A 72089-nucleotide genomic window follows, 5' to 3' on the forward strand; every position below is an offset into this window, starting at 1 on the left:
AGTTGAAGAGTTTTAGGATAGCCAGTTTCATTTTATCGTCTGTGTGTTTAATCATCTCGCTTAGTATGCCGTCTGCATCGCAAGCTTTTCCTGGTCGCAGGTCCTTAAGTTTTTCAAATAGTTCTTTTTCTGTTATTATGGAGTCTAGCGGGTTTTGGTTATCTTTTATGGCCATTTCGAGCTTTTCCAGTTTTTTGCATATTTGGTGTTGCTCTGGCCTTAGTGTGTTTTTCTGGTATAATTTTTCAAAGTGGTTTTCCCATGTGTCTCCATTTTGAATGGCCAATTCGTCGTGTTGTTTTTTGTGTAATGTATTCCATTTGTCCCAGAAACAGTTGGAATCAATGGATTCCTCAATGGAGCTGAGTGTATTCTTAATATACTGCTCTTTTTTGGTTTTGAGTGTGTTTCTGTATTGTGTTAGTGTCTGACAATAAGTAAGGCGTAATTCCTCGTTTTCTGGCTGTCTGTGTTTTTGGTTTGATATTTTTCTAAGTTTTTTCCTCATGTTATGGCAATCTGGGTCAAACCATTTTTCATAGTTTTTTGTTTTGGGTTTGTTCTTGCGAGCTTTCAAGTTTGACCTTGTTGCCAAATTATCAAAAATATTATTCACTGCCCGGTTTACGCCTTCTTTATTGTGAGTGTATATGTTATCCAGAAAGGTGTCCAAGAGAGCTTGAGTTGATTCATGGCTAATTGCTTTATGGTATTTTTCCGTGCTGTTTTTGGCCCATCTGTACGATTTTTTGGTGTTGTACAGTTTACTGGGTTGTGTTTCTGTGTTGGTTGTTTCTGTCTTGTTAAGATACATAGTAATTTGACTGTGGTCTGACAGTGTTGTTTGTGGTTTGACTGTGAATGCTCTGAAAGAGGATGGGTCCAAATCCGTAATCATATAGTCTACGGTGCTACAGCCAAGAGGTGAGTAATAGGTCGATCTTCCTAGGAGGTCTCCCATGAACCTACCATTGACAATGTACAGACCCAGGCTTCGACAGAGCTGCAGTAGCTGTTTTCCGTTGGTATTTGTCTGCTTGTCGCAGTTATGCCTGTATGGATGGGAAGGGATATCGAAGTGGTTATTCCCAAATATGTAATTGTTTCCCTGATTATTGGTGAAGTCTGGTTCTTCGCCAGTTCTTGAATTGAGGTCACCACAGATCAACACGTTCCCCTGGGCCTGGAATTGGATAATCTCCCTCTCAATGTTGGAGAAGGTGTCCTCTTTAAAGTACGGGGATTCCATTGGGGGGATATAGAGTGCGCAAATGAAAACATCTTGTTTGTTTCTTCTTGAAACTTGAAACATCTTCTATGTTTCAAGTTGCACCCCAAAGCCACACACCATCCTGACTTGGAAATATATCGTTGTTCCTTCATTGTCGTTGAGTCAAAATCCTGGAACTCCCTATCTAGCAGTACTGTGGGAGTACCTTCACCACACAGACTGCAGCAGTTCAAGAAGGTGGCTCACCACCTTCTCAAGGGAATCTAGGGATGGGCAATAAATGCTGGCCTTGCCAGCGACGCCGACATCCTGTGAATGAATAAAAAAGGACATTGTTTCACCTTAGTAGCAGAATATTATAAATGTTCTTATAAAACACTAGATTTATGTAACTAACCCAGGGAGATCTGGTAATATGATAAAAGCATATGATACAATATGAAAAGAAATACTGTTCTCTAAGTAGCTGACTGTTTAACTCCTGCCCAAAAAGTTTGAGGAACTTTGAAGATCATCAACCGAAGGCATCAGATGCAATGACAATGAGGAGAGAGGCCAGCAGTGCAAGCACTGCCCCCAGCCAGTGTTTCCAGTGCACTGACGTGTCTGGGCGACGTGCTTCTTCCCAGAATGCCCCCGCTGCCACGTAAGAACGAGGAGCCGGAGCCGCTTCCTGTGACAACTGCACACCCCACCACAGCTGGCAATGGGCGGCTCACAGAGCGTGGAAATACCCGGTGGTGGCAGCGAGGGATATCATGTCCTCCGAGTATGTAACTGCATTAGTACAAAGTGTCGGCCCGCTTCTCGCTTCGCTTACAGCCGGCGCCTCCTGCACCGAGCGGAGCGACGAATTGCTGGGCTCAGTCCGCACGCAAGGTCGGGGACCGGGCCGCGGCCTGGTCCTGCCTTTCACGCATCCTGGGTGGTTCAGTAGGGCCCAACCGCAGGACCGATCACTCACTGGGCGGATTTTGTGAGTTTTACTGTAGCTAAACTATTAGATGGCGGATCGAGAGCTTCAGGGAAGACGGAGAAGGCACTGAGTTACTGTAGCTCCGGTTCCGATCTGTCTCCACCACTGTGACTTTTTGGGTAGTGACATGTTTCTCCATGTAGTTAAAACACAAATCAATAGAGTTTAGAGCTCCCCCCCCCCCCCCCCAACAATTCCCGGTAGAGGACAAGCTAGTAATCACCAGGCTTTCCTTAAAAATGCAACAACCTTAATGTGTTCGGGACTTTGAAGATTAACTCAACTCTCTCTCTCTCTGTTTAAGCTTATTTTTATTTATTTCTGGAACTTCCCTCAGAAAAAGTGGACAGATGTTTGAGGGTATGCAATGTTTTTCTCTTAGAATCTAGTTCCATGGCAACCTTTCGACTCTCCCCTGATTCAGTGAGAAACAAAAACAGAACATGCTAAAAATACACAGTACTATAGGTCAGTCAGCATCTGTAAAGAGAAAAGATGGTTTGAATTGATGATCTTTTGTCAAACTCCTAATTTAATTAGATACTTTTAAAATAGTGGACCAAACTGTGGTATAATACTGTATTAAATTCTTGGCAAGTTAATATGACTTGTTTATTTTTGTAGCTGTATATTGTCAGTAAGAGTTGGAATATGATTGTGCTGACTTTGTTTTTGTGTCTTAATGTTATAGTGTACCTCTTACAAATACATTGTTCCTGTATACAAAGTAATTGCAGGGTATTACTAGTTAATTTATTGAACTGTCTCGTAATTATAGGTTTGTAACTTATTTATCTTGTCGGTTTTAGTGGTATCCATACTTATTGTAATACATTCAGACTGAACTGGCATGTTTTCAGTTTAGAAATAGCATTTCTCTAATTTTAATTCCTCCCCCTCTTTCCTCAGTTGGCATGCACCATTCTTGCTTATACATTTTAATGATGGTAGTTCCTGAAAATCTTATTGTACAATGTTCAGAAAAAAATCAAAAGTGTACAAAAATAATTTTGATCATAATTGGCCTTGGCATCCTTTGTGTTCTATTTTGTAGATTCATAATATTAACGTTCTGTTTTGTGATTTCTGATTACAGTAGTTGCAAACTTGTGAGCAAGGTTTTGGCAGCAAACCTAATATCTGCCCAGCTGTTACCCTTTTGTTATAGATGCAAAGCAAACTTTAAAAAAGCCAGGTACCTTGTCTGGGTTCTGACTTGGAGCCTGAAATTTCCAAACCATTTATGGACCTTGAATTCTAGAAATTTACCAATAGCTATCATTGCTTAGATTTATCACTGTGCATTTGAGCTATGGTCTTGAAGGAGCAGGCCAGGTTAATGGCTAACTCTCAACCATGCTCCAGACCCTAGACTACCCGTTAGCAATGTTGTTAGCGTTTTACATTAATAGGGGACTCTCATTACCATTTAGAAAAATAAAACCGCTAGATATTTTTTCTGTGTGTCCATTTTAGGTTTTGTTTTATTGAACAGTTTAAACCATGGATAATGTCAATTGAGGAACTGGCATGGCAAAGGTACTGAGTATAATAGTGTAAAGAAACGGAATTAACCTAAAGATTCAAATGACAATCTCAAACGCCCTGGGTTAATGACCATCTCTATTAATAATTCAGATTATTTTATTATATACTGTCATGGTATTTCATTCGTCCATAATGCCCTTCTGCTTTTGTGGTGGACTGAAGCTTCAATTTTCACACTATCATCTCAACACAACTTCACTGACCTGTCATTCAGTCCAGTTTACACTACATGTAGGAATTTAGCTGGTCCACAAACTTCTACAACAGCTCAGTAAATGTTTCTGTAATTTCAGTGGCAAGAACCAATACTAAAGAGACAAATGCTGACTTGCTTTGTAACTGTTCACAGCCAGGTTGCCCACTCATATCACCATTATGAACATCAACTTGCATCTATATAGTGCCTTTAATGTAGAAAAATGTTCTAAGGTATTTCACAGAAGCCTAAGGAAAAATAGACATCAAGCCAAAGGAGAGTTTAAGATGCTTGGTGAAAGAGGTGGGTTTTAAGGGGGACCTTAAAGGAGGAAGTAGTAGTGGTTGAGGGAATTCTTGAATATGGCCCAGGTGCTGAAGGTATAGCCACCAATTAAAAGGAAGAGGCTGTAGTCACAGGAACAGGGAATTCAGGGGGTAGTAAGGATGGAGGAGGTTAGAGATGGGGAGCAGTGAGTCTGAGGGTTTTAACCACAAGGATAAGAACAGTATTCATTATTTAATGAAGAATATTCAAAAGACATAAATAGAAGTGCTGTTAAAGTTGGTCTGAGTTTTCTATGACTCTTAATTTGAGATTGTGTTCGACTAGTAAGACTCTCACTAAAGAAAATGCAGACATTTTAGGAGATGTATTCTTGGTTAGGGTTGCAGAACAGTTTACAAGAAGAGTAAAGAGAGCTGCATCTGTCTGTGCTCAACCTTACTAGGAATGATTGATGCCAGAAGTGGAAAAGTGTTCAGTTTCAGGAGCACTGACATCCCTCATATTAATGAGCACAAAACATTTTTCTTTCAAAAAAGACTAGATAGGGTTCATGCAGTAATCCGTCTTAAGGATTTTGTATGGTATCTTATTGCTAAAGTAGTGATTTGTTACAGGAGATATGCCCAAAAATCCTATGACATTAGGATTGAGAAAATCAAGTTGGCTGTAAGAACATATTTCCATCTCCACAGCACTACCTGCATTTGCCACTACCTTAGCCAGCTTGCTGCTGAAACCCGTATACACCTCCAGACTCGATTGCAGTAATGCTGTTCTTACTGGTTACCCCACCATGCTTCAAAAACTCCAACTTGTCCAAAATGCTGCCCCCTGTATTAAGTCCTGGTCACCATGCACCCCTGTCCTTGCTGAACTACATGAAGTCTCTGTCCTCCAAAGTATTAAATTTAAAACCATAGATTGCTTCATGGCCTTGTCCCACCCTATCTCTGCAATCTCCTGCAGCTCAATATCCCCTCCCACATGCTCTGCTCCTCTGATTCTAGTCTTGTGCTTGGTCACTCCTTCTGTACCACCATTGGTGGTAGACTCCTCAGCTGCCCTGACTGCTCTGGAACTCCGTCCTTAAAACCTTCCATCTTGCCACCTTTGAAAATGGGTTTTGAAAAGTTTTTTTTAGCCAAGTGAAATTAAAACAAAAAATGCTGGAAATGCACAGGTCAGGAAAAAAAGATCAGGAATATCATTGTGGGTAGGTATCCATCATTAGAACAGAGAGGGTGGTTGGGAATATAACTTGTTTTAACATTAAAACTCAGGGTGATCTAAAGAGTTGGAAGTAATTAAATTTTAAGACAACTTTTATGTTAAAATAAGCAACTTCTTGGCCACTGGATCATTTGGGCGAATTGAAGTTAATCAAATGTTTGTTAGACCACAAAAGCCATTTAGATGGCAGTGTGCCTACGTTAACACTTCAAAAGTGTTTCATGGTGGAAGCACCTTGAGAATAAATGGTTTGATTCCTGTCTATATCTCCAGTAGGGTTATGGGGGAAGGGGGAGATTCTATTGTTGGTTTCATCAATCTTAAGCTAGGGAGGAGGTAAAACTGGGCAGGGATCCTCAATCAAATTGCTATGGTCTGGATAGGCTCACGTGAAGAATGGTCATGTGGGCAAAGTGTCAGAGTCCTACTGCTTCCTGTAAAACCAAACTCGTGTAGGAGTCTCTGCCTTCAGGGAAATTAGATGAAATATTCAAGAGAAAATAAAATGCATGTTTCTTCGAATAAATGTACATTTTATTTGGAGCAAAATCAGTTTTCTACGTAACAGTTAGTTATGCATTGTGATATCTCGAGTCCCAATGATACTACATTTGAACAACTTGTATACTCTCCTCCGTCACTTGTATTATTTGTTTGTGTGTCAGCCCTGGTACAGTGGTAGCATCCTCACCTCTTAGTCAGAAGGCTGTGCATACATTCTGCATGTGGACATAGAGAGGATGTTTTCACTCGTGGGGCCGTCTAAAACTAGAGGTCATAAATATAAGATAGTCACTTATAAATACAATAAGGAATTCAAGAGAAACCTCTTTACCCAGAGAGTGGTTAGAATGTGGAACTTGCTACCACATGGAGTAGTTGAGGTAAATAGCATAGATGCATTTAGGGGGGGAAGCTAGATGAACACATGAGGGAAAAGGGAATAGAAGGATATGCTGATAGGATTAGATGAAGTAGGGTGGGTGGAGGTTCGTGTGTAGCTTAAATACTGGGATAGACGAGTTGGGCTGAATGGCCTGTTTCTGTGCTGTAAAATCTATGTAATTACTGTAAAGATTGATGTTTGCATGTAGTGAGAATGTGATCAGTGGTAATTTTCGATTGTTCAGAACAATAGTGTACACCTCATCGGTAGAAATTTGTGTGCCTTAAAGTGCTAAATTGTGACTACTTATGCATTTGCTTATGAATTTTTTTTTAAATTCTAAATTACTGCACTTTTCCTGTGTAGTGTGCTGTCAGCCTCAGAACCTGAAGCCAAAATTGTGGTAAACTCCAGTTTAACCAGTTCACAATTGTAAAAAAAACCTTTTGCAAATATGAATAATTATGGTATGCAGTTCACTTCAGAGGCATGGATTCCAAATACATATGACTCTGGCATCTCTTGTAGTCTCTCATCTCTTCTCTGGTATAGCATCAAAACATAAGTCACACAAGTAAAAATTCTAAAGTTGGGGGAAGCAGTATTAAATGTTACAGCAAAGTAAATGAGCAAAAGGTTCTGCTGGGCTTTTTTTCTGTAACAACAAGATTTTCATCTATCTTCACCTTCCTTTGTTCATCCAGAAAGTATTGGCCTGCATTTTCCGGTCAGTGGCAAGTGGACAGCGCCAGCTGTTCGTTGCACTTGTCCACAGACTTTCTGTGGGCTTTTGCACTAGAACTTGCTATGATTAGAGAGCCAAAACAGTGTGGCGCACTCTACAGGGGATCTGGGACCTGTATGAACAGGGCAAGCAACGGTGTGCCTCCCCTTAACCAATCCTTGCTGAGACATGCAGAGTCATGTATAGAAAGTGAAATAAAGAGAGGGAAAGAAAGATGGGATTCTGAGTGAGAGATAAGAGATAGAAAATAAAAATTTATTAAATGGTTTAATTATTTTAAATCTCTAACAATTAAAATCTGAAGGAATGAGACTCCACACTTGTAAAAGTTAATTTTCAGGGCCAAAAAGGATGCTTGACAGTAATTAAGACTTGACTTATGCTGCTAAAAATTTAATTACACTGGAATGGACAAGCCCTAACTCTGACGAGTTTAGTGGGTATCGTTAGTACTGCAGCTTTACGCCCTTCCATGTATTTGAATGCCGAGTCCCTTGGGCAAGATACTGTTCTAGTGCAGCTTCTGGAGGAGCAGGACAACTTGGATAGCAACTTCCTGATTTCTGTGTTTAACTGCGCATGTGCGATTGCTAGAAGTTGCTGTCTAATTTACTCTTTGAGGCTAACAGTGCTCACTGTTATTAGTTATTTTTACTGCAAAATCTGGAGTTTTTGTTTCCCCCCCTTGATTGTCAAGATATGTGCGAAAGTTGAACTGTAGAGGATGCTCGACTACTACAAGCAGATCTAGATGTGCTGGGGGATTGGATTTGTGTTTGGTAAATTATGTTTAACCTCAAAGTGTAGTGTTATGCATGTGGGCATGTTAGAGTACTGTGTCCAGTTTTGGTCTCCTTTGGAAAGGGTGCAGTGGAGGACCACAAGATTAATGCCCAGTTTAAAACACCTTAGTTACCCAGACATGAGCTTAACCTCTACTTTAGAGAAGCATAGACTTTGGAGTGATTTGATTGAGGTTTATAAAATAATGAAGGGGCTAGATTGTGTTTATGTCGTCCAATTACTTCCTAGGTTAGGGAGGACATGGGGTCACACTTACAAGTTATTTAAGGGCAGAACTAAGTTGGAAATTGGGTGGTTCTTTTCCCAGACACAAGCGGACCAGTGGAAAGGTTGCTGGCTCATATAGTGAATGTTGATTTGCCGTTTTCCTTCAAGTAAGAACTAATGTAGGTTAGCAAAGGCACCACGTCCTTCTCGCCCATCACATTGTCGTTACTAACCCATATTGGTTGCCAGTCTCACAATTCCTCCAGTTTAAAATCTTGTCTTTAAATCCTCCATGGCATCACCCTATTTTCATCATCGTTGTTATCTTCTCCAGCCCTACAACCCCCACCCCAAACACACACTTCCTCTGACTCTTGTTCCATCTCACTCCCGTGCTAGCTGCACCTTCATCCCATTCTCTGGAACTCCCTCATCCTTCCACCTCTCTTCCCATTTAAGACCCTCCTTAAAACTCACCTGTTAGACCAAACTTTTGGTTTTCTCTCATCTCTCTCGGCATTCGTTTCCTCAGACCTCTGAAAAACATCTTGAGATGTTTTTCTACGTTAAAGATGGCCATTGAATACCAGAGCTGATAGCACAATGTTGAACTTCTAGCTTTGGCAAAGAATATTTCAATAAATTTTCACATACACACACTTTTTCTGCCCTTAAAATACTGTCTAAATGGACATATACATATAGATATTAAAATGAAAGCTGTTTGCAAGAGACTGGGAGGGGGACAATGAAACCAATCTTTATTAAATTGTTTGAAGTGCAACACATTAATTGTCAATATAACTACAAGTGTAATAAAAAAAAGTTAGAAAAGTATTGCGGAAAATATTTTTAAAATTCAGAATCATCAGATCTGTCAAATGGAGCATGTAAGTTAGCATAGTCGAGCTTGGTGTCTACATCGTAACTTCACCTACTTATAATGGGGAACAAAGAAATGGCAGACCAACTAAATACATATTTTGGTTCTGTCTTCACAAAGGAGGACACAAATAACCTCCCAGAGATGCTGGGGAACATAGGGTCTGATGAAAGGGTGGAACTGAAAGAAATCAGTATTTGTAGGGAAATGGTGTTAGGAAAATTGATGGGACTGAAGGCCGATAAATCCCCAGGGCCTGATAATCTACATCCCAGGGTACTTAAGGAAGTGGCCCTAGAAATAGTAGATGCATTGCTGGTCATCTTTCAGAACTTGATAGACTCTGGAACAGTACCCATGGATTGGAGGGTAGCTAATGTTACCCCACTATTCAAAAAAAGTGGTAGAGAAAAAGCGGGGAATTATAGACCGGCAAGCCTGACATCGGTAGTGGGGAAAATGCTAGAGTCCATTATAAAAGATGTAATAGCAGAGCACTTGGAAAGCAGTGACAGGATCGGACAAAGTCAACATGGATTTACAAAAGGTAAATCATGCTTGGCTAATCTACTGGAATTTTTTGAGGATGTAACTGGTAAAATAGATAAGGGAGAACCAGTGGATGTGGTGTATTTGGACTTTCAGAAGGCTTTCGATAAGGTCCCACATAAGAGATTAGCGTGCAAAATTAAGGCACATGGGATTGGGGGCAAGGTATTGACTTGGATAGAGAACTGGTTGGCGGACAGAAAGCAAAGAGTTGAAATAAACGGGTCGTTTTCCGAGTGGCAGGCAGTGACTGGTGGGGTACCGCAAGGATCGGTCCTAGGACCCCAGCTGTTCGCAATATATATTAATGATCTGGACAAGGGAATTGGATGTAATATCTCCAAATTTGCAGACGACACAAAGCTGGGTGGGAGGGTATGCTGTGAGGAGGATGTCGTGAAACTCCAGTCCGATTTGGACAGGTTGGGTGATTGGGCAGAAACATGGCAAATGCACTATAATGTGGATAAATGTGAGGTTATCCACTTTGGTGGCAAAAACAGGAAGGCAGATTATTATTTGAATGGCAATAGATAGGGAGAAGGGGAAGTGCAACGAAACCTGGGTGTCCTTGTGCACCAGTCGCTGAAGGTAAGCATGCAGGTACAACAGGCGGTTAAGAAGGCAAATGGTATGTTGGCCTTCGTAGCGAGAGGGTTTGAGTACAGGAACAAGGATGTCTTGGTGCAGTTGTACAGGGCCTTGGTGAGACCGCACCTTGAGTATTGTGTGCAGTTTTGGTCGCTTTACCTGAGGAAGGATGTTCTTGCCATAGAAGGAGTGCAGCGAAGATTCACCAGGCTGATACCTGGGATGGCAGGAATGACTTATGAGGAGAGATTGTGTCGATTGGGCTTATACTCACGAGTTTAGAAGATTGAGAGGGGATCTCATCGAAACCTATAAAATTCTGTCAGGCCTGGACAGACTAGATGCAGGAAGGATGTTTCTGATGGCCGGGGAGTCCAGAACCAGGGGTCATAGTCTAAGGATAAGGGGTAAGCCATTTAGGACTGAAATGAGGAGGAATTTCTTCACCCAGAGTGTGGTGAACCTGTGGAATTCTCTGCCACAGTGGGCGGTGGAGGCCAGTTCATTAAATATATTCAAGATGGAGTTGGATATAGAGTCATAGAGTAATACAGCACGGATAGAGGCCCTTCGGCCCATCGTGTCCGCGCCGGCCATCAAGCCCTGTCTAATCTAATCCCATATTCCAGCATTTGGCCCGTAGCCTTGTATGCTATGGCATTTCAAGTGCTCATCCAAATGCTTCTTAAATGTTGTGAGGGTTTCTGCCTCCACAACCCTTTCAGGCAGTGAGTTCCAGACTCCAACCACCCTCTGGGTGAAAAAGTTCTTTCTCAAATCCCCTCTAAACCTCCCGCCCTTTACCTTGAATCTATGCCCCCTAGTTATTGACCCCTCTACTAAGGGAAAAAGCTCCTCAGCATCCATCCTATCTATGCCCCTCATAATTTTGTACACCTCAATCATGTCCCCCCTCAGCCTCCTCTGCTCCAAGGAAAACAAACCCAATCTGCCCAGTCTCTCTTCATAGCTGAAGCGCTCCAGCCCTGGTAACATCCTGGTGAACCTCCTCTGCACCCTCTCTAACACGATCACATCCTTCCTGTAGTGTGGCGACCAGAACTGCACACAGTATTCCAGCTGTGGCCTAACCAGTGTTTTATACAGCTCCATCATAACCTCCTTGCTCTTATATTCAATGCCTCGGCTAATGAAGGCAAGTATCCCATATGCCTTTTTTACCACCTTATCCACCTGTTCCGCCGCCTTCAGGGATCTGTGTACTTGCACACCCAGATCCCTCTGACCCTCCGTCTTGCCTAGGGTCTTTCCATTCATTGTGTATTCCCTTGCCTTGTTAGTCCCCCCAAAGTGCATCACCTCGCACTTTTCTGGGTTAAATTCCATTTGCCACTGTTCCGCCCATCTGACCAACCCGTCTCTATCGTCCTGCAGACTGAGGCTACCCTCCTCGCTATTTACCACCCTACCAATTTTTGTATCATCCGCGAACTTACTGATCATACCTTTTACATTCATATCCAAGTCATTAATGTAGACCACAAACAGCAAGGGACCCAGCACTGATCCCTGTGGTACCCCGCTGGCCACAGGCTTCCAGTCACAAAAACAACCTTCGACCATCACCCTCTGCCTTCTGCCACTAAGCCAGTTTTGTATCCAATGTGCCAAGGCACCCTGGATTCCATGGGCTCTTACCTTCTTGACCAGTCTCCTGTGCGGGACTTTATCGAAGGCCTTACTGAAATCCATGTATACCACATCCACTGCGTTACCCTCATCCACACACCTAGTCACCCCCTCAAAAAATTCAATCAAATTAGTCAGACATGATCTTCCCTTGACAAAGCCATGTTGACTATCCCTGATTAATCCTTGCCTCTCCAAGTGGAGACAAATTTTGTCCCTCAGAATTTTTTCCAATAATTTTCCTACCACTTGTTAGGCTCACTGGCCTGTAGTTCCCCGGTTTTTCCCTACTACCCTTCTTGAATAATGGTACTACATTAGCGGTTCTCCAGTCCTCTGGCACATCCCCTGTGGCCAGAGAGGTCCTGAATATATGTGTTAGAGCCCCCGCAATCTCTTCCTTTGCCTCACACAGCAGCCTGGGATACATTTCATCCAGGCCTGGGGATTTATCCATTTTTAGGCCAGCTAAAACCGCCAATACCTCCTCCCTCTCGATGTTAATATGTTCGATCATATCACAGTCCCCCCGCCCTATTTCTATGTCTACATTGTCCTTCTCCATAGTGAAAACAGATGCAAAAAATTCATTTAGAACCCCTCCTACATCTTCCGGCTCCACACACACATTGCCACTTTTGTCCCTAATGGGCCCTATTTTTTCCCTAGTTATCCTCTTACCCTTAATATACTTATAAAACATCTTCGGATTTTCCTTTATTTTGCTCGCCAGTGTTATTTCATGGCCCCTCCTTGATCTCCTAATTTCTTTTTTAAGTATCCCCCTGCACTTTTTGTACTCCTCTAGGGCTTCCTCCGTCTTTAGCCTTTTGTATCTACCAAACGCCCTCCTTTTTTTCCTAATCCATTCTCGTATATCCCCTGACATCCAAGGTTCCCTGTGGTTTTTGGAACCACTCTTGACCTTTACGGGAACATGTTGCCATTGTATGATCTCAATCTCCCTTCTGAAAGCCTCCCATTGCTCCGATGCGGATTTTCCTACAAGTAGCTGATCCCAGTCCATTTTGGCCAGATCCTGCCTTATCCTATTAAAATCGGCCTTCCCCCAATTTAGAACCTTTATTTCCGGCCCACCCCTGTCCTTTTCCATGACCACCTTAAATCTTACCATATTATGGTCACTATCACCAAAGTGCTCACCTACTAGCACTTTTTCCACTTGGCCGGCCACATTCCCTAGAATTAGGTCCAGTACCGCCCCCTCTCTTGTAGGACTTTCTACATGCTGGCTCAAAAAGCTCTCCTGGATGCACTTTAAGAATTCTACACCCTCTGAGCCTTTCACACTCTGACTATCCCAGTTAATATTGGGGAAGTTGAAATCCCCCATTATTATTACCCTATTATTTGCACATTTCTCTGAGATTTGCCTACATATCTGTTCCTCTATCTCCCCCTGACTGTTTGGAGGCCTATAGTACACTCCCAGCAAAGTGCTTGCCCCCTTTTTGTTTTTAAGCTCCACCCATATGGCCTCATTAGAGGACCCTGCTAATATATCATCCCTCCTTACTGCAGTAATTGACTCCTTAATTAATATTGCGACACCCCCTCCTCTTATACCTCCCCCTCTGTCTCGCCTGAAGATTCTGTACCCCGGAATATTGAGCTGCCAGTCTTGCCCCTCCCTCAACCGTGTCTCCGTGATAGCAACAATATCATACTCCCATGTGTTTATCAACACCTTCAGTTCATCCACCTTATTTGCAAGACTCCTTGCATTAAAATAGATGCCATCCAGCCTTGCCCTTATATATTTGCCCTGTCTACCAAGCTGACTTGTTTTATTCTCTATAATTGGCAGCACATCACCCCCTATTTCAGCTCCCCTCTGTATCCCATCCCCCTGCCAAGTTAGTTTAAACCCCCCCCCCCCCCCCCAACAGAGTGCTAGCAAACCTCCCCGCAAGGATATTTGTCCCGCTCTGGTTCAGGTGCAACCCGTCCGACTTGTACAAGTCCCACCTTTCCCAGAAGCAGGCCCAGTGATCCAGGAAAGTAAAACCCTCCCCCCTACACCAACTCTTTAGCCACGCATTCATCTGCTCTATCCTCCCATTCCTATACTTACTAGCACGTGGCACTGAGAGTAATCCAGAGATTACAACCTTTGAGGTCCTGCTCTTTAATCTGTTACCTAGCTCCCTAAATTCTTGATGCAGGACCTCATTCCCCCTTCCTTCCTATGTCGTTGGTCCCAATGTGGACCACGACCTCTGCCTGCTCACCCTCCCCCTTAAGAATGCCCTGTAGCCGCTCAGTGACATCCCAGACCCTGGCCCCAGGGAGGCAACAAACCATCCTGGAGTCAGGTTTGCGGCCACAGAAACGCCTATCTGTTCCCCTTACGATAGAATCCCCTACCACCATTGCTCTCCCACTCTTTTTCCTCCCTTTCTGAGCAGCAGAAGCGTCCCTGGTGCCAGGAAGCTGGCTGCTGCTGCCTTCCCCTGGTGAGTCATCCCCCTCAACAGTATCCAACTTGGTATACTTGTTTGAAAGGGGGATGTCCGCAGGGGTTCCCTGCACTTCCTGCCTGCCTCTGTTGCTCCGCCTGATGGTCACCCCCTGTGCAGCCCTACCCTGAGGCGTGAACAACTCGCTAAACGTGCTATCCACGACCCTCTCAGCATCGCGCATGCTCCAAAATTCATCCACCCGCAGCTCGAGCGCCGCAATGCGGTCTACAAGTAGCTGCAGCTGGATGCATTTCCCGCACACATGGTCGTCCGGGACACTGGCAGCGTCCCTGACTTCCCACATGGAGCAAGAGGAGCAGAACACGGGTCTGAGCTCTCCTGCCATGACTTACTCCTTTAATTAATTAAAAAATTTATTCAATACCCCAGTTACAGGTATACTCTAGGGCGCTTTATTTACCAACTGTCCCCACTACACCAGAGACCCTAGAAATTTAACACCACAGAAGTCAAGCTTGTATTGAAAAGAGAGAAATACTCACCAACCAATCACTTACCTGCTCCCTGGTGACGTCACACTCTGATTACTTTTTACCTCTCTCCTCTGCTGTTGATTTGGTATGCCTCGCTGCTCCCTGTGGTCGGGCCTCGTTGGTGGAGCCGGTTTTTAAGCCGGGCTCCGCCTCACCTCGCCTCGCTGCTCCCTGTGGTCGGGCCTCGTTGGTGGAGCCGGTTTTTAAGCCGGGCTCCGCCTCACCTCGCCTTGCTGCTCCCTGTGGTCGGGCCTCGTTGGTGGAGCCGGTTTTTAAGCCGGGCTCCGCCTCACCTCGCCTCGCTGCTCCCTGTGGTCGGGCCTCGTTGGTGGAGCCGGTTTTTAAGCCGGGCTCCGCCTCACCTCGCCTCGCTGCTCCCTGTGGTTTCTTAAGGTTAAAGGGATCAAGGGATATGGGGAGAAGGCAGGGACAGGGTACTGAATTTGGATGATCAGCCATGATCTCATTGAATGGCGGAGCAGGCTCGAAGGGCTGAATGGCCTACTCCTGCTCCTATCTTCTGTGTTTCTATGTTAGGCTGAGGCATGTCTCCTTTCCACAGAATATTGTATTAATTGCCATCAATGGTTAGATATGCAGCATTTCTTGAAGGATTCACAATCTGAGGATCCAATGTATCCAGTATCCAGTGGGCAGTTCCCTCCAGAGTCAAGAGTTCACACATGGTTTCCAGCAATTCAGTTACCTGCTCCATTGATCATCTAATTATTACATTTCAATCACAGAGCAACCTTCATCGCAAGGAAAGTGATAACCTGGGGGTCAGATATGAGAATGCATACTCATTTTATCTGGGGGTTAGTGCCCATCATGACTGGTTGCAGAAAAGCAAATCCGTGCTCCTTGAAGCTCTGCATCTCTAACTGGTAGAAGCACCATTTACATGGTCTGTGCGCATGATGTGGTCAGGAGAATGGTGGCAATGCTTTCACATTTTATGATTAGCTGTGCTACCTGCTGTCATCCCAGCAAGAGTTCAAACCTGTAATTGTCAGTTGTCTAATGATCAACCAGTCCCTGGAAGTGGTTGGAGATGAGCAGGGTACTTTTGAAAATGAGGTGGCTTTAAGGTGGCAAGTCTAACAGTGGATGTTCAGAGCCAGATCAGAGTGACAGACTTTGTAATCTGATACCTGAGCCAGGCAAGTTTGCAATACCCCTGTGCACTGTCGATAATTGAACAGCTTATCTGGCTCACTGATGGAATCTGGAGCAGTAGACCTGTCACTAGGGCTTGGATTCTTCCCCCACAGCTCTAGGTAATCCTGCAAGACAGCACCCTAACTGGTAGAGTGGTCTTGGCTGGGCAAGCAGTAGGAAACTCACCAGTGCTGTGCTAGTAAGCTCCATGATTTTACCTGGTTAAACTGCAATAGTAACCATGTGCACACTTGACTGTCCCTAAATCTTAATTCTGGCAACCTGTACCTAAGCTCTCTGGATATAGGTAAGCACTGTGTGTCCCTATGGGCGGACAGTTTGCACCGTATATTGAACAAGAGAAATTGTCCTGTTTAGATAGCTTGGTTTGTAAGTCTGAAACATGACTTCTGGGATTTTTTTTTGTAGCTCTTTCTTGACCATGTGTATTCAGTGGCACCTGAATGACTCCTGGCCAAGTGGCGAATGTTTAATATTAAACATAGCAGGTCCAGCTTCAGGGCCTTGACCAGTTATCTGTTAGGATACACTCCTGCATGACTGCCCCTCAGGAATTGTACTTCGGTAGCATTTTCCTTTGAAATATAATGTAGGAAGATCGTTTGAGAGCAAATTCTGGGAGGCTACACTCTTGGCATGGAGCGAACAAGATGGGAGTGTAGGTTGAAGTAGGTCTATTACAATATAGCCCTACTTCTCTGACCCGTGCTTCTGTCTAGTGAGGCTCTGCTTTGGAGCGCATCCACCACTTGAGCAGTACACTAAATCAGGACTTTTCATGGTACTGATAAATCAATTATTGCAGCAATGATACTTGTATGGCATGTTCAAGGTGAGTGGAGTCTGAACAATGTTTTGAGTAAAAGACTGTTTTTTTGAAATTGTGTGAATTTTTCAAACTGTTTAGGTTTCCCTTTGAAGATAAAGAGAAGTTTCTGCACAATCCTAGTACTGTATGTTGCTTAATAGGTCATGCAGCCATAGCCATCTTTTCCATCCCATCCCCTTGATGCTTTACAAGAGATGTTTGAACTTTTTTCACTGTAGCTTTAGCTCTGGCTTTCCTGACTCCTGCATCTTTTTTCTGCTTCTCATTGACCCATGTCAGGAAACTTACCTTCAACTCTGGCAAGCTTATATGCTGGCTGCCTGTTCACAATGCTGTATGATGAGTAGGAAGTTCTGTTACATGTGGAAACCATAAAGTCTATATTTTTAATAATTTAGGAGATGTAGCTGATCATTTTAAATTTGAGAGAGAATCTCTCAACTGTCTGGATCTCTCTGCTGCTGTGTTTTCTCCATGTTGGCGCGAGTACAACTCCCTGGTATAAAAAATGACAGTTCCAAGTCACATAGAGTCATAGTCATAGAGTTTTACAGCACAGAAAGAGGCCCTTCGGCCCATCGTGTCTGCGCCGCCCATCCATCCCTGTCCAGTCTAATCCCATTTTCCAGCATTTGGTCCATAGCCTTGTATGCATTGGCATTCCAAGTGCTCATCCAAATGCTTCTTGAATGTTGTGAGGGATCCTGCCTCTACCACCCTTTTGGGCATTGAGTTCCACATTCCAACCACCCTCTGGGTGAAAAAGTTCCTCCTCAAATCCCCTCTAAATCTCCTGCCCCTTACCCTGAATCTATGCACCCTTGTTATTGACCCCCCTACTAAGGGGAAAAGTTCCTCTTTGTCTACCCTATCTATGCCCCTCATCATTTTGTATACCTCAATCAGGCCCCCCCTCAGCCTTCTTTGCTCCAAGGAAAACAACCCCAGCCTGTTTAGTCTTTCTTCATAGCTGAGGCGCTCCATCCCAAGTAACATCCTGGTGAATCTTCTCTGCACCCTCTCCAAAGCAATCACATCCTTCCTATAGTGAGGCGACCAGAACTGCACACAGTACTCCAGCTGTGGCCTCACCAGCGTTTTGTACAGCTCCATCATAACCTCCCTGCTCTTATATTCTATGCCTCGGCTAATGAAGGCAAGTATCCCATATGCCTTTTTAACCACCTTATCTACCTGTTCCGCTGCCTTCAGGGATCTATGTACATGTACACCAAGGTCCCTCTGACCCTCTGTACTTCCTAGGGTCCTACCACTCATTGTGTATTCCCTTGCCTTATTTGTCCGTCCAAAATGCATCACCTCGCACTTTTCAGGGTTAAATTCCATTTGCCACTTTTCCGCCCATCTGACCAACCCGTTTATATCGTCCTGTAGCCTGAGGCTTTCCTCCTCGCAATTGACCACCCCACCAATTTTCGTGTCATCTGCGAACTTGCTGATCATACCTTTTACATTCTCATCCAAATCATTTATGTAGATCACAAACAACAAGGGACCCAGCACCGATCCCTGAAGTACCCCACTGGACACAGGCTTCCAGTCACAAAAGCAACCTTCGACCATCACCCTCTGCCTCCTGCCACTCAGCCAGTTTAGGATCCAACGCGCCAAGGCACCCTGGATCCCATGGGCTCTTACCTTCTTGACCAGTCTCCTATGCGGGACTTTGTCAAAAGCTTTACTGAAGTCCATGTAAACCACATCCACAGCATTTCCCTCATCCACCCCCCTAGTCACCCCCTCGAAAAATTCAATCAGATTTGTCAGACATGATTTACCCTTGACAAAGCCATGCTGACTATCCCCGATTAATCCTTGCCTCTCCAAGTGGAGACTAATTTTGTCCCTCAGAATTTTTTCCAATAATTTCCCTACCACAGATGTTAGGCTCACTGGCCTGTAATTCCCTGGTTTATCCCTGCTACCCTTGTATAATGGTACTACATTAGCTGTTCTCCAGTCCTCTGGTACATCCCCTGTGGCCAGAGAGGTTCTGAAAATTTGTGTCAGAGCCCCTGCAATCTCCTCCTTTGCCTCCCACAGCAGCCTGGGATACATCTCGTCCGGGCCTGGGGATTTATCCACTTTTTGGCCTGCTAAAACCGCTAGCACCTCCTCCCTCTCGATGCTAATATGTTCAAGTATGTCACAGTCCCCTTGCCCGATTTCTATGTCTGCATCGTCTTTCTCCATAGTGAACACAGATGCAAAAAATTCATTTAAAACCCCGCCTACATCATCTGGCTCTACACACAGATTGCCACTTTGGTCCCTAATGGGCCCTACCCTTTCCCTGGTTATCCTCTTGCCCTTAATATACTTATAAAACATCTTAGGATTTTCCTTTATTTTGCTCGCCAGTGTTATTTCATGGCCCCTCCTCGACCTCCTAATTTCTTTTTTAAGTATGCCCCTGCACTTTTTATACTCCTCTAGGGCTTCTTCCGTCTTTAGTCTTTTGTAACTGCCAAAAGCCCCCCTTTTATTTCTAATGCATTTTTGTATATCCCTTGTCATCCAAGGTTCCCTTTGCTTGTTGGTCCCACCCTTGACCATTACAGGAACATGTTGGCGCTGTACTCTCTCTATTTCCCTTCTGAAAGTCTCCCACTGTTTTGATGTGGATTTTCCTATAAGTAGCTGCTCCCAGTCCACTTTGGCCAGATCCTGCCTTATCATATTAAAATCGGCCTTCCCCCAATTTAGAACCCTTATTTCCGGGCCGTCTTTGTCTTTTTCCATGACCACCTTAAATCTCACCGAATTATGGTCACTGTCGCCAAAATGCTCTCCTACTGATACTTCCACCACTTGCCCGGCTACATTCCCCAGAATTAGGTCCAGTACCGCCCCCTCTCTTGTAGGACTTTCTACATGTTGGCTCAAAAAGCTCTCCTGGATGCACTTTAAGAATTCTGCACCCTCTAAGCCTTTCACACTCTGACTATCCCAATTTATATTGGGGAAGTTGAAATCCCCCACTATTATTACCCTATTATTTTCGCACTTCTCTGAGATTTGCCTACATATCTGTTCCTCTATCTCCCCCTGACTGTTTGGGGGCCTATTGTACACTCCCAGCAAAGTGCTTGCCCCCTTTTTGTTTTTAAGTTCTACCCATATGGCCTCATTAGAGGAACCCGCTAATATATCGTCCCTCCTTACAGCAGTAATTGACTCCTTAATTAATATTGCAACACCCCCTCCCCTTTTACACCCCCCTCTGTCTCGCCTGAAGATTCTATACCCCGGAATATTGAGCTGCCAGTCCTGACCCTCCCTCAACCATGTCTCCGTGATAGCAACAATATCGTACTCCCATGTGTTCAACAACAACTTCAGTTCATCCACCTTATTTGCAAGACTCCTTGCATTAAAATAAATGCCTTCCAGCCCTGCCGTATTCCCTTTTGCCTTCACATATTTGCTCTGCCTTCCCAGCTGACTTGTTTTTTCCTCTGTATTTGGCTGTAAATCACCCCCTACTATAGCTCCACTCTGTACCCCATCCCCCTGCCAAGTTAGTTTAAACCCCCCCCCCCCAGCAGTGCTAGCAAACCTCCCCGCAAGGATATTGGTTCCCCTCTGGTTCAGATGTAAACCGTCCGACTTGTACAAGTCCCACCTTTCCCAGAAGCAGACCCAGTGATCCAGGAAACTAAAGCCCTCCCCCCTGCACCATCCCTTTAGCCACGCATTCATCTGTTCTATCTTCCTATTCCTATACCCACTAGCACGTGGCACGGGGAGTAATCCAGAGATAGATCCACAACATAGATGGGTAGCTGGCTGACTTCTGCCAAGAACCAATTAATATTGTTTACCTGGCTGCAGGAGACTGAGCAGAATCCGATGTGATTGTTTGTCACATCATGGGGCCCTGTTTCCAAAGTGAACTTGGCATGGCTTTGTCCTGGGAATAGATGAAAGGCTTGAAGCAGATTTCTGAGGAAAGAGCCCTGATATCTTCTGAAGTCCACTTTTGGCAGACTGCTCTGGGCCAGGAGCTCTGAATGTGTGTCACAACTTTCTCCCAGTTCATTGTTCTTCCGGCTTTGTCGAGATAGCGATAAATGAAGACTCCGTGACAAAATCTTGCGTGTAAGTTTGTATTACAGCCGCTGGTCCAGGTTTGCTGTTAAACTTAGAAACATGTGTGGCTTCTGATATTTTGTGTGATGGAGCTGCAAGTTAGAAGTTTTGTAATCAAGTGAAATCTGCAAAAAAAATTGTAATCAAGTGGCTTTCTGCCACTGTTTCATTTGTACTTTTAGTAAAAATGATTAACATTTGTAGTTTATAGCCTAAATTACATGGTTTGGTATTTATTCTTCTGCTGGCCAAAGACTAGAAGAAAATGAGAGGGTTTGCTATACAGTAATAAGAGTTTCTGTTCACCTCTTGAGCAAAACCATATTGCCAGATATTGTGCATATAAAGTCACACCAGTTTATAGAATATGAGGGCTAACTTGTGGGTGTGATCTTTCCCACCCAGCACAAAATAAATATCTGGTGAAATGCTAAAACATAACAGCCCTTCAGGGTCTTTTGGCACCTCAACAGATTGCACATTAGCTACTTCACCTGAAACTCGTGCCCAGAAGTTCAATTGCCACGTACCTTAAGGTTTACCAATGCAATGTAACTCTTGCAAGGATGCTTGGCCAAATATTCCTTTAGCTGTTTCAAAGTTAGAAATAGTGATTGGCAGGGCAGATGCTATATTGTGTACGGATACCACACTTTTCCTAATTCTTGTCTAATGTGGGGTGCATATTTTAATTGAGGCCTTACTGTATTGCACATTCTATAAATTGGATAATTTTTCCACGGGCTAAAAAGTTAAAAGTGGTTATAGCTTTTTGCCAGGCTGCCTTTGACTATTGTTATTGAAAATCAAAACTTTTGTCATGGTTTCAATTTTGCAGCAAAATGGCTGGTGCAAAATCTGCAAAAGACTCGTATGAAAATTCTTGATTTGCATTAATTATTTGTCTCAAATTTGTTTATTTTCCCATTAAATATCTTTATACTCTGACAAGTGTGTAAAGTAGTAGTAGCTCTGGCCTTAAAGGGATACTTCAAGGTGTTGTTTCTTTTGTTTCTTGCCTGCCATTTGAAGAAGAACCTGGCCAACTTTCTTCCTGTCAGCAGAATTGTGAAAATGGAGTAATTTTGGGGAATTATTAGTCCTATTGTAGCCATGTCCTAACAGTTCACAGAACAACAGGGACTTTCTTTCATCATAGGAATAGGAGTGGGCCATTCAGCCCCTCAAGCCTGTTCCGTCATTCAATAAGATCATGGCTGATTTGTATGCTAATTCCAACCACAACAACAACAACTTGTATTTATATAGTGCCTTTAACATAGTAAAACACCCCAAGGCACTGCACAGGAGTATTTTAAGACAAAAAATTTGACACCGATCCACAAGGATAAATTAGGGCAGGTGACCAAAAGCTTGGTCAAAGGTAGGTTTTAAGGAGCGTCTTAAAGGAGGAAAGAGAGGTAGCGAGGCGGAGAGGATTAGGCAGGGAATTCCAGAGGTTAGGGCCTAGGCAACAGAAGGCATGGCCACCAAAGGTTGAGCAATTATAATCAGGGATGTTCAAGAGGGCAGAATTAGAGGAGCGCAGATATCTCTTGGGGGCGGAAGGTGATTACAGAGATAGGAAGGGGTGAGGCCAGGGAGGATTTGAAAACAAGGATGAGAATTTTGAAATCGAGGCACTGCTTAACCGAGAGCGAATGTAAGTCAGTGAGCACAGGGGTGACGGAACTTGGCATCCACCCGCCTTGGCTCCATAACCTTGGCTTGCAAAGATCTATCTATCTCCGATTTAAAATGATTAATTGAGCTAGCATCCACTGCTTTTTGTGGGAGAGTGTTCCACACTTCTACAACCCTTTTGTGTGAAGTGTTTCCTAACTTTCCGGTTGGCAGGTTGTAACTAGTGGGGTACTGCAAGGATCAGTGCTCGGGCCTCAACTATTTACAATCTATATTAATGACTTGGATGAAGGGACCGAGTGCATTGTATCCAAGTTTGCTGACAATACAAAGTTAGGTGGGAAAGTAAGCTGTGAGGAGGACACAGAGTCTGCAAAGGGGTATAGACAGATTAAGTGAGTGGGCAATAAGGTGACAGATGGAGTATAATATGAGGAAATGTGAGGTTATTCACTTTTTGGTAGGAAGAATAGAAAAACAGAATCTTTTTTTAAATGGTGAGAAACGATTACATTTTGGTGTTCAGAGGGATTTAGGTGTCCTGGTACAACAAGCAATTAGGAAGATAAATGGCACGTTGGCCTTTATTACAAGGGGGTTGGAGTACAAGAGTAAGGAAGTCTTACTACAATTGTACAGGGCTGTGGTGAGACCACACCTGGAGTACTGTGCACAGTTTTGGTCTCCTTATCTGAGAAAGGACATACAGTACATGCCTAAGAGGCAGTACAACAAAGGTTCATTAGATTGATCCCTGGGATGAGAGGGTTGTCCTATGAGGAGAGATTGAATAGATTGGGCCAATACTCTATGGAGTTTAGAAGAATGGGAGGTGATCTCATTGAAACAATAAAAATCTGAGGGAGATTGATGGGGTAGATGCTGAGAGATTGATTTTAGGGTTATGTCCCCTTGTCCTAGACTCTCCCACCAGCAGAAAAAGTTTCTATCTACACTATCAATTACTTTCAAAATCCTCAATAAAATCACCCCATAACCATCTATATTGCAAGGAATACAAGCCTAGTTTATGTAATCTCATAAGCTAACCCTTGGAGCCCTGGTAGCATTCTGGTGAATCTGCACTGCACCCCTCCCAAGGCCAGTATAACCTTTCTAAGGTGCGGTGCCCAGAACTGTACACAGTACTCCAGATGTGGTCTAACCAGCGCTTTGTATAGCCGTAACAAAACTTCCTCCCCTTCCTATTCTAGCCCTCTTGTTTTAAAGGCTAACATTCCATTAGCCTTTTTGATCATTTTTTAATATACCTGAGTACTACATTTTAGTGCTCTGTGTACATGGACCCCTAAATTGCTTTGGAACGCCACTGTTCTTAGCTAGTCACCATTAAAATAATATTTAAATATTTACAATTTTTGGTCGAAAATGGATGACCTCACACTTACCTGCATTGAAATCCTTCTTCCACAGTTTTGCCCGCTCACTTAATCTATCAATGTCTCTTTGTAATTTTATGCTCCCATCTATACTACTTACTGTGCCACCAATCTTTGTGTCATCACATCTAAAAACTTGAGTCTTTCTTGTATATTTTTTTTCTTCCAGTGAAAAGCAATTGACCTTTAACGTTTTCTTTCTTTTAATCTAAAACCGCAAACTGTCTGTTAGGCACTTTTGAATCGCAGTGTCTCACAAGCTGTGAATAACTTCTACTGCAACCCCTCATGCTATAATCATTTTTTTCAGTGATCTTTGTATTTAGTTTATGATTATTTCTTCAGTTACTGGATAGATAATGTGACTGACATTTTCTAGGGTGGCATAATACTGCTACTTGCTTCTTGCACTATTTAAGGTGCCTCATTTGCTTAATGCTTTGCCAGGTATGAACATAGAAACATAGAAGATAGGAGCAGGAGTGGGCCATTCGGCCCCTCGAGCCTGCTTCGCCATTTAATGAGATCATGGCTGATCATCCAAACTCAGTACCCTGTCCCTGCCTTCTCCCCATATCCCTTGATCCCTTTAGCCTTAAGAAATATATCTAACACCTTCTTGAATATATTTAATGAACTGGCCTCAACTGCCTTCTGTGGTAGAGAATTCCACAGGTTCACCACTCTCTGGGTGAAGAAATTCCTCTTCATCCCTGTCCTAAATGGCTTACCCCTTATCTTTAGACTGTGACCCCTGGTTCTGGACTCCCCTGCAATCGGGAACATCCTTCCTGCAAATAGTCTGTCTAGTCCTGTTAGAATTTTATAAGTTTCAATGAGATCCCCTCTCATTCTTCTAAACTCCAGCGAATATAAGCCCAATCGACCCAATCTCTCCTCATATGTCATTCCTGCCATCCCAGGTATCAGTCTGATAAATCTTCGCTGCACTCCCTCCATGGCAAGAGCATCCTTCCTCAGATAAGGCGACCAAAACTGCACACAATACTCAAGGTGTGGTCTCACCAAGGCCCTGTACAACTGCAGCAAGACATCCTTGGTCCTGTACTCGAATCCTCTCGCTGTGAAGGCCAACATACCATTTGCCTTCTTAACTGCCTGCTGTGCCTGCATGCTTACCTTCAGCGACTGGTGCACAAGGGCACCCAGGTTTCGTTGCACTTCCCCTTCTCTCAATCTATTGCCGTTCAGATAATAATCTGCCTTCCTGTTTTTGCCACCAAAGTGGATAACCTTGCATTTATCCACATTGGGCAGATGCATGGCAGATGCAGTATAATCACCCAACCTGTCCAAATCATTCTGGAGTTTCTCGGCATCCTCCTCACAACACACACGCCCACCCAGCTTTGTGTCGTCTGCAAACTTGGAGATATTACATCTAGTTCCCTCGTCTAGATCATTAATATATATTGTGAATAGCTGGGGTCCTAGCACCGATCCCTGCGGTACCCCACTAGTCACTGCCTGCCACTCAGAAAAAGACCCGTTTATTCCAACTCTTTGCTTCCTGTCTACCAACCAGTTCTCAATCCAAGTCAGTACCTTACCCCCAATCCGATGTGCTTTAACTTTCCTGTTATGTTTTGATTTATTTTCTGTGTTTTCCTTGATTTATCTGTTTTAGTATATCTTTCTTAACTCAGATTTTTCTGTTGGCCCTCACCACTCACTTACAGTTTTAAAACATCGCTCGGTATAGAGCAAATGCTGTCTCTAAGATACAAGTGTGCGTGCCTTTAGCTTTGCAGTGAACTGCCCACCTCCAGCCAAAGGCGAGAATAATTTGCTCTAGTTTTTGCATCCAAAAGAGAAGAGCAGCTTTTGATAACAAAAGGCAAGTAAAGAACAATTTATGGCCTGGAATTTGCAGTCAGCATACTCTGTGGCGAGAAGTTTGCCTTTTTTGACGCGTAAGTGAATTCAGTGCAAGATAATAGGGAATCCCGAGAGGGCTCTGGCGTGACGTCAGCAAGCTGTCTCAGCAGCCAATCACAATGCAGAATTCTCACAGACAGGGAACCAGGAAGTGGTGAAGCTGCTTTTATTCGGACTGTTTAAAAATGTTAGAAAGCAAAACAAAGATCGGGGCTCTCACATAGGGGAGATAAATATGAACAAAGTTTTTTAAAAAGTATTTTATTTATTTATTTATTATTATTTTTTAAAAAGAGTTGCTTAATTTTTATCATAATAGAGAAATTTGACACTCCACAAAATTAAAATCAGTTTTTCGGGGCCATGACTTTTGTTTACCAGCCAATACACTGTTAAAACCCCAGTTACGCCTAATCCAACAAGGTCTAACTTTTACTGGGATATTTAACAACGCTATTACTGCGGAAAAGCCCAAATTTTTGTCAGTTTAATTGATTATACTGACTGCCGGCTATGGGGGGGGGGGTCCCACAGCACAGCCAATGTCTGAGCGGTGAATGACTGACCGCAACTTCAGGATTTCCGCGTTGAGGCGCATGCGTTCCATCCAGAAGTTGCAGTCAGCTTCAAAGGGGTAATTCCGGGCCTATTTGAATTGTTCATGACTTGATTTACAATATTATGTCCATGTGGATTCCAGGGTCCCCTGGGGGGTTGGCGATTTTGGCATGTGTTGGTATTCCTGGGTTAAGAGGTGGACTTTTATCGGTGGGGGGGTGGTGGAAGAGATTAACATCTTGGCATCTGACGTTGCAGTCTTAGGGTCATTTGCAGCACGTCCAGTCCTTTTGGGTCCTATTGTTTGGAGTTATGGATTTCACTCTTCTGTGAGGGTGTTGCTTTCTCTGGACAAGGCCTTTTTAGTTGAGAGGAGGGGTTTTATGACCGCGTGTAGCTGGCCTTTGTTGTATTTTTCACTGCTCACCTGGTGAGGAGGCGCGTCTTTGAGAACTCTGTACAGGCCTGCTGCCTCCTTGCTTAAGGTGATTTTAGGCTTCATCTGAATGGGGCCAATCCAATATTCAGAGACCTCTAAGTTCAGAGGTTAGCAGAGCACTGTCCTGGTCTGAGTTGGGAGCACAGCAGGATGCTAAAGTGGAGCAGCATTTTTAAATAGCTGATTTCCTGAGCACTAATTCTGCGGGTTATGATACTGAGCGAGCCTCTGCAGTCGCAACCCAGTGTGCTCCCAAATCAGACACCAGTAAATTGCCTCGTGGCAGCTGAGACAAGTTGGATTGTGACAGAGCAGCTAAAAAGTTGGGTGGTCCCAAGGGTGCTGTGGTGGAGTGAGTGAGGAACAAGACCAGATTCACTTCTTGCTCTGCTGAGCAGAGACACTAGCAACTCCCTACATGGAGGAGGGAAAATTGGAAGGGAGATCATATCCAGCAATTGCTCACAGCTGCTGGTGGTTAACTACAAAGCGCACTGGGAGCAGGCTGGCTACCGTCTTGGCTGTAGTCTAGCTCTTCCCCGCAAGCACGCTCCTACATGCAAGAATCTTTTTGTGCAAACTTTTTTGTATTTGGTTGCTGGCTCTTAATGGTTGTCTTGTGGTTCTCCAACCTTAATTTTGAGGTGGTGTGTTCTGATTTGTTGTACGCTTGGATGAGCACAAGGAACTTCCTGAAACTTCTTTGCAGTACTATTAAATATTTAATTTAGAATGTTTTGTAAGTTTTAAAAAGTATTTACTTTATATTCTGCTTTCAGGTTCAAGAAAATTCTCCTGGCCACAGGGCTGGATTGGAGCCTTTCTTTGATTTTGTTGTTTCCATTGGGAATACTAGATTGGTAAGCAGTTTCATTTCTTTTCTTTTAAGGATTGAGCTACAATTTTGCTACTGAACTTAAACAAACTATTTTTCTATTTCATATATTTTTATCCCAGTACATTTTACAGAGAAATGTTGAATCTGTGTGGTAAATTATATTAATTGGGTTAAATACTAGTTGAATAGTGGGTTGTAAGTGTAAAATAAATGCTGCTTTCATTGTTGTTTCTAATCTTGCACTGTTAGGAAATTGATTTTGAGTGTTTATCAGTTTATAGTGTTAATGTGCAAGAATATTTTTTTAAATTTTAAACCTTGCTTTTAAATTTCATAAGGATTTAGAAGATCCAACACATGGTTAAAGTATTAGCCATTCAGATGTGTAATAAAAAAAATGTTTTCTGTTTTTTTCCCCCCTTAAAATTGTAATTGGAAATAATTGAACAAAAGTGGTGGATTTTAGTGCATAGCATTGTGCATCAGTATATGAATACTTCAATTATCTTTTGTGTGTTGATGCAAATGTTTGCCTTGCTTCCCAAGTAGTCTTTACTGGTTTTCTAAAGCGGTTCTTTCTGGAACTATATTCAGATGGTGGGTTAGCAGGAGAGTACAGTGGACTTTGGGTTTGTGATCTGAAAGCAGCTGGAACAATTGGTCTACTTGAGCTTCATTAAACACCTCGCAGAGGCTATGTAACAACTGTCCTGCTAGATTCTGCATCAACTTGCAACACCAGTCCTGTAGTTCTAGTCAACTAAGGAGAAACCTTTAACCATGTGGGCTACCTCCTGGAATTAACCTTAATTTGGTTTTGGGGAAATCACAAGTTTTTTCACGCAAGCTAAAATCAACACCATGACTCCAGAAATGGCCAGTACCATGAGAGTTCCTACTCCTGCATCCTATGAAGTACCTAGGACCTGAGCACTAGCATCGATTTGTTTTCTCCCCAAGATAAAATATTGGGGTCACATCTCTTGTGCATTTCTCAACATCAAATTCAATCAATTCTTCAGTTTCATCACCAGTATGTAGATTAGCCTATATAGTCCTTTACCATTTGCATGTTTATAATTAATTTTACTTGCGCAGCTCACACATTTTCTATTTTGGAATTCGGGACCTGTAATTAACAGTGGCCCAAGACATTGTGAAATAAGCAAACAGTCTCTCAGTTGCCCTCTTTGTGCCTTTAGGTACTGGTAAGTACGCTACAGGTCTATTTACAAGTTCAATACAGATGGTGCTCTTTCCAAAGCGTGTGATCACTTCCACCAGTCCAATCATATGCGTTCTGAGGAAGCCATAAAGAAACCCCTCAAAAAACACAGCTGGCAGAAACGAAACAGTAGAAAGAGAAAGGGGGCTGAAGCGCTAAGTTCAATAGAAATGCTTGGGTGGGTTTTTTCTCACTCAATCGCAGCCAGCAGCTAGACCTATAGTTGTTCAATAATTGTCATGACTATAAAAGTGGTGGTAGGAGCTGCAGGAAAGTATCCTTGAGGCAGCTACCACCTTGAGGAAGCCATTTTGCGTGCCACTATGGAAGGTTGGTGTAACTTTGCCCGCATTATTGATCTTAGTACTTTGGTAGTTAAATTAGGACTTTAGCTGCAAGTTTCACTCCGCTCTGCACAAAGTACTGCTTTGCATTGGTAGCATAGATTTCCCAATTCACATACTCATTGGCCCTGAAATTGTACACGCCTCCAACCTGCAAGATATTTCAGAACTTGCCTCCAGGCTCCCAGGCTGCGGAGAGTTCGGGTCTCGGGCCTGCAAGCGTACGACTGCGTAAAGGCCCAGGGACGCAGGCGATTCGGAAGCGTCCCTGGGATCATGTGGGCCAGGTCCTCCTATCACGGGGTTCCATTGCAGTTATTTCTGAAGGGAATCCCCTAATGACATGCAATGGAATCCTCAAATAATTGAACAATTTAGACAATTCTAATAAATCTAAATGTTCTGATTTTCAAATTTAATTAAAAGTCCCTTCAATACATCAAATAGAATTTTTTTTTAAAGTAATTTTTTGAAAAATAGTTTTAAACATTTTAATCTGGGCCAATATTTGCATAAACTAATTTTAAGTGTTTGTGCATCCATTTTTATTTTTAAATTTTAAGATTTGTGATAACCCTATGCCTGCTTTTACCAGCCGTAAGAGTTTTGCGGGCAATTGCTGGGCTGTTGTTAGGCAAATAGCCCAACTCTGCACCAGCAAAACTGATTTTCCAGTCGGAAACTTGTCAGCTACTGGTTGAAGAGCCACAGCCCACTGCCACTAGGAAAACAGCATTATCTGTAATAGTTAAGATCACCACTACTTTGAATTTCTTTGTATCTAGATTTTTCCAGGCAGCAGGAGATAATCTTTTTCCTATTGGTCAGGCAGCTGGTCACCATCCAGGCAGTCACTGATGCTCTATCTCAGAGGGCTACACAATTCATATCCTTCTGAATGGAAGCTGACGAACAAAACCGAGAAACCTATCCAGTTCCCACAGATGCAAGAAGCAATTGACTTGAACGCCTTTGCCACTCAAAGCCCCATATGACAACCAATGTTCCCTCTTATTTTTTTTTGGGTGCGTGGCCCATTCAAGAAACCTAACATTGAAAAAACCGGACTCGGGCTGCGCGGGACCGGCAGAGAGCTGTGCGGCCATGCAGCTTAGAGGGAACATTGATGACAACCCCCTCAATTTTATGAATAGGGATGCCTTTCATTCTGTTCATCATCTAGTGTGCAGTGTCAATTAGCTTCTCTTGCATGTCAAGAGAAGAGTGGTGGTGGAGGTGCCATGTATCCAGATGGTTAACTGGTGATCAGGGCTATTCCCTGATAAAAGATTTACTTAATTGGGTTGAGGTTTGGGAGAAATGAGCAAAAGCCAATTTTGGAAGCATTTCATCAGTGTTGGAATTCACTGTACAAATTTAAAAGGTATTTCCTATGTGTTGACTTCAGAATCAGGACAATGATACCCTGAAAGATCTTTTGAAAGCCAATGTGGAGAAACCAATTAAAATGGTCGTCTACAGCAGCAAGACACTCAAATTGAGAGAAACTACAGTCACTCCCAGCAACATGTGGGGTGGCCAAGGCTTGCTAGGAGTCAGCATTCGTTTCTGCAGTTTTGAGGGAGCTAATGAAAATGTGTGGCACGTGTTGGTAAGTAAATTATACTGGGGGGGTGGGGTAATTGGTTTTTGGTTGAAGTCCAATGTTAAAACAATGCAATGGTAAAGATTTACTATTGCATTTTCTATCCGGGTGCCAAAGAAAACTATCAAAATTGGGTGACCGCTTTGCGGAACACCTCCGTTCAGTCCGTAAGGGGGACGAGCTTCCGGTCGCCTGTCATTTTAATTCTCCGCTCCATTCCCACTCAGACCTCGCCATCCTCGGCCTCTTGCATTGTTCCACGGAAGCTCAGCATAAGCTCGAGGAACAGCACCTCATCTTTCGATTAGGCACTTTACAGCCCTCTGGACTCAACATAGAGTTCAACAATTTCAGATCATAACCTCGGCCCTTATCATATTTATATTTTTTATCCACACTTTTTGTTTGTGGTTTTTTTTCTTCCCTCCCACATGGCAGCTGTCCTTCATTCTGCCAGCGCAATTCACTCTTCATCTAGAGCCATCCTTTGTTTCTTAACCTGTCCCATTACCAGCTCCTCTTGCCTTGAATATCTCTTAATGCCTCTGCTTCTTCTGCCTTCCATCCTATCACAGACCTTCCCTTTTGTTCTTTCATACCCTCCCCCATTTCCCAGCCCCTAAACTTGCTTTTAAATCTGCTTTTTTTCCTGCTTTTTTCCAGTTCTGACGAAAGGTCTTCGACCTGAAACGTTAACTCTGTTTCTCTCCAAGGATGCTGCCTGGCCTGCTGAGTTTTTCCAGTGTTTTCTGTTGATATATCAAAATTACTATTTTTTAAAATTCAATTTTAAAGCTATTTATGCTTTTGGCCCTAAATTATTTAAATAATGGCTAATTAAAAAAAATTAGAAACAAGTTTAAGTATGGTTCCCTCAATAGTACCAATATCAATCCTTGGCAACAAATTTTAAAGTTGTGATGCCTATACATGTTTTTTGTGGGTGGATGGAGAGAGCAGCAGTTGAAACATTTAACACGTTCCTAATTAGTTAACGTATATGGAAGTGATGATGAGCAATTGCTCCTGTTGTGATTCATTACAAATACTTTTTATCAGATTAAATTTATTAGGACAATTTCAAGTTGAAATTTAAATTTGATCATGAGCTATTTTATTCAGAATTACAGTATTTATTTATATTTGTATGAAAAGTACTGCAGAGTTAGAAAAGAACAAAAAAACTTGCATTTATACAGCATCTTGTGCCTGAAACATCTCAAAGTGCCTCATATAGAATGAATTACTTTGAATTGCAAAGATTAGTTTGGTAGGCAAACCTGGCAGCCATTTTGTGCACAGCATAGTCCCATAAACAGTGCGATGACCAGTTAATCTCTTTTTGGTGATGGTTACAGGAGGAATGTTAGCCACCTTTATTTTTCCTGTTTACTGGCGGAAGTAGGTTGATGTTGCAGCTTTCTCCTTGCTTTTGTACCATTTTATTTGCACAAAGGCCTCTGTAATTGAAGGAAGCTGTTTTAAGAGCTTATGTCTATTCAGTTATTTGTCACCTTTAGCTGCTACTTCAGCATTTGAGAGAGTTTTATACCAAAATTAAAATTTAGTATTAAGTAAACTAAATTAAAATTTAGTAAAATGGGCAAGTTGCCCATAACTGGTATTTTTTTCTATTCCTTGAAAATCTCAGCTGCAAATCCGGTGAATCATCTTCAATCTGTTGGTAATAGGTGAGGGATCCAAATAAACTGCAGCATTCTTAGTAGAAAACTCCAATTCATCGTGCAGTTTGTGTTTTAACTCATTGGCCTTTTTTCTTAGACTGTACTGCTGGAGAATGAAAACTAAATAGTGTGCTTTCCTAGTGGATTTTAAGCCAAATAGTTCATGATACAGTAAATAAAACTTGTCTTGATCCTACTTACTACTGTAACCAAGGACCATGAAGGATGCTTTTATATATTCCTTATAATTTCTATTGGAAATTTTTTTTTTTAAAGCTCACTGAAAATTTAGCATGCATCTGTAGATTGTCACAGGTTCTCTTGATTTTCATATTGTAATTTTTAAGTTTTCATTTCTTTACCAAACTAATATTTTGTAAAAAAAAAAAAATCTTGCTGCTTAGTTTCTATGAATTATAATTGCCTCCCTCATGATTCTCTCAAAAAATAACTAATTTACAGTAATCTGAAAAGTAATTTTAATATACTTGTAATAAATATATCTTATTTCCATTATATGTTGACTATGCACCCAGTTTACTTGAAAACAAGTTTTAGCCCTGCAATGAGATATTGAATAGAGTCAGGGCACTTTTCCTAAAGGAATGAAGGAAAATTTTAGCTTGAATTAATCCACATTCATACATCTGTACTTCTCTTGTCGAGTACTATCTCTGACCCCTGCCATTTCTCTGGTACAGCTTTCATCTTTGCGCTCTCAATTCTGAGAGACATAAACTCAAGCATGCGGTGCACAACTGGCCTAAGCATCCATCACCAGATCAGGCTGGACCACATCAAGTACTGGCATTCTTTGTTCTCATCAGCCAAAATTGCCCACTATTCCAGGATCTTCCTAGAGGACAAAAATAATCCAGGCCTCCTCCTTTTTCTCATGACCAAATGCCTCCTTTAACGCCTTTCCCTCTCCCCTCCACTATCTCCAAGTACCAAGTCTAAGGAACTCATGGATTTCTTTGTTTTCAAGATAGAGAATACTTGTGCAGCTGCTTCCATTGCATTCTCTCCCATTGCTCCCAGAACCCATCTGTCTACATCTTCTCTCATTTCCCCACCTTTTCCAAGTTCATCTCATATGAGACCAACTCCTGCTCCCTCACTCCCCTTCTCTCTCAACTCCTGACCATACAACTCTCTCCCTGGCCCACATGCTAGCTGATATTGTCAACAGTTGCCTGTTCTCAGGCACCCCACCCCACTTCAAAACTGGCATCATTGCCCCCCCCCCCCCCCCTTCAAAAAAAACTATTTTCAACACTCCTGTTGGTTGATGCCCCAACTCCAGCCTTCCTTTCCTCTCTCGGGTCCTTGAATATGTTGTCTGCCAGTGCTGTGCTCATCTATCTCCTAACTCCCTATGTGATTTCTCTTCCCCCCCCCCCCCCCCCCAATCCCTTCTCGGCACCAAAACAGCTCTAACCAAAGTCATGAATTATTTCCTCTGTGCTTGTGACTGTAGTGCTTTATACCTCCCTTTCCTGTTTGACCTCTTTGTATCATTCAAAATGGTCAACCATGCCATGGTCCTCCAACATATTTTCTCCGTTGTCCAGCATGGATCCACTCCTGTCCAAATGCTTGCTCTTCCCACCTATGCACCGTCACCTCTGGTGTTCCTAAAATCATCTACTCTTGGCCCACTCCTCTTCCTCATCCACATGCTGCCTCTCAGCGATTATAATCCGCACGTATGCGATCAGCTTTCACATGTATGCTGATGATGCCCAGCTCTACTTCTCCATCACCTCTGACAGCTCAACCTCCTCTGTACTGTTGGCCTGCTTGTCCAGCATCCAGTCTTAGGTGAGTCTTAACTTCTTCCAGCTCAATATTTGGAAGACCAAAGCCATCGCCTTCACCCTCCACCACAAACTCCATTAGCAACGGATTCCATCCTCCTCCCTGGCCACTCTTTAAAGCTGAACCAGATTGTTTGGAACCATAGTGTCCTGTTTCACCCTAAATTAAACTGCAGATACCATATTTTCTCCAAAGACCACTTACTTTCACCTCTCCAACACTGCCTGCCTCTGGAACTTTTTATATATGCCTGTTACCGCCACAATCTCCTTCCTAGCCTTCCATCTTCCTCCATAAACGCCAACTTGTCCAAAACACATGTTTTGTGTTCCGCAGTAAATCCCTTGCACCCCTCACCTCAGTTCTTGCTGACCTATTTAATTCCCTGTCCTCCACACTGCGGGTTTAAAATCCTCATTTTTAGATCACTCCGTGGCCTTGGTTGGAATGGAGTTGGATGTATAGTCTTGACGATTTCAGGAGAGGGTTTCAGCTGGAGCTTTGCTAACATTGAGGTGAGCGGCACTAATAATTTTCATCAAAATCCCTGTAGACAACTTTGAACATCATAAGTATTGAAGTAAGCGTGCTGAAGTTTGTTTCATTACATTCGTTAGTTTAAGAGAAATGATCCTTTTTATTAATGTGCAGCTATGACAGGCCACTGAAACGTGGTTTGTATTTTGCACGAAATCTCGTTAGTTTTGGTATGTTAATGAGTTATTAATTTTTATGCTAATTAGAACTAAATTATTCAGACTTTTAGTTTGAAACAATGAAAACCTTATTGTAGATTGCAGTATTTTAATGTGCATCTGCAAATTTCTGTTAAGGTGGATTGACTCTTACTGCACCGTGGTGAAATTTCAGCTAAAGCATGAACAGGTTTTGGAGTATCGGCTTTTTAAGTTCAGCATTTGAGGGATAATTTAAATAGAAATCATAACATTGCTGTTTTAGTTTTGTAACCATAATATTCTTGTTTTTTTAACCAGGAAGTAGAGCCAAATTCTCCAGCTGCACTAGCTGGTCTTCGACCTCACACGGACTATATAATTGGAGCAGACACAGTCATGAATGAGGTAAATTGAGCACAGTATATTGTTTCCAGTTAAATATACAAAACCTGTGGAGTTTAGAAAGTGTTTACCTGTTAAGTGATTTCTAACCAGCAAAATACGAGTATTGGAGTCATACTGGCACAGGAGGAGGCCATTCGGCCCATCGAGTCCGTGCCGGCTTTCTGTAGAGCAATCCAGTCAGTCCCATTTCCCCCCCCCCCGCTCTATCCCCGTAGCCCTGCAAGTTTATTTCCCTCAAGTGCCTATCCAGTCTCCCCTTGAAAACATTGAGTGTCTCCGCTTCCACCACTTCCGTCAGCAGCGAATTCCAGGTCATCACCACTCGCTGCGTAAAAAAGTTTTTCTCACATCCCCCCCTGTATCTCTTGCCCAAAACCTTAAATCTGTGTCCCCTAGGCCTTGTGCCATCAACTAGTGGGAACAGCCTTTCCCCGTCTGGCCTATCCAAACCTGTCATAATTTTGTACACCTCTATCAAATCACCCCTCAACTGCCTTTGCTCTAATGAAAACAAATCCAGCTTCTCCAACCTGTCCTTGTAGCTAAGATCCCCTATCCCCGGAACCATTCTGGTAAATCTCCTCTGCACCCTCTCAAGGGCCTTCACATCCTTCCTAAAGTGTGGTGACCAGAATTGGACACAATATTCCAGCTGTGGCCTAACCAGTGCTTTATAAAGGTTCAGCATAGCTTCTCTACTTTTGTACTCACTACCTCTATTTGTGAAGCCCAAGATGCCATTGTTAACCACCTTCTCAATATGTCCTGCCACCTTCAGGGACCTATGCACATTAACTCCCAGGGCCCTCTGTCCCTGCACACTCTTTAAAACTGTGCCATTAAGTGTATATTGCCTCTCCCTGTTCCTTCTGCCAAAATGCATCACCTCACACTTCTCTGTATTAAATTCCATCTGCTACTTGTCTGCCCATTCTGCTAGCCTTTCTATGTCCTGTTGCAGTTGATTGATATCATCATCACTGTTTGTCACACCCCCAAGTTTGGTGTCATCGGCAAATTTAGAAATTCTACCGTGTTCCAGTATCCAGGTCATTTATTTATATATCAAAAAAAGCAGTGGCCCCAGCACTGACCCTTGGGGAACATCACTGTCTACCATCCTCCAGTCTGAAAAACAGCCATTTACCACAACTCGCTGTTTTCTGTCCTTAAGCCAATTCCTTAACCAAGCTGCCACTGTCCCACCTATTCCATGAGCCTCAATTTTGTTAACCAGCTTTCTCTGTGGTACTTTGTCAAATGCCTTCCGAAAATCCACGTAGCCAACATCCATTGCATTCCCTTCATCAATCCTCCCTGTTACTTCATCAAAAAATTCAATTAGATTAATCAAACACGATCTGCCTTTTACAAATCCATGTTGGCTCTCCGTAATTAGCTTAAGGCTCTCCCGTTAATTTTTTCCTTGATTAATGTTTCTAAAACTTTACCCACCACTGATGTTAAACTGACTGGCCTGTAGTTACTAGGATTGTCATTACACCCTTGTACAATGGTGTCACATTTGCCACTCTTCAATCCTCAGGCACCTCCCCTGCATCTAGGGAAGATTGGAAAATTATGGCAAGCCCTTCCGCTATCTCCTCCCCCAGTTCCCTTAGCAACCTGGACCAGGCAACTTGTCCACTCTAAGCATACCCAGCCTTTCTAGTACATCCTGTCTATCAATTTTCACCCCTTCCATTGCTTCTACCTTTTCCACTTCTACTGATATTTTGTCAGCATCCACCTCCTTAGCAAACACCGATACAAAGTACTCATTGAGCCTTGCCCTGCGCCTCTAAGCATATATCACCTTCTTTGTCTCTAATAGGCCCCACCCCGCTTCTTACTACATGCTGGTAGACGATTTTTGGGTTCCTTTTTATGTTAAACGCCATTCTATTCTCATATTCTCTCTTTGCCAATCTTATTTTCATCTTCACATCCCCTCTCAACTTAATGTATTTGGTCTGGTTCTCCCTTGAAGAATTCACCTGACATGCATCATACACCCTCTTTTTGTTTCATCATCTCCTCTATCTCCCTTGTCATCCAAGGAGCCCTTGCTTTGGTTCCCATACCCTTCCCCCTTGTTGGAATGTACCTAGCCTGTACTTGGAACATCTCCTCCTTAAAATCACCCATTATTCCGTTACAGTTTTTCCTGTCAGTCTTTGGTTCCATTTTATCCTGGCTAGATCCTTTCGCATCCCATTGAAGTTAGCCCTATTCCAGTTTAGAAGTTCCACTCTAGATTGTTCCTTGCTCCTCTCCATTGCTAAACTAAATCTTATGATATGATGATCACTCGTACCCAGGTGTTCTCCCACAGACACTTGGTCAACCTGGCCCACCTCATTCCCCAGCACCAGATCCAGCAATGCCTCCTTCCTAGTTGGGCCAAGAACATTCTCCTGAACACATTTCAGAAATTCCTCCCCCCCCTCCTCTCCCTTTACCCAAGCATTATCCCAATCGATATTTGGGTAATTAAAGTCCCCCAATATCCCCACTCTTTCGCACTTGCATATCTCTGCGATTTCCCTGCAGATTTGCTCCTCTACCTCCCTCTCGCTATTTGGAGGCCTATAGAATACCCCCAATAGTGTGATCATACCCTTTTTGCTCCTCAACTCTAACCAAATGGATTCTGTCCTTGCCCCTTCAAGAACATCCTCCCTTTCCAACACTACAATGTCATCGTTAATCAGCGCTGCCACCCCACCACCCTTTTTTTTTCCTTCCCTATATTTTCTGAACACCTTGTACCCTTGAATACTAAGTGCCCAGTCCTCACCGTTTTTAAGCCACGTTTCTGTTATTGCCACAACATCATATTGCCAGACGGCTAATTGTGCTTGTAGCTCACCAACCTTATTCACCACACTGTGTGCTTACGTACATGCATTCTATACCCATTTTTTTAATTTTTCGGAGTCTTTCTTCGTCTGCTCCTATCTAATACGGTACTACTACCGCCTCTAGTGCTATCTTCTCCAGTACTATCCTTATTCCTCTTTTCTACTCCTATATGCTGGTGCCCATTCCCCTGCCAAGCTAGTTTAAACACTCCTCAACAGCACTAACAAACCTCCCTGTGAGAATATTGGTCCCAGCTCTGTTGAGGTGTAACCCGTCCAGCTTGTACTGGTCCCACCTTCCCCAGAAACGGTCCCAATGCCTCAGAAATTTAAAGCCATCTCTCCAACCACGCATTCATCTGTTCTATCCTCCTATTCCTGTACTCACTAGCACGTGGCACCGGGAGTAATCCGGAGATTACTACCTTTTGCGGTCCTGCTTTTTAATCTCTCTCCTAGCTCCCTAAACTTTGCCTGCAGGACCTCATCCCTCTTTCTGCCGATGTCGTTGGTACCAATATGGACAACAATCTCTGGCTGTTCACCCTCCCAGCTCAGAGTGTCCTGCAGCCGCTCAGTGACATCCTTGACCCTGGCACCGGGGAGGCAACATACCATCCTGGAGTCATGTCTACGGCCGCCCAAACGCCTGTCTGCTCCCCTAACTAACGAATCCCCTACCACTATAGCTCTTCCACTCTTTTTTTTTTGCCGCCCCCCCCCCCCCATTGTAGCTGAGCCATCCGTGGTGCCTTGGACTTGACTCTGGCTGCACTCCCCAGAGGAACCGTCACCCTCCCCAGTACTCAGAACAGAATACTGGTTGGAGAGCGCGATGCACTACGGGGACTCCTGTACTACCTGCCTGGTCCTCCTCCTTCTCTTCTGTCTGGCGGTCACCCATTCCCTCTCTGCCTGCATACGCTTAAGCTGCAAGGTGACCACCTCTAGAAATGTGCTATCCATGTAACTCTCAGCCTCATGGGTGCACCGCAGTGACTCTAGCTGCCGCTTAAGCTCTGAAACCCGGAGCTCGAGTTGCTGTAGCTGGCGACACTTCCCGCACATGTGGTCGTCCAGGCTACGCGAAGCGTCCAGGACTTCCCACATGGCACAGGATGTGCACTCCATGGGACTGAGCTGCCATGCCTCTATTTAATAGACTAAGAACTTTCCCAGCAGAAATCAACTTAAAACTTAACAAAAAACACTCCCCAGCTACTCACCAATCGGCTCTTTCCCTCTATTTAATGGGTATTAACTAACTTAGCAGAAATAAACTTATAAACTTAAAAAAAAATACACGCAGCAGCTACTCACCAATCAGCTCCTTCCCTTGTGCCGATATCACTTTTTTTACTCTGACGTCACTTTTTCAAAAACTGCCTCTGTTGAGTTGCTGCCGCTCCTTTTAACTGCTCCGCTCTTGCTGTGCTCCCTCCATGTCTGCTCCTTCTGATCTCGGGCACTTAAATGATTTTCTGTAAGCATGCAACAGCATAAAGATTCTGCAATGCTTTGAGAAACTGCAAGCGTATAGTATTGTTTGTATTAGGACTGAAACTTTTTGTTTATTGTAGAGAGGATTTTGAGAGCGAGATTGCATAGTTAAAAATCATGAGTGCCTTTTTGAACTTGTGAAAATGATGGGAATACAAATTCCCTCCTCAAAATATCCCATATTTTCTCCTTTTCTGTGAATCTAGCACTTATGCTGACAATACCACATCTTGATCAGTCTTCCACGGCTGTAACCTAATCAAGATGAGAGGTTCACATAAAACTCTTGAGAGCAGAGTTTCTGTAACTTTTTTTTCTTTTATCTTATTTAAACCCTGACAAATTGTTGCCTTTTAAGTTAAATACTGATGCCTGGATCTGAGAATATTTTTTGTTAAATATTCCAGGATTTTTTGGCACTTTGAGATTCTTATGTGCTGAATGCAAGAGTTTACAGGAAGTTACCAGGAAAATCCATAACGTCTGACTAGAAGTGTAGATTACTTAAATACAAACCACTAAATAATGTTGGGTAATGGTTCTAGCAGCTTATTGTTGAGATACTTTGGTTTTAAGTTGTGGAGATAGGATAGTTTGGTTTAATAGATTGGTCATGTGCATCATATGTCAGTGAAATGTTAGGGCACCTGTGTATATTGTACAGAGAATCCCACTTAAAGTTATGGTGATGCTGCATTGCATTCCTATATTAATGTTCTAACTGAATTGTAAATATCCTGCATTAAACATAAGGACATAGATTTAAAAGTTAAGGATAGCATTACATTGAAAGAAGAAGCTTATAATGTTGCAAAGAATAATAGTGAGCCAGAGGATTGGGAGAGTTTCAGAAACCAGCAAAAGTTGACCACAAAATTGATAGAGAAAACTAGCAAGAAATATAAAAGCAGATTGTAAGAGTTTCTACATGTATGCAAAAAGGAAAAGAATAGCAAAAGTAAACATTGGTCTCTTAGAGGCTGAGACAGGAGAAATTATTATGGGAAATAAGGAAATGGCAGAAACGTTAAACAAATATTTTGTATCTGTCTTCACAGTAGAAGACACAAAAAGCATACCAAAAATGGTGGGGAAACAAGGGTCTAATGAGGGTGAGGAACTTAACGTAATTAATATAAGTAGAGAAAAAGTACAAGAGAAACTAATGGGACTAAAAGTCGACATTCCCTGGACCTGACGGCCTACATCCTAGGGTTCTAAAATAGGTGGCTGAAGAGATAGTGGATGCATTGGTTTTGATCTTCCAAAATTCCCTAGATTCTGGAGAGGTTCCAGCGGATTGGAAGGTCGCAAATGTAACACCGCTGTTCAAGAAAGGAGGGAGAGAAAAACGGGGAACTGCAGGCCAGTTAGCCTGACATCAGTCCTCGGGAAAATACTGGAATCCATTGTTAAGGAAGTGGTATCAAGTCACTTAAAAAATCATAACATGATTCAGCAGAGTCAACACGGTTTTATGAAAGGGAAATCATGTTTGACAAATTTATTAGAGTTTTTTGAGGATGTAACTAGCAGGGTAGATAAAGGGGAACCAGTGGATGTAGTATATTTGGATTTCCCAAAGGCATTCGATAAGGTGCCACATAAAAGATTATTACACAAGATAAGGGCTCATGGGGTTGTGGGTAATATAGTAGCATGGATAGAAGATTGGTTAACGGACAGAAAACAGAGAGTAGGGATAAACGGATCTTTTTCAGGTTGGCAGGCTGTAACTAGTGGGATGCCGCAAGGATCAGTGTTGGGGCCTCAGCTATTTACAATCTATATTAATGACTTAGATGAAGGGACCGAGTGTAATGTATCCAAGTTTGCTGATGATACAAAGCTAGGTGGGACAATAAGCTGTGGGAAGAACACTGAGTCTGTAAAGGGATATAGATAGACTAAGTGAGTGGGCAGTAAGGTGACAGATGGAGTATAATGTAGGGAAATGTGAGGTTATTCACTTTGGTAGGAAGAATAGAAAAACAGAATATTTTTTAAATGGTTAGAAACTTTCAAATGTGGGTGTCCTCATGCAAGAAACACAGAAAGCTAGCATGCAGGTACAGCAAGCAATAAGGAAGGCAAATGGCATGTTGGTCTTTATTGCAAGGGGGTTGGAGTACAAGAGTATGGAAGTCTTGCTACAATTGTACAGGGCCTTGGTGAGACCACACCTGGAGTACTGTGCACAGTTCTGGTCTCCTTATCTAAGGAAGGATATACTTGCCTTGGAGGCGGTGCAGCGAAGGTTCACTAGATTGATTCCTGGGATGAAAGGGCTGTCCTATGATGAGAGATTGTGTAGAATGGGCCTATACTCTGGAATTTAGAAGAATGAGAGGTGATCTCATTGAAACATACAAGATTCTGAAGGGGATTGACAGGGTAGATGCTGAGAGGTTGTTTCCCCTGGCTGGAGTGTCTAGAACTAGGAGGCATAGTCTCCGGATAAGGGGTAGGCCATTTAAGACTGAGATGAGGAGGAATTTCTTCACTGAGGGTTGTGAATCTTTGGAATTCTCTGCACCAGAGGGCTGTGAATGCTAAGTCTTTGGGTATATTCAAGGCTGATATAGATAGATTTTTGGACTCTAGGGGAATCGAGGGATATGGAGATCGGGTGGGAAAGTGGAGTTGAGGTCGATGATCAACCATGATCTTATTGAATGGCAGAGCAGGCTCGAGGGGTCGTATGGCCTACTCCTGCTCTTATTTCTTATGTTCTTATAGATGTAGGATGTGTGCAGGAAGTACTACAGTGCACTAATTTAAGACCTTTATCAATTTAATTTGGTTGTATGTTTTTGTATATGCATTGAATGGACCCAGGAAATAGCATTAGTGATGCATTTAAAAATGTGTTTTTTTCCTAGTCCGAAGATCTCTTCTCTCTGATAGAGACACATGAAGGGAAACCTTTGAAGCTGTATGTCTACAATACAGACACAGATAACTGCCGGGAAGTCGTTATCACACCAAACACTACATGGGGTGGAGAAGGCAGGTAAGGTGCAAATTCATTTTGATGAGATTAACTATGCAAATCTGAAATAAAACCAGGAAATGCTGGACATACATACCCTATCAACATCTGGAAGGAGAAAAGATGGCTTAATATTTTGGTAGAGATCCTTTGCCCTGCAGATAACACATTTTGGGTAGACCAAGGATATCTAGCCTACCTATTCTCTTTTCAAATCCTGACAGACCTGCTGAGTAGTTCCAGCACTTTTTGTTTCTCATTTTAATATTTCCCTGCTAGAATTTGGTAAATAATGTACACAAATTGTTTTAAGCCTAGGGTGTGGTATTGGATATGGCTACTTGCATCGAATTCCAACCCGTCCATTCACAGAGGGTAAAAAAATAAGTCTTCCAGAGCAGCAGCCAGGTACACCAGTCAGTCCATTGAAAGATGGCTTCACAGAGGTAATATTTGATTTGTTTTATCTTGAAGATTTATTTATAGGAAATTTTGCTTTGTGTGCAGTTGAAAAGTTTGATGGTTTACTATTGTGTAAAATTGAAAAATGTGATGGGCCGTTAGGTTCCTAGTGCATTTTATATTTTTCACTTTACATTTTAATGTAAGAAATTTTGAAAGACAATTACGAGGATTTCAGAAGCAGTCGGTTGTTTCAATTCATGAAAAGGTATACATCTTTGAAGCAAGAAAAGTTTGCAGACACCAGTTTTCATTTTAAGTGTCGTAGAGTCATAACGGCACAGAAGGAGGCCATTCGGCCCATTGAGTCCGTGCCGTGCTGTGAGAATTAATAAATTTACTAATTTTTATACAGTGCAAAACATGGCTTACATTAACAGTCTACAGAGTATTTAAAAGAGTAGTTAAACAGAACTCAAGTGGGATTTTTACTTGCGCACTAGCTATTTATACAATCATACCTACATTTCTGGTGTTACAAAACCCTTCTGTTTTACAATCTTTTTTTCTTAAAATCAATCTGTTGATGTTAAGTGCAGTTTTTAAAATTAGAGCATGTCTCAATAATTCTGCCCAGTCTTGCTGAAAATATCCTTCCTGTGATTGTGATCAGTCCACAAAATAATTTTTTTTTACTTCAGAAGCTTTTGCTATTTAAGGTAGTTTACTCCATGCTAATAAAATTTAGAAAATTTTCATTGTACTGTAATCTGAGTATAATAGTATAAAACTATTTTAATATGCTAAAGATTACTTAAATGTTAGAAATAGTGTTCACTCCTGTAATAGATGTCGCAGTGTGCTTTTAAATTTTGTACTGCTATATAATTTGCTGTAGTTTTAGGTCTGAGTTCATTTATGCTGTATGATGGTTAGATGAGCGCTGCTATCTTTGTAGGTTCAGCTGTCTGCTGTTACTTCAGCGTCTGCTGCAAACACCAGCCTCCAGCAGGGACTATCAGGACTTTCACTTGGTACAGCTCCCCCTTCTGTCAACAGTGTTCTTAATACAGGTATGAGTTAATAGCATTTGCACAAGTACTGGCATTTATTAAAGAAAGGCTTCACTCTCTGATACTTCCATTTAAAATCTCTCCTCCAAAAAAAATACCTGAGTGTTTTATATATGCCTAACTCAAGATAATTCAAGCTGTGCCATTCTGAAAGCTGCTTCTGGACTGCTCTATCTCCATTTCTGGGGATAGGTTATCAACCAATAACAACTGTAAGCCCACTAACTCCCACAGCTACCTTGACTACACTTCCTCCCATCCCACATCCTGTAAGTACTCTATTCCATTCTCCCAGTTTCTCCCTCTCCATCGCATCTGTTTGACGATGCCACCTTCCATACCAGTGCTTCCAATATGTCTTCCTTTTTCCTCAACCGAGGATTCTCCTCCACCGTGGTTAACGGGGCCTTCGACTGTGTCCGTTCCATTTCCCACACCTCTGCTCTCGCCCTTCCCCTCCCTCCCAGAACCATGCTAGCGTTCCAATTGTCCTCGCCTTCCACCCCACCAGCCTCCACATTCAACAGATTATTTTCTGCCACCTCCAGTGTGATGCCACCACCAAACACATCTTCCCCCTCCCAGCATTCTGAAGGGACAGTTCCCTCTGTGACACCCTGGTCCACTCCTCAATCAACTCCTTCCCTTCGCCCGGCACCTTCCCGTGCAATAGCAGGAGATGCAACACCTGCCCTTTTACTGCCTCCTTTCCCACCGTCCAGGGCCCCAAACACTCCTTCCAGGTGAAAGAGATTTGCTTGTACTTCTTTTAATTTAATATACTGTCTTCACTGCTCACGATGCGGTCTCCTCTACATTGGGAAGGCCAAACGTAGATTGAGTGACCACTTTGCAGAACACCTCCGTTCAGTCTGCAAACGTGACCCTGAGCTTACGGTCGCCTGTCCTTTTACTTCTCAGCCCCACTCCCACTCTGACATCGGCCTCCTACACTGTTCCAATGAAGGTCAACTTAAGCTCGAGGTACAGCACCTCATCTTTTGATTAGTCACTTTACAGCCTTCCAGACTGAACATTGAGTTCAACAATTTCGTATCATGTCCACTTTCCCAATTTCTTTTCGGACAGTAGCTGTTGGTAATGATTCTGCTATTCCCATTTACACCTCCTCTCGACCCATCTTTTGTTTCTTTACTTGTCCCATTACCATCCCTTTTGTCATTTAATCTCTCCTGCCTTCCACCCTATCACAGACCTTCCCTTTTGTTCTTTCTGCTCCTCCCCACCTCTCTTTCCCCCCCCCATCCCCTTCCCTGCCCCTCTACTTGCTTAAAACCTGTTACAACTCTTAACTTTTTCCAGTTCTGACGAAAGGTCATCGATCTGAAACATGAACTTTGTTTCTCTCCGTGGATGCTGCCTGACGACCTGAGTATTGCCAGCATTTTCTGTTTTTATTTCAGATTTCCAGCATCCGCAGTATTTTACTTTTGTGGACTGTTCACCCATGTTGAGTTCCCTAATCAGAAAAGACTCAACCTTATGTGTCCAGGCTGCAGCTGTTCATGTTATCTGAGTAGGGATTAGCAAGGTTCCCATTCCCTCACTCCACATGATGAATGCTCAAGTACAAATTAAAAGCTTAAAGCATTGGGAGTCAAACCTCACTGATAATGAGTCTTTGACTTGCTGTTACCAATTCAAATCTGCTTTAGATACATTCTCTGGTTCAGTGGCATCACTCGCCTTGTAAGTGGTCTGACCATCTTTTATGGAATTGACTCACTTTCTTATACTGTAGCTACTTGCATGATAAAGTAACCTGTGGGGGGAGGGGGGTGGTGACTGGAGCGTACCTCCTTATGGCCTGAACTGGATATTGTATCTCTTTTATGTACTACATATGCTTTATTTGCTGAATATATAGGATAACAAGTTACAATTGGATTCATTTGGTACAACTTTTTGTAAAAATACAAATATAATGAACACACTATACTTCTCCACATCAGTGTATTGTCTTGCTTGACAAACTAACATGTCTATTCTCCCTGCAGCCTTTTGCTGCATGACATTTGCAGCATTCGGTTTCAAAATCCACTGGCTGTGTCTGTGTTTTTATCTCGCTGTCCACAGCCTGAGAGGTAAGGCCTGCCACACCTGATGCTGTGCACCTGCCAGACCTCTGCTGAGCACCCAGGACCAGCAATTCCCCAACACCATGGGTGTGAGGCGTTTATCAATTATTGAGACAAGCGAGCAAGTTGCTTATTATTTACGGTCTGAGGAAACATCAAAGTTAGCTTATGTGCATCTTAACTACCTATCATCTCGGACCCTTTTTTAATTTACGCGAATACGTTTTGCTTTAAAATGCTACATTTACAGTAACATTGTTTCCCAAATCTTTTCTGTGAAAAAATTGTGAGAAGATCCTTCTGGAAAGCAAAGGACTGCTTTGACAGCAAAGCAAAATATTTTAACTCTGAAAAATAACTGATTTCACAGAATCACAGAATCACAGAAACCCCACAGTGCAGATAGAGGCCATTTCGGCCCATCGAGCCTGCACCGACACATATCCCACCCGATCCCCGTAACCCCTACACCAACACATATCCCACCCTATCCCCGTAACCCCACGTATTTAATCCCCCTAACACTAACACTAAGGGTCAATTTATCATAGCCAATCATCCTAACCCGCACATCTTTGGACTGTGGGAGGAAACCGGAGCACCCGGAGGAAACCCACGCAAACACGGGGAGAATGTGCAAACTCCACACAGACAGTCACCCGAGGCCGGATTCGAACCCGGGTCCCTGGCGCTGTGAGGCAACAGTGCTAACCACTGTGCCACCTTTCTCTGAGTACGGGCTTTCAGTGAACACCACAACATAAATATTCTAATGAGCAAACATTGTTGTTCTACTTTATAATACAGTACACGTTTAGAGAAAAACATTTTTAGCCTTCATTATAATTTAGCATAGTTTGATCAATTGAGGTCTGTTCATGCACTTAAGACTTGTTATTTTGATATTAATGTACAGGAAACTTTCTGGTATCCGGCACTGACTGGACCGAGCTGGTGCCGTACCATCAAAACTGCTGTAGAAACCAGCGCTAATGTTAAAACATACGGAGCTTTTGAGCTCCGTGTGAATCAGCAAACCCTGTGCTTCAAAACAGTCGGCCGCAGCTTAAAAGCGTCTCTGTAGCTAAGCAACAGCTTCAGCTAGACCTTGCAGAGCCTGACTGGAAAAAAAAAGCAATGAGAAGTAAAAAAACTTATAGGAAACGGCTCCTGAATTTTGCCGGTAGATAGAGCTTTCCGGACATTTAACCTCCGGTTAAGCGAAAGTTTCCTGTAGGTTCTTAAAAAGCTTCATACAAAATCCGTTTGGGAGCTACATTTGAAGATCTCATTATTTGAAACTCACGATTACAGTGTAATAGAACATTATTTTTGGTTGTCAGCCAGAAGAATATTTTACCTTGATAGGCGAAACTTACGGGGACGTGAGCTTTGTAAAAGGAACTTGCGGGGCCTTTTACAAAGCTCACAATCCTGCAAAATTCTGGCCAATAAGTCCGAATGTTGTATACTCCAAATTTATTACTTCACATTGCTTCCACCACTACCTGTACTAGCATCACCAGTAATTCATCCACATGCTGTATGGCTCAAAATAGTCTCTGCAGAGATAATCTATGTTGGAAGGACAAATTCTGCAGCTATAGTGCTATGTATTTTTCAGTTTGAAAAAACACAATTCAAACATTTAATGTGCCACTTTAGTGAAATTGTAGTAACAACACTATTTGGACTTGACCTTTGTCTTCCATGTCACCTGCTGTTCTTCATTGTGCTACATATTCTGTGTAGTGTACCAGTGAAAGCTTCCATTGCTATATTCTGTGCACTGGACCATCAATACAGAATTACTTTTCCAGCTCATAAAAAAGAATGACTGCTTAAGAATACACATTAGCAATGTACATTTTGCCCATTTCCATCAACATTTATTTTGGGGAAAAGATTGTATTTTCTACTTTAGATTTCTTGGGTGCAAGAGTAACACTTTCTGAGCACATATCTGTATATTTTATAAGAAAACATTGTTTTTCATATTTATGCTGTTTGCAAGGGATGCTGGAAAATCAATAGTTGTTTGTTCAAAACATTTCAAGACTTTCTTTAGTAAACTTCTGTGTTTTTAAAAAAATCTTTTGTAAGGTGTTCCAACAGTTCCGTTGTTGCCTTCATCTGTGAATTCGTCCCCGGGTACAGTACCAACAAATATAAATGTTGATACTACCCTACCTGGTAAGTCTCTATAATTATAACATAAGAATCATAACTCAGCATGTTGCTAGTGGTTAATTTGTTTCCTATCTAGATGTTAATTTGCTTTATTGCATTTCAAAGGAAAACACTTTTACCTCAAAATGGAGTGGCAATGTAAAATATAGACTATTTGGAGACATTATTAGTCGAATATGTGCACATTTATAGCTAACTAGTTAGTGCCTGATGACAATGTTTGAGTACACTTATGCACTTGTAATTGCTGATCACCTTTTGAGAGGTAAATAAATTCTAAACGTGTTGTAATGAATGGGGATGATGTATCATACAGTTCTGTATGTTTCTGTCAATATTTGGACAAATTGAATGCAAGTACTGTTCATTTTTCTGAAAGAGGTGCCATACATGTAGTATTCTTCACTGTTAACATTGGTATTATAGACAATATCCCATGAGCTAATATGCATATTGTATAATCTTTTCAATATTTACAGGACTAATGCCATTACCAAGTGGACTGCCTAATTTACCCAAGCTACCCAACTTGAATATCACCCTACAGAACCTTGCTCCAGTGACCTTACCAGGAATAGGTGTGATACCTCCACCCACTGGTATGTTTATAGAGTATTGTAAATGTCCTTCATCCAGTCTACATAATTACTTAAAATGGGGATATTTTAATTCTATTGAGCCATAATTCTGGATAACTATTAAGTGGGAAGCATTTTAGAATAATCTCTGATTTCTGTTTATTATTATTTTTCCCCTTTTAAATCGCCATCTGCCACCCACTGTTCCTCATCTGTGAGGACTGCCAGACCTTTGCTAGTGATGTTCTTGTGCAAGTCACTGGGAGGTTTAATAGGATAATTTGCTTCCTTCCCCTCCCCCTTCAATCAATGCCAAATAATCTGGAATTCTCATTGTGGGAAATTACTGTGCTACTGCATGTTAGTGTGTCAGCACACCAACCTGCTGTCACTTTATTGGAAATTGCTACTTTCTGTTTCAGCCTCTTTTTTTAAAAAAAAAAAGGACATTCAATTTTTGCTTCTAAAAATATACATGTGACAAATAAATTCCATTCTCTGAACATTATAAATTCAGTTGCATTGACACTGTACTGCTCACAAAGCCTCTTCCAAATTCGAGTATATGGAGTAGTGGTAGTATATTTTTATTGTGATGTTTTTCTCCTAGGTTTTCCATCAGCTGCTCAGCTGCCGGCACTAAATCTTCCTGGAATGCCCCCTCTAACGATGCCTAACATGTTTCCCTCACAACCACCCTTGATTACTGGGGCAAAGGCTGGTCTAACTGAAACAATTTCAGCCATCTCTCCAAGAGTAGGTGGTTTTCATGTTTCTGCCTCTGCACCGCCTGCTGAACAAACCCCTGCCCTCATTTTGGATACTGCAACTGTTTCCATGACAACTACTGCTGACGTCCAAACAACTGCATCACCTAATGCAAACAATGAAGAGCCATCTTCCATTTCCACAGATGCACAAGCTTCTTCTGAGTCGTCTTAACTGCAGACCTTTTCAAAAGCAGGAGTTGATTAATGTATTTATTCAGCTTGTTCTGAAATTAAAACATTGTAAAGGATAGACTGGCATGATTACATCTCAAGGAGCTTTAAACCTTTGTACATAATTGTAATGATGAGGTAAATACATAACCTTTAATACAATTGGATGGTTTACTACATTGTTAAGCAATGGGGTTACTTTTGATGTAAATGGAAAATAAATTATTTTAACAAATACAGATTCAATTACCTCTCCGCCCCCCCCCCGCCCCCCCTCTTCAGCTGAGTTTTGTTTCTGGTACAGCATTGGTGCTGTTCAATTACTTATTTGTTGCATCTTTAGGCAGTATCTTGTCTAATCTTTTCTAACCTGTGCAATTTGCAGATCACCAGTTTGCTGTATCATTAAAACATCCTGCTGTTTTTAATGATAATTGAAAGGAAATAGTGTAGGAGAAAATTTATGTACAGCTGAAATCCAGTAGATGTCACTGTGAACATAACAGGGAATATATTTGAAAGAGATGATCTAGCAATAAATTCTACTAGAAAGCCACTAGTCCTGAATTATTTTAGTTTAAAATTCTGCTGGTATTTTTCAGAATAGAAGGAAAATTCTATTTTTAAAAAAGCTACCTTGTCAACTCTTGTGTGCCAAAATCCAATGTTGCTTTTGTGTTTATAACCTGAAAATCCTGTGACTGTCAGGATCTCAAGTGAGTGATACGGTATGAAAGAAAATGATTAGTTGAAATTCTTGAATGTAAAGTACTAACAGATTCAGCATTTGATATAAATGTAATCATGTGAAATGTTTTAAACACAAGTGTGATGCCATTTAAAATGCTGCTGAATAGCATTGAGTGACTGAGTCATCTCTAAGAAAAACGGTTTGTACATTATAGCTTGGAGAATGAGACGAGAACAAATCATTGAGGGGCTTTTCATGTAGGGCAATAATCAAGAAACTCATTGAAAATGTTGTGGAAGCAGGATACTGGGCTGGTGTACTGTGTGATAAAATAGGAAATGTCGCAGCCTCTAATCCTAAGCCATTTTCAAGCCGAGTGTTTCTACTTTATCTCGCTGCTTGTTCTGGCTAAGCTATAACAAACCTGTGGGTATGTTAAAGATTTGAGGATTTTTGGGGGGAGAGGTAGGATTACTTGCATCAGAAGAGCAGGGCTTTGAGGTGAATGGAACAGAAAGTTAACTTTTGGATTGTGGATCTTAGTTGACATCTCCTACCTGCCCTGACTTGTTGAACACTAACTAAGGCCAGGAGCGAATTCATTTATGCTAATATCTAGACTGAGGGAGGCAGAATATCTCTAGAAACTGATGCAGTAAAGTTCTGTTAATATTTTGGTTGCAGTAAGGTGGAGTAGAAAAAGTAGACACTAGAGAAGAAAGGGGGACAACTGAAGGATATTTTAGGCAAATGAGTAGAATGCAAGACATTCTTAGTATTGGTCAAGAGCAGGATGTGGATCTAAAAATGTGAGTATTGTTATGTTATAATATGAAATAAAAATCTAGTTACCGGTCTAAGGAACAAATTTGTATTTATTTATTTCGCTAGTATCCCATTCCAAATAAGGCTTAATGGTTTTTCTTTTTAATTGTGCCCTATGGCATGAATATTCTTGATGATGCTTATTTAAAGTGAATATGAACAGAATAGTAAAAACCTTAACATTGCAAAATGAAACATGGGATAGCAGAATTTTGTGGATAAACATTTGTCTGATAATCTGGCCAAATATAAAGACATTTAAAAATGAATACTTGTATTTATAAATTGGTGATGGAATCTATACTAAAACAAATCTTTGTATTAGAGTATACTGCAGGTACAGTCTCAAAGCAGTACCTGCTTTGAGAGTGGTTCAAACTAACAACATCAAGTAATACAGATGACTGCACCTTACTCAAACTAGAGAAAAGCCAACTTCTGCACATGGATACTTGGAACACCTGCAGTACTCTAACAGGAGTCTGAATGCCAGAGAAATTTAAGTGTCCTTGGTTTTTATGACTTGATTAAAATATAATCCAACAGAATTTATTTAGTGATAAACCTGTGGACATTTCAAAAAAAAAAGTCACATACAACTCTTATTAAATCAGAAAAGTGTGTGCCAATTTATTTGTAGCGAGACCATTTTGAGAATTGGCCTCCAGCTAAGGTGGGGTTTTAAACTTTTTTGCACGGTTCATAAGCAAGTAATTTTAATCTATTAAACATACTGTTGTAGGCAATGTCATTCTTTTACATAGTTAACATTTAGATTTTTAAATTGCTGTTCCAACTTTTAACTACTTCATACAGTGTATATGTACAAAATTGACTGTTTATTAAAAAGTTAGTCCAGCAGCACAGTACTTAACATAACTCCAATTGCAATCTTATAAGGACACTTTACAGTTGGGACTTTTTTTTTAATTGAAATGTTTTTAGTGTTTATCTGGTTCTATTGCAAATTCCATTCTTAGAACCACTCAAGTGTTCATCATTTGAGTGTCCATAAAGTGCCTTTTACACGACCAAAGCATTTCTGATTTTGTAGCTTTTGGTGTGGAAAATTTGTCCCAGATCATCTTCATCCATATTTTATGGCCCCGTTACCTTACATGGATACATAAAGTTAGGAGCAGGAGTAGGCCATTTGCCCCCTCGAGCCTGTTCTGCCATTTAATGAGATCATGACTGATTTACAGAAATGCCTTCAGAGGCAATGTATTGACTCTAGTGCCACTGTCCTCACCCTCCTCCTCCTTTAGGGACCTCCTTAAAACTTACCTCTTTGATCAAGGTTTTGGTCATCTCTCCTAATATCTCCTCTGTCTCAGTGTCCACTTTTGTCTGATTATGCCTCTGTGAAGCTCCTTGGGATGTTTTTCAATGTTAAAGCTGCTATATAAATGAGAGTTTCATTGGCTGTCTCCTGAAAAGTACTGTCAGTGGTCAAGGTAAATGGTAGCTGTTTGTAAATGCGTGTCAGATACAGTACAGCTGCTTTTAACCTAACCCGCCCAGGGATTTCAATGGAGAGTAAAATGGGACGAGGTATAAAACTGGCATCTAACCCGAATCTGCCCCATTCCTGCTAGATTATTGTTGGATTAAAATCTGGGCTGGTATCTTGATTTTGGAAACACACAGCCACCCCCACCAGCTAGCAATACATCTTTGCCATTTAGGGACAGGAGTATGCCATTCAACCCCTCAATTAGAACATGGCACTTCAACTCAATTTACTTGCCTATGCTCCGTATCTTTTGATACCCGTACTTAGCAAAAATCTATCTCTCAGTCTTGAAAGCTCCAATTATCCTAGTATCTGCAGCCTTTGTGGAAGAATTTTCCAGATTTCTTCCAAACAGTAGTGTCTTGGCCAAAATTCCAAAGTTGTGATAATATAATAACTGTAGTTGATTTTGCTGTTGGGCAGACCTTGAGTTCAATTAAAAGTTAGAAGAAACAGCAGCCTGGCCATCTTTGTTTTAAAAAAAGTGACACACCTGAAGTGTTTCAAAACATTTTTTTAGTAAATGCTGTGGCACTTTTCACTGTTTTAACATGACCAGTGTATTCACTTAAATCACCAGAATCATGTAGATGGGACTTCAGTTTAATGTTTCATTATAAGAGGGCAGCTCTAGTACAGTACTGAAGAGGTGCTGCACTGTAAATATGTTGGCCTAGATTATGTGCGAAGTCTTGCAATGAGGCTTCAACCCACAAACTCCTGACTCCAAAGCAAGTGTGGTCAATATCCTGGGAAAGCGAATCCTAAAAATCTGCTTTTAGATGAGTGCCCTATACTGTACTTTGAGATTAATGTATACAAAATAGTTTTACATGCTGTTCTGATAGAGTCTCTGTCCTCAATGTTTTTTTTTATCTTTTGAGATGTTGAGGGACCTACTGTGCATTTCTGCACTTTGTTTTGATTCCAATTGGGGAAGAAAAAGGCAAATGGATATCTTGTGGCATTATTCACACTTGGTCAGAGGAGATGCTGTTTTAAAACACGGGCCTACTAATCTATCCCCCGCCCAGAAGAGAGAGAGAGAGAGATGTTCCTCCGTGCAAGAGTTTTTCAATCTCATTGGCCCCAGCAATAGTCAACACTGTGTCTCTTTTCCCCCCACAAAATATGTCCTATTGCCTTAAGTTTTTTTAAAGCGCTAATTTTATAGCAAACAGTATACTCTTCTGAAAATATTGGTAAGTGGGTTTTTGAGGAGAAAAACTTGTTTCTTTACATGTGTTGGGAGTCCAAATGGCTCCTGCAAATTTGCATGTGGGAATAGGATCTAAGACAGTCATAGATTGGATCTAGAGGCCAGCATCAGGAGGCTTCCAAACTTGGGGTGTTAACTTGCAGGATGTGGATTGTGAATTATATTGGTAAGGAAGGTTGTAGCAGGAATCCAAGATGTTCAGTGGTACAGCAGAGTGCATTGTGTTTGTGTAAGAAGGAAGCAAGTTCATGCAAATTTACACATGTGATAAGGAACTAGCATGACAGCTGTGAGTTTTTTGTTGAAATGTGATGGGGTTTTTTTTGGTAGAATGTGACGATAGAAATTTAGAAAAAAATATAGTACCGTACCACATTTTCAGGATGTCTCAAAGCACTTCACGACCAGTGAATTACTTTTGAAGTGTAGTCACTGTTCTTGTGTTGGCAAATGGGCAGCAAAGTCCCACAAATAAGTGACTTGTTCGCGAGAGGCATGTTGGCGACGACACTGGCTGAATTCCGTCTTTTATTTTTTTAGTACAATGGATCCTTGTCCAACTGAAGATGCCTTAGTTTAATATATCTGAAAGATGGCTTTTACAACACTGCAGCACTCCCTCAGTGCCCAATTGTGTACTTTACAATTTGTTGAGACTCTAATATCTGAAGACTCAAGATATTTTGTAAGGAACACTTTCCAGATGTGTGGAGTCTAATTTACTGTAAAGTAGCTGAAGCTGCCAAAGAAGACTGCCAATGACTGGAGCACTTGTGGTGGGGAGCTTGTTATGAACCCTTGGTGGCACAGATGTTTAGAGAAACCAGGAGATGCAGCTGGCTATCTTAATCATAATGTACTAATGAGATGTGTGCAAATTCTTGATCGATTGACTGGATGGGTGAAGCATTGAATTCAGAATTGCGCATTTTATTTTACTCAATTAGAACTAGACTGCTTTTTAAAAAAATCCTGGGGGGAGAAATTGGGTGAGTAGCGCCACCTGTTACTGCCTAAAGAGGCAGTCAGTGGCTGCAGCGCCACTGGCTGCGCCTCCCGCGATATTCAGTAGGGGCGCTAATGGTGGCATTGGGCATTTGTGCTGCGCCGTCACCGATGACATCATCGGTGTGCGCAGTGCCCCATTTGCGATATTTGGTAACGCTCGCTGCCCAGTTCACAGGGCCTTACTGTGCCAGCAGCGGCACAACTTAAGGTGGAGGTGCGGGGCGGCCGCCTGCCCCTCCATCCCCGACCTCCTAACCACCCCTCCGCGGCATTGCCGGCTGTTTCCCGAGAGCCCGGCACTTCTCCTTGGTGCCGGGCTGATTTGCCGGCACTCGCGAGTGGGGTTCGCGCTGTTGCAGGCACCTCCCCCTTAACAATGGGAGGAAGGCCTGCAGTACCGCTGCGGCACGTTGTGCTGCGATAATCAGTTTCAGCGCCCTAAGAGGGACGCAGAGCGCCTCGAGCCTTGCCCAGTGTCCCTTGAGCAATGAAACTGAATATCTGACGATCGCTAAACCCTTGAACGTTGCGCTAAATCCTGCGCTCAGGCGACTTTTGTGCCACTTTGGCGCCCCAACCCAATTTCTAGGCCCCGGTCTTTAGGTGAAATAACTTGGCCAACAGCCTAAAGGGAGAGTTTCAAGCCCAGCATTTAATTTTTTGTGTGTAATATACTTTGTGACTTAAAAATGTCTTTCCAGAACCTGCAAAAAATATCAAACTTGTGAAGGAATAAGCCATATAACCTATTCAGAAAAATACACCATCTTATGAAAGAATTCAGGATAGGAAGGATGTGATTACAGAGGAGATTCAGCAGGATGTTACCTGGGCTGGAGTGCTTCAGCTATGAAGAAAGACTGGACAGGCTGGGGTTGTTTTCCTTGGAGCAGAGAAGGCTGAGGGGGGGACCTGATTGAGGTGTACAAAATTATGAGGGGCATAGATAGGGTAGATAGAAAGGAACTTTTTCCCTTGGTAGAGGGGTCAATAACAAGGGGCATAGATTCAAGGTAAGGGGCAGGAGGTTCAGAGGGGATTTGAGGAAGAACTTTTTCACCCAGAGGGTGGTTGGAACCTGGAAATCACTGCATGAAAAGAAGGTAGAGGCAGGAACACTCAACATTCAAGAAGCATTTGGATGAGCACTTGAAATGCCATAGCATACAAGGCTACGGACCAAATGCTGGAAAATGGGATTAGATTAGACAGGGATTGATGGCCGCCGAAGGGCCTCTTTCTGTGCTGTATAATTCTATGACTATGACAAACTGTTGTTGGAAATTTAGAAACCTTACTATGAAATAGCTACGAAAGCATTCTGGCTATTGAGATAAGATAGTTGTTGACCCTGAATAAATAACCTTATTGAAACAGAAGAGATAGTCCGGACCTTTAGACCCAATTAAGCATCTTTAGGATTCAGCTACCTCAAACTTTAGTTAAAAGTGAACATCTGAGAAATACGCCTGATCCGAGGTAGCCCTAAAGGGACTAGGACCAGTAATTATCCCTTCAAACTATCCCATGATGACCATTCAAATTTTTTAGCTGCAACTTGGTGATTGCTGTAATGGAAAAGCACAGAGGGAACACCATGTGGGTGAACTAGAGCCTTGAGGCAGTGAAAATATCACAAAGTTAATCTACAGGCTTAGGTTGTTTACCTACTGGGGTGGAACTAAAACATTTACATCTTGGATATCACTGAAGGCAAGGGGGAAAACAGGCTGATCTGTTTCATCCAGAACACTCTTCAATGCTTCCTCACCCTGGACATCAGAGTCGATGCAAGAGAGCCTGTAATACCGGTCCCAATGCCCACAGACCTGAACTTGAGGGTATACAATTGCTGGTGTATAACTTCCAGATCAAGAATGATGTCCAGAACTACAGCTAAGGGATATATGTACTTTCAATGTAGTAATATCTCCACCTCCAGAGCTGTGCCCTGAAATATTTTAGAACTTTATCAAATTTGTTCTCCAGAGCCAAAATACTGGACATAATAATCTGACAGGATAGAGCAGTTTAAGTAGGGTCACCCCACTCTCAATGCAGGCAGAAACTACCTACAAAAAGAACAAATGCATAACCCTGGCTAGGGAATTGCTAGCCCCTAGAAGGAGAAAACCCAAACATGGAGAAACCATGAATAACTCTTTTTATCTTGCATGAAGTACACAGGAGAGAAACCTGCACTAGTACAATAGGTACGTTCACAATGTCAGACAGTAGGGCAGCAGTGTCAGCTCCTCCAACCTGTACACAAACCATGAAAACATAAAGAGCTTAGTTCCTTCACAAAATAAATGATAATAGGAACATTACCATTAATGAATATACATGCACATTTTTTTTAAACTGTATTCAAACTCAGTTCTTATGTGACAATAGTTTGTGTTTATGGGCAGTATTTGCACTCTTAAATTTATGGCAAATCATTACTTTATCTGCTTCAAATGTCCCACAGCTGTACTAATGCCAATTACCAGTTATTGCCCAATGTTTCTAAACTAATGGGCCAAGTGGTCACTTAATAATAATACAGCATGGGAGTTGTACAGTATTTTTGAGGTATGTGATTGAGATCACTTGTCATAGTTGATAAGACAGAACCTGACACTGCAGAAGGCTACAGGCCAACTACTAATAAGTTATTTTTTGAGTAATTATGTTTCTGTGCATAGTTGCTTGAGTAAGTTAAGTTAATTGCATTAGTGCTGCAACTATCTCATCATCTGTACTTGTATCTATCAGGATCTGGCATGTTTTGAAACTAGCACAATGATCATAAATAAAATTTGTCAATTCATTATTTACAAAGTCCTATTTTAAGAAAAATGTATAAGCAATAATTAACTATTGTGCACCAATTATTTCTGATTAAGATGTTTGAAAGGGTTAAAAAGAGCTAAAATGAGGGGCAGAGCATATATCCAACCATATAAGGAATGGTTATGAACATGTCCAGAAGGGAAATCTGGTGTAACGTGGCCAAAGTGCACAAACCGTGAATCACTAACTGAGGAATGTATTGAGAGATAACGTATGGGGTCACAAGACCAATGCACACAGGTCACAAGAATTTGCACCCGAAGCCAACTGTATGATGAAAGAAACGTATACGTGTAATGCACCTAATTGCGAAACAGTCGCCACGACTCAGAACAAAACCTGTATATAAGGCAGGAGATTTTCAGCGATCGGAGAGCATTCATCCCCGGATGAGTGTCTCCCCTGTCGACTTGTAATAAAGTTGCTTTACTGAATGAACCTCCGGACTCCGAGTGATTGATTGGGAATAAGATGGACGTTGACCCTTTATATCAGAGGGTCCATCTCGGGGAGAAGAGAAGAAGCTCTCCCGGTTTACCCTTACAACTTGGCGTAGTCGGCAGGATCTACCGGACGGGCTGAGTAGAGACATTGGGCTTGATTTTACCTCAGCCATCAGGCGGGCTTTGAGGCGTGTGGGGGGTTAAAATCGCAAAACCTGGGGGTTGGGACCGCCCCCCACCCCCCCGTTTGGTTCCCAACACCTAGCCATTTTAACCCAGGTGTGTCTGATGGTCCCGGATTATAAAGGCCAATGAGTGCTGTGTAACAGGCCCTTGCCTGTTTAACTCTTTTCCCACGTAAAACACGCCTGGTGTGGATCACGCCTGTGAAACTTGGCGTGAGCACTATTGGCTTGCTGACTATCAGCTGCGGTCAACCATTAAACAGGAGATTTGATCAGCCATCATTTGCAGGTGGCAGGACTTTTTTGTTTCAGGCCTGAGGCAACTTTTACCAAGCTTAACCACACTTCTCCAGTGTGACCTCCTGCGAAACCCCTCTCGCCAGCCTCACTCAGCGCTTCCTCAACTGAGGCATCTACCAGAAGCATGGGAGGCCTTTTTTTCCTTCCCTTCTTGGCATTAGAGGACCTCCAGCCCCATTCGCGAAATGACACATGCCACAACTGCAGATGTTGCCATCAGAACTTTTATGCAAAACAAACAACTGATGGCATTTTTGCAGAATACACAACATTTCACCCAAGTGACTAGCCTTGTGACTATTTGTGCTTTATTTTCCTCTTACGCGTGCTCCTACATAATGGTTCCCCTGTGGCTTCAGCAGATGTGGAGGCCCCTTGCTCACTTTCCTGCTGCTTCTGTCTCGACACCTTTGGTGGGTGTCCTCTGGGGTGGCGAGCCTATGAGGGCTCGTCAGCAGTCTGCTGCTCCTGCGGCTGTGCAGGAGTTGAGACGTCAATCTCAGTTGGGTGTGGACTCCGGCGGGGCTCTGCAGTGGCATGGAAGTGTGAGCGCTTGGAGAGGAGCCCCCACTTCCTTGAGGTCTTCCACCAACCTCCCTCTCATGAGTCAGGTCCCCCTCAGTGCCTGCAAGTGGCTTGAGAGCACCTTGCTGCACATCAGGGGGGCCATGGGGACCCGTATCTACAATGGCAGTCCTACTCAGAAGGACTTCCATGAAGGTCTGGTTTCTCTGTTCAATAGTAGCCCATCGCTCCTCAAGAGATGTAATTCTATTCTGAACACTCACCATGTTTTCCATACCCTGGTGACTAACCTCCTCCATGGCCGTAGCCCTCCTCTCCTCTACCGTAGCCAGCCTTACCACAGAGGCAGCAATCATTTCCACGTAGGTAGCCATACTTTCCATGTTGATGCGTTCATGCGCCAATGACTCCACAAAGGCTCTACTCATGTTCGCTATGGACTCCTACCTTCGCTCCACACTCGCAGCGACCCTAGAGACAAAACCTGCCAGAGACTCCTGCATCTGTGCATGGAGTTCCATCACCTCTGCCTCTGGGTCCATCTGTAAGATCAGAGGGTCAACATGCAGCTGAGCCGAGCTGGCAGAGTCCTGTGCCCTCTGACGAGGACTCTCCACTGCTGCCCCTGTCTCCACAATCTGCTAATGCTCACTTGTGAGCTGTGAAACACCAGGTGACAACTCTACTCTATGTCCCGAAGGTCCCACCGAGGTGTGAGTGTCTGCGCTGGTGCTGGGTGCGCTTATTTCTGATGACGCTGCGCCCTCAGAGGTTGCAGATTCCTCTGAGGAGTCTGGCATATCAGGCTGTTCCTCCTGCACACTGGGGACGGGGGCTCTCGATGGTCCTGTGGGGGAGTCAAGGGAAAAAGTTAGAGATGTGATGCCAAGGTTACATGCACATTGCATTTTGCAGATGATCATAAGTCCATATGATGTAGCTTCAGAATCATTATCAGCGACTCATGCAATGCCAATGAGAGAGATGGAAAACTATTCTGTCACCAGCTTGCGGGGATGCACCTGTCTCTCCTTCCCCAACTTCCGCATCTATGTCAGCCCCAACAATCTCCAGGACACCTTCCTCCCAGGGGGTGAGCTGGGCTAATGAGGGTGGCCCTCCTCCTGTCCTGGCTCGTTCTCTCCTGTTGTGAGCTCTCTTTTCCTGCAATGAGGGAGACAAGTGGAGGTTAAGTGAGAATGAAGGAGTGAGTGCAGAGATTGCATAGCATAGATACTTAGAAGGAGACAAAGATGGAGTGAGGTTGCAAGACCAAGGGCCCTCCCTGAGTGTTGTTGTAGTGTATGTACCTTTAAGAAGAACTATGTTTTTTTGAAGCCCCTGTGTACTGTAGTACCGGTAGTGACCACTCGGGTATATAAGCCTGTATAGCGTCTTGTATAGTTAGTTCACCTCCAGACTTTGTTCAGTAAACACTTGTTAAATCAACTCCTGCATTCCATGTCTCCATTAACACACGGATTCAACAGTGGCGACGAGTTAGAAACAAACTTACCTGCAATTCGGCAGCACCTCAAGGAGATCGATTCCTCAGACGAAGGTCGAAGAAAAAAAAAACTGTGGTTTCACCAGCTAAACGGGCTGGTGGCAGGTAGTGCACTGATCCTTCCTGGGCGGCGGGCTGGGGCTCGATCAGGTGGCTCTGCAGCGGGGCCGGACAGCGAGTCGGAAAGCAGAAGCAAACAGAGACAGAGGGTGGAGCACTCAGGAGACGGCCGGCGCTGCAAAGCAGGTCGGTGTTCGGACCGAGCAGAGGGAGGGGAAAGTCCCAGAGGGTCCGACGGGAACGATTCTCCAAGTGACGGAGAAACTGTTTAAAATATATGTGTAAATAAAAAAATAGAATACCGCGAAAAGCTGCAGGTCGCAACGGGAACCGCGGAGAACAGCGTTGGCAGCAGCAGCAGCGGCAGGAAAGCACGGGAGGCACCATCTTGACTCGGCAGGAAAGAAGGAAAAGCGCGGGAGGCGCCATTTTTGATTTTCAGGATGCCTAAGACTGGCAATATTACTGCTTTCGATAGTGATATAGAGGATTGGACCACATATGTGGAAAGAGTGGAGGTATATTGCAAGGCGAATGAAGTAGCGGATGATAAAAAGGCATCGGTACTTCTAAATCTGATGGGCGCAAGGACATACGGGCTGTTACGAAACTTGATCACTCCAGCCAAACCGATGGACAAGAATTTTAAGGAGATTGTTGATACCCTACAGGAGCACTTAAACCCAACACCGCTGCTGATAGCGGAACGATTCAAATTCTTCAGGAGGAATCAGCACAAGAATGAAAGTAACGCTGATTACCTCACCGAATTACGAAAGCTGTCAAAATACTGCCAATTCGGGGCAGGACTGGCAGATTCTCTACGAGACAAATTCGTCTGCGGTCTCCTAAGCGAAGGAACACAGAAAAGACTACTTTCTGAGAAAGATCTGACAGTGGATAAGGCTTTCAGTGTGGCTGTATCATACGAAGCAGCAGCAAGAGGAGCTGCAGAGATACAGCAAAAGCCACAGGACTTCGGCACCCATGAAATGACACGGGGTTTCGAAAGATGTTATCGCTGCGGCAGATCCACCCATGACCAGAGGGACTGCTGGTTCAAGGACAAAACATGCAGGCAATGCGGAAAGATGGGACACATTGCACGTGTATGCCGATCTGGAAAAAAATCCGCTGACAGTAAAAAGGTCAATAAGGAAAAGTACAGAAAGGTACAAATGATGACGGACAGTAGCTCCGAAGACCAGAAGAGCGATAGCGACTCCGGAAACAAGAGACTAAGCTGTCTCAAATTACATAATGTAATTGCCAAAGAAGATTACCAGACCATTTGGGTTACCCTCACGATAGCGGGGTCCCCAGTTAAAATTGAGCTAGATACAGGATCAGCTCTGACCGTCATAAATCGACGGGATTACGAGCGGCTATTTCCGCATATACCTTTGAAAGACACATCCATTATCTTGAAAACATATACGGGGCAGAAAGTATACCCCAGAGGGAAAATAAGGGTGCCTGTTGTATACAACGGCAAGGAAATACAGAAGTTGTATTTATACATTCTGCAAGATGGTGGTCCACCGTTGTTGGGACGTGAATGGATCAGAAAGATACGTTTAGACTGGCACCCCATTCAGGCACTGACGGTGACCAGTAAGAAAAGAAATGATGATGATGTCATACCTGGACGATTAAAAGAAATCTTGGCTAACGCCAAAGAAGTGTTTCAACAGGAACTAGGAACCCTGAAAGGCGCCACCGCCTCAATAAAAGTGGAAGATGCGGCAATTCCCAAGTTTTTTAAGGCGAGACCGGTGCCATACGCAATTCGTCCAGCAGTCGAGGCAGAGCTGGAGAATTTGGAAAAAGCAGGCGTGTTATCCAAGGTAGATTGGAGCAAGTGGGCAACACCCATCGTCCCGGTCATGAAAAAAATGTTGAATAATGATAAATCTGAAGAACAGAGAAAAATTCGCATCTGTGGGGACTTCAAGGTGACTGTAAACCCGGTTCTTCACACAGTACAGTATCCTCTTCCGAGGATAGAAGATATTTTCGCCTCACTATCCGGAGGGAAACATTTCACCAAAATTGACTTGGCACAGGCATATCTACAGATGGAGGTTGAGGAGGCCTCTAAAAAATCTCTCACGATAAATACACACAAAGGCCTGTACCAGTACAATCGACTGGTTTTCGGAGTAGCATCAGCTCCAGCTATCTGGCAAAGAGCTATGGAGCAAGTCCTGCAAGGGATTCCGGGGACTCAATGCTACCTAGACGACATCCTTGTAACAGGAGAAAACGACAACGAGCACCTTGCCAATTTGGAGCAGGTGCTCACGAGGCTGAGAGAACGGGGTCTACGAGCAAATCGCCCCAAGTGCGAATTTTTCCAGAAACAAATATCATATTGTGGCCATGTCATTAACGAAGAAGGGTTGCATAAGTCACCTGAAAAAATTGAAGCGGTCGTAAAAGCCCCAGCGCCTGAAAATGTCTCACAATTAAGGTCGTTCCTGGGATTAATAAATTACTATCATAAATTTTTACCGAACTTGTCAACGGTTCTGCACCCTCTTAACGAACTGCTAAAAACGGGAGTAATTTGGAAATGGAGCGAAGACTGTAAACGTGCCTTCCATAAATGCAAAGACTTAATCACGTCCAAGGAAGTGTTGGCTCATTACAACCCATCACTGCCAATCAGACTGGCATGCGATGCATCCCCTTACGGCGTGGGAGCGGTATTATCGCTTAGATTCCCTGATGGCTCGGAGCGGCCGATAGCTTTTGCGTCACGCTCATTGAACTCAACTGAGCATAACTATGCCCAAATCGACAGGGAAGCACTCAGCCTGGTGTGGGGAGTGAAGAAATTCAACCATTACCTACACGCACAAAAATTTACCTTGTTGACTGACCATCAACCCCTCATCTCCATATTCAACCCTAAAAAGGGCGTTCCCATTATGACAGCGCAAAGGCTACAGAGGTGGTCCCTTTTCCTAGCGGCACACCAATATGACATAGAATACAAAGGAACAAAACAGCATGGGAATGCTGACGGTTTATCACGCCTACCGTTGCCAACGGTAGAAGAGGCACCTACAGTGGACCCAGTGGAGATGTTCCACTCGACCATAGTGGAATGTCTACCGGTGACAAATTCTACCATTGAAAAGGAAACGAGAAATGACCCGACTCTCTCATGAGTCTACGATTTAACGGTGAAGGGATGGCCAGCACATGGCGAACCACTGTTGCCAGCATTCTCGCAAAGAAGAGAACAGCTGTCAGTGTGCCGAGGAACCTTGATGTGTGGATCCAGAGTGGTGATTCCACCCAAACTCCAGGATAAAGTGCTAAAGGAGCTTCACGAGGGGCATCTGGGTGGAGTGAAAATGAAGAACTTAGCCAGAGCGTTTGTGTGGTGGCCAGGTATCGATGGAGACATCGAAGAAATGACCAAGAGCTGTCTAGGATGCCAGAAGGTCCAATACACCCCACCACAAGCCCCTCTACATCCATGGGAGTGGCCCTCATCTCCATGGCAAAGGGTGCACATCGACTTTGCTGGTCCATTTATGGACTCAATGTTCTTAATCGCGGTGGATGCACACTCCAAGTGGCCGGAGGTAATAAAGATGTCCTCCACTACCACGGAAAAAACCATCACAGTATTAAGGACCATATTCGCCAGGAATGGGCTGCCTGAAACAGATCTGTTCTGATAATGGACCGCAATTTGTATCCGAAGAATTCAGGAAGTTCTTAAAAAACAATGGGATTAAGCACTACACGTCCACCCCATACCATCCCGCCACCAATGGATTAGCTGAAAGGTTTGTCCAGACCTTCAAGGCGGCCATAAAGGCCATGGGTAATGAAGACATAAATCTACAACATAAGGTAAATAACTTCTTGTTTGCGTACAGGAATGCAACACATGTGGTTACTGTGGTAAACCACTTTTATCGTTCACTATCGTTACACTATAGTTATCACTGTTATATTGTTCTCACTGTTCTCACTGTTGTATCACTATACGAGGTCGCCTCTTGTCACACTGTTATACCTGGGCTGACCATCACTGACTCCGCCCATGGCTCCACCTACCTGCCCAGGTATAAAGGTAGTCGACTGGCTGGTATTCCTCCTTGCTGGATCCGACCACCCATGAGGGTGGGCTCTGTTATTTAGTCAATAAAAACCTATAGTTACTTTCCTAACTCGTCGCTTTTCATTGGACGAATTGATAGGTATATCAATTTTATTGACTAAATTTTAAGATGTCTCATCCAGACGCCCCGCCACAACAGCCACAGCAGCCTTCTGACGCCGAGCCGCAACAATCACAACAGCCGGCTTGGCTGCGAGCCCTCAGACCACCGTACCTGGATCTAAATCCACGGGCAGCGAACGCAGCCCTCGACTTCGATCACTGGCTGGGCTGCTTTGAAGCCTACCTGGAAGAGTCCAACGTGCCTCAGAGATCCAAGCTAAGAGTTCTGAACGCCCAACTGAGCCCTAAAGTATTCGCGCTCATCCGGGACCTTAAAACATACGAGGACGCCATCAACCGGCTGAAAAGACAGTACCAAACCCCGGTAAACCCCATGTATACCAGGCACCTCCTAAGGTCCCGCCCGCAACTGCCAGGGGAGCCGGTGGAGGAATTTTTACGGGTGCTACAAGCACTCGGCAGAGACTGTAACTTTAAAGCAGTAACGGCGGCAGAAAATACGGAAGACAACGTCCGCGATGCCTTCGTGAAAGGCCTACGGTCCAACTACTCACGGCAACGATTACTGGAAGCAAAGGACCTCGACCTGGACAAAGCTGCAGCCCTCGCTCTCTCCCTGGAGGTGGCCCATCGGGACCAGGAGGCGTTCTCCAGGTACTGTTCGCGACCCTGGGACTCGGGCCCGACCCCTACCGCAATACCCTTCACTGCGCCGCCCCCGGGACCTACCTCAGCGTCGGTGTCCCGGACCCGATCGGGACCGCCACCCCTGGTACCGGCTCCGACATCGGACCCCCGCGGCTGCTTTTTCTGCGGCCAAGAGAAACACCCGAGGTCGCGCTGCCCAGCTAGGAACTCCACCTGCTCAACCTGCAGGAAGAAAGGCCACCTTGCTAAGGCCTGCAGAAGTGGATCTTCAGAGGCCAGCAGTGCCTCATGCGAACTGTGGGGGTGGCCATCTTCCTTCAAAGCAACAGAGGCCAGCATCCCCACACGTGAGTCATGGGGCGGCCATCTTTGATCAAGGCAACCGACCCCAATAGTGCCTCATGTGAGTTATGGGGGCAGCCATTTTGTCCAACCTCGTGGGAGACGCCATTTTACCCACCACGCTCGACTGCCACCGTGCCTCCAGACCCGATGACCGCCTCACCCGCAGACGACAACGACTCGCTCAGCTACACACTAGCCTCCGTCACTCTGGATCAAGCCCGCCCACATCACCTGTCCAAGTCGATGATGGACATCAAAGTAAACGGCCACGCCACGACCTGCCTGTTCGACAGCGGAAGCACGGAGAGCTTCACCCACCCAGACACGGTGAGCCACTACTCCCTCCCCGTCCTGCCAACGCGCAACCGAATCTCGATGGCATCAAGGTCCCACGCCACGGACATCAGCGGCTACTGTGTTGTGACCCTGTCGGTTAAGGGTACGGAGTATAAAAACTTTAAACTCCTCGTCCTCCCCCAGCTCTGCGCTGCTGTCCTACTAGGGCTGGACTTCCAATCCCACCTCCAAAGTGTCACCCTAGCATACGGTGGACCCCTCCCCCCACTCACAGTCGACAACCAGCGAATGTTAAACCGCCCACCGCGTAACACCTGCAGCCTATCCACCCTCAAGGTCCCGCCACCTTCCCTGTTCGCTAACCTAACCCCCGACTGCAAACCCGTCGCTACCAAGAGCAGGCGGTACAGCGCCGGGGACAGGGCCTTCATTAGCTATGAGGTGCGGCGCCTCTTGAAAGAGGGCATCATCGAGGGGAGCAGCAGCCCCTGGCGTGCCCAGGTCGTGGTCGTTAAGACCGGTGATAAAAATCGCTTGGTCATCGACTACAGCCAGACCATAAACAGGTACACCCAGCTGGACGCATACCCCCTTCCCCGCATATCTGACATGGTCAATCAGATTGCACAATACCGAGTATTCTCGACCATCGACCTTAAGTCGGCCTACCACCAACTCCCTATCAGCCCGGAGGACCGCCAGTATACCACCTTCGAGGTGAACGGGCGCCTCTACCACTTCCTTAGGGTCCCCTTCGGTGTCACCAACGGGGTGTCGGTCTTCCAAAGGGAGATGGACCGGATGGTCGACCAGAACGGACTGCAGGCCACGTTCCCTTATCTAGATAACGTCACCATCTGCGGCCGCGACCGGCAGGACCATGATGTGAATCTGGAGAAATTCCTCCGTACGGCCCAACGGCTGAACCTCACCTACAATAAGGAGAAATGTGTGTTTAACACCTCACGCCTTGCTATCCTCGGCTGTGTAGTAGAGAACGGAGTCATCGGCCCCGACCCCGAAAGAATGCGCCCCCTCATGGAGCTACCCCTCCCCCACTGTCCTAAGGCACTTAAGAGAACCCTGGGACTCTTCGCCTACTATGCCCAATGGGTGCCCAATTATGCGGACAAAGCCAGACCCCTCATGAAGTCCACATCCTTCCCCCTCACGGAGGAGGCGTGCGCAGCCTTCTCCCTCATTAAGGGAGACATAGCCAAGGCCACAATGCACGCAGTGGATGAGTCCATCCCCTTCCAAGTGGAGAGCGATGCATCCGACTTCGCCCTAGCCGCTACCCTTAACCAGGAGGGGAGGCCGGTGGCCGCCTTCTCAAGGACCCTACAGGGCCCTGAGATCCGACACTCGTCGGTCGAGAAGGAAGCCCAGGCGATCGTGGAGGCGGTACGACGCTGGAGGCATTACCTGGCAGGCAAACGATTTACCCTCCTCACCGACCAGCGTTCGGTCGCTTTCATGTTTAATAACAAGCTGAGGGGCAAAATCAAGAATGACAAGATCTTGAGGTGGAGAATCGAGCTATCCACCTACGATTATGAGATCTTGTATCGGCCAGGTAAGCTGAACGAACCCCCTGATGCTCTTTCACGAATTACATGCGCCAGCGCGCATATTGATAGACTTCAGACCCTCCACAATGACCTCTGCCACCCCGGGGTCACCAGACTTCACCATTTCATTAAGGCCCGCAACCTGACCTACTCCATCGAGGAGGTCAGGACCATGACCAGGAACTGCCAGACCTGTGCCGAGTGCAAACCGCACTTCTATAAGCCGGACAAAGCAAGCCTGATCAAGGCCACCCGCCCCTTCGAGCGCCTGAGCATCGACTTTAAGGGGCCCCTACCGTCATCCGACCGTAATGTGTACTTCCTCAACATCGTTGATGAGTACTCCCGTTTCCCCTTTGCCTTCCCCTGCCCAGACATGACCAGTACCACGGTCATTAAATGCCTGAACGAACTCTTCGCCTTGTTCGGGTTCCCGAACTATATACATAGTGACCGGGGCTCCTCCTTCATGAGCGAGGAACTCCGCCAGTTCCTACTAGCGAGAGGTATTGCAGCAAGCAGGACCACCAGCTACAACCCCCGAGGGAACGGCCAGGTGGAAAGAGAGAACGCGACTGTCTGGAAGGCCGTCATCTTAGCCTTAAAGTCTAAGGGCCTCCCAACCTCCCGCTGGCAGGAAGTCCTCCCGACAGCGCTGCATTCCATCCGGTCACTACTTTGCACTGCCGTTAACGCCACCCCCCATGAACGAATGTTTGTTTTCCCCAGGAAGTCGACTACGGGAACCACTCTACCAACCTGGCTGACCTCTCCGGGGCCCGTCCTGCTGCGAAAGCACGTGAGGGCCCATAAAATGGACCCCCTGGTCGAGATGGTGAACCTCCTGCACGCCAACCCCCAGTACGCCTACGTGGCTTACCCAGACGGGCGGGAGGATACTGTCTCCTTACGAGACCTCGCACCCTCGGGCACTCCGGAGACACCACCCTTACCCCCCCCCCACCACCCCCCCAATTCCAGCCCAGGTAGACGGCATGCCGGAACCCCACGAGCCTTCGCCGACCACGCAGACACCAGCATTAACACCGGATAATGCAACACCGCCGCTGCGACGATCGGAGAGGCTTACGAGGCCTCCGGACAGACTGACATACCAGAACTGGTAGTACACTTCACCCCGCCGGACTCAAATCTAAAGAAGGGGTGAATGTGGTAAACCACTTTTATCGTTCACTATCGTTACACTATAGTTATCACTGTTATATTGTTCTCACTGTTCTCACTGTTGTATCACTATACGAGGTCGCCTCTTGTCACACTGTTATACCTGGGCTGACCATCACTGACTCCGCCCATGGCTCCACCTACCTGCCCAGGTATAAAGGTAGTCGACTGGCTGGTATTCCTCCTTGCTGGATCCGACCACCCATGAGGGTGGGCTCTGTTATTTAGTCAATAAAAACCTATAGTTACTTTCCTAACTCGTCGCTTTTCATTGGACGAATTGATAATGGACAAACCCCCGCCATAATGTTTTTCAATAGAAGACTAAGATGCCGGCTGGATTTGATCAAGCTAAACATCAGAAGGGACGTAGAGAACCGGCAATTTCAAGGCATGAATGAAAGGCCAACTAGAACCTTCCAGGTAGGTCAACAAGTTTTGGCCCGGGACTACCGTACCGAGAAATGGCAGCCTGGAACTATTTGCACACGACTAGGACCGCTGATGTATAACGTGGACATTGGAGAAAGCATAATAAGGCGCCATGCTGACCAGATCATAGAGTCATCCGAAAAGGGACAACCTACACCACAACTCTATACGCCTAATGATGAAGCAGAGATACCCATAGTATCTACCTCCGATCCGGTGATACTGGAACCAGATGAACCCGACACTGGCATTCAAGCCGAATCGACCTTGCCAAAAGAATCTACTACACCACCGAGGCGTTATCCAGACCAAGTCAGGAAGCCTCCAGAGAGACTGAATTTGTAATTGATTAACTTCAGCAAATGTGTAGATTATTGTTCTTGTAAAAATGTTATTTAATGATTACTTAAAATGTTATGTACTATTTATCTAAAAGGGGAGGAATTGTAGTGTATGTACCTTTAAGAGGAACTATGTTTTTTTGAAGCCCCTGTGTACTGTAGTACCGGTAGTGACCACTCGGGTATATAAGCCTGTATAGCGTCTTGTATAGTTAGTTCACCTCCAGACTTTGTTCAGTAAACACTTGTTAAATCAACTCCTGCATTCCGTGTCTCCATTAACACACAGATTCAACAGTTGTCAGTTGTGTTCAAAGCATCAGAGTGAGAGGGAGTGTGAGGGCTGCATGGTGGAATAGTTATGTGAATGTGAGCATAGAGAGAGAGGGAATGGGTAAGGGTGCATGGATGTGAGTGTCTAATGGGATGTGGAGGAAGAGATTGCTAAAGCGGAGTGCTGGTGAGGAAAGGCAATGGGGATCAGATTGAGGGTGATGGAAACTTCATACAGTACTTACTGTTCCAGTGGGATGAAGGCCATGGAATCTTTTCCTGCACTGCATCCAGGTGCGCCATGTGAGCCCCAAGGAGTTGACTTCACCAGCCATCTGTAGCCACACAGCCTTGGTCTGACTGGAAGGCCTCTTCCTCCCTGAAGAAGGGAACAGGACCTCCCTGTGGGCCCTCGCACCATCCAACAATGCCTGGAGTGAAGCCTCATCAAATTTGGGGGCAGCTCTTGCCCTCCAGCTGGCCGTTGCTCCTGTGCCATCTCAATGGTGACGTTTGGAAGCCTGCAGAAGAAGCAAGGCTTGCTGTGGGGCCCTAAAAGCAGCAGCAATGATGATGTCATATTCTGCGACTTTCTGACTGGAAATACACAATTGCCAAGGTTTCCCACACGTTGGAAATCAATTGGCCAATTGAGTTAAAATTGCATCAATCTCACAGACCCATTTAGATTCGTGTGGGAAACACCAAATTCGGGGAACCCGACAATTCCCCGCACCCGAGTTAAAATCGACCCCATTGTCTCCTCGTATCGAAGCCCAGGGCCGGAGATCCAATGAATATGAGGCGGAGTCCGGATACGTGAGTAAAACAACTTGGGTGCATGCTAGGACATTGTAGAAATGAAATGTCTGAATAAGTTGAGGAGCTCAGGTTACATAGCATTGGATATAGGGAAAATCCAATCGAGGCGGAGTTAAAACCACGTAAGCAGGGAAAGGTCCGGGGGAGTCCAAGAGGTAGCAAACGAGGGGGGAACTAGCAAACCCACCCTAAAAGGATGGCGAACAAAAAGGACGCCAAAAGACCTAAACTCCCACATGAGTTTGTACGAGACAAATATGAAAAGGTTAAGAAGAAGATGATTAAGAAAGGGTATGAGTCAGGAAACAAACCGAAATGGAGAAATGACTGGTGGATGGAACAAAAGGGCAGTAAGGGAGATGAGGCCATAGTTGTGTGTGTGGACAATGAACAGACTTACACCCAGGGTAAAAACAAATGGAAGGTTAGGTGCTAGCAGGCATGGGAAGACTTGTCAAAACAAACTGCTCTAGCAACACAGTGTAGACAAGAGCAAGGGGAACAACAAAAATTAGTAGAGGACCTCAGGGAAAGGTTAAAGTGAGCAAATGGTGAAATTAAAAAAGAAACGGAAGAAAATGACGGTCGGAAACAAATGTTAGCCTTGGCTTGTCAGTTGCTCGAGAAGCATAGAAAGAAAAAGGAAGTTGACAAAGATAATGATGAGGAAAGTGAAGAAGAAGATATTGACGATGAGCGAAAATGGGTGGCAGGCCATAACCCGGATTTATACTCACCAGGGGTATAAACCTATATATCCCAGTTTAAAAGGATTAGAATTAGGAC

At 43.8% G+C, this 72089-nt stretch overlaps 1 protein-coding gene across 5 annotated transcripts; it reads left to right on the forward strand.

Annotated features, from left to right (window-relative positions):
* The first annotated feature begins 1838 nt into the window (after window positions 1–1838).
* On the forward strand, window positions 1839–51624 carry gorasp2 (golgi reassembly stacking protein 2). 5 transcript variants are annotated; one of them, XM_085986253.1, is made up of 11 exons: window positions 1925–2000; window positions 2590–2675; window positions 27605–27685; window positions 30641–30844; window positions 35340–35426; window positions 42673–42803; window positions 43096–43228; window positions 44143–44257; window positions 48460–48549; window positions 49026–49145; window positions 49735–51624. In XM_085986253.1, exons 4-11 carry the CDS (start codon window positions 30701–30703, stop codon window positions 50064–50066), a joined length of 1152 nt encoding a protein of 383 aa, XP_085842379.1. In that variant the 5' UTR covers window positions 1925–2000; window positions 2590–2675; window positions 27605–27685; window positions 30641–30700; the 3' UTR covers window positions 50067–51624. The 5 variants fall into 5 exon arrangements, with proteins under 5 accessions (XP_085842378.1, XP_085842377.1, XP_085842380.1 ...); XM_085986252.1 differs by lacking the exons at window positions 2590–2675; window positions 30641–30844 and adding an exon at window positions 2512–2567 and having other exon boundaries at window positions 1839–2000; XM_085986251.1 differs by lacking the exon at window positions 2590–2675 and having other exon boundaries at window positions 1858–2000.
* The last annotated feature ends 20465 nt before the right edge of the window (window positions 51625–72089 follow it).

Source organism: Somniosus microcephalus, chromosome 4, assembly GCF_052327205.1.
Source record: "Somniosus microcephalus isolate GS21.2 chromosome 4, FLI_Smic_1.0, whole genome shotgun sequence".
In the NCBI taxonomy this organism is placed as follows: domain Eukaryota; kingdom Metazoa; phylum Chordata; class Chondrichthyes; order Squaliformes; family Somniosidae; genus Somniosus; species Somniosus microcephalus.

Bases quoted from the DNA above. Each gene is read 5' to 3' on its own strand.
- gorasp2 (XM_085986251.1), top strand. From the start codon at position 1,938: ATGGGCGGCTCACAGAGCGTGGAAATACCCGGTGGTGGCAGCGAGGGA. The intron at 2,001-27,604 runs GTATGTAACTGC...TTCTGCTTTCAG, and splicing joins AGGGATATCATGTCCTCCGA to GTTCAAGAAAATTCTCCTGG. The intron at 27,686-30,640 runs GTAAGCAGTTTC...TGTTGACTTCAG, and splicing joins CCATTGGGAATACTAGATTG to AATCAGGACAATGATACCCT.